General features: G+C 29.3%; 6 protein-coding genes across 6 annotated transcripts in view; all 6 read right to left on the minus strand.

Annotated features, from left to right (window-relative positions):
* Nucleotides 1–1,305, minus strand: part of LOC129972695 (zinc finger protein 271-like) — a 3,438-nt gene extending 2,133 nt beyond the window's left edge. The window contains exon 1 of the mRNA XM_056086919.1: nucleotides 1–1,305. This exon is cut by the window's left edge and continues 2,133 nt beyond it. Within this exon, the coding sequence (XP_055942894.1) occupies nucleotides 1–1,156 (1,156 nt within the window). The 5' untranslated portion in view covers nucleotides 1,157–1,305.
* Nucleotides 1,306–5,306: 4,001 nt separating this feature from the next.
* LOC129972651 (succinate--CoA ligase [ADP/GDP-forming] subunit alpha, mitochondrial-like) lies at nucleotides 5,307–19,613 on the minus strand. The gene is made up of 8 exons (XM_056086863.1): nucleotides 19,459–19,613; nucleotides 15,378–15,481; nucleotides 15,093–15,209; nucleotides 11,889–12,101; nucleotides 10,669–10,888; nucleotides 9,647–9,720; nucleotides 8,314–8,502; nucleotides 5,307–5,577 (listed from the first exon to the last, which is right to left on the minus strand). The coding sequence occupies exons 1-8, from the start codon at nucleotides 19,520–19,522 to the stop codon at nucleotides 5,563–5,565; spliced, it is 996 nt and encodes a 331-aa protein (XP_055942838.1). The 5' UTR covers nucleotides 19,523–19,613; the 3' UTR covers nucleotides 5,307–5,562.
* Nucleotides 19,614–24,520: 4,907 nt separating this feature from the next.
* On the minus strand, nucleotides 24,521–27,693 carry LOC129972594 (adult-specific rigid cuticular protein 15.7-like). Its single transcript, XM_056086791.1, has 3 exons — nucleotides 27,660–27,693; nucleotides 26,070–26,177; nucleotides 24,521–25,143 (listed from the first exon to the last, which is right to left on the minus strand). Exons 1-3 carry the CDS (start codon nucleotides 27,669–27,671, stop codon nucleotides 24,658–24,660), a joined length of 606 nt encoding a protein of 201 aa, XP_055942766.1. The 5' UTR covers nucleotides 27,672–27,693; the 3' UTR covers nucleotides 24,521–24,657.
* A 9,050-nt stretch (nucleotides 27,694–36,743) lies between these two features.
* LOC129972811 (adult-specific rigid cuticular protein 15.7-like) lies at nucleotides 36,744–39,495 on the minus strand. Its single transcript, XM_056087090.1, has 3 exons — nucleotides 39,465–39,495; nucleotides 38,271–38,378; nucleotides 36,744–37,345 (listed from the first exon to the last, which is right to left on the minus strand). The coding sequence occupies exons 1-3, from the start codon at nucleotides 39,474–39,476 to the stop codon at nucleotides 36,827–36,829; spliced, it is 639 nt and encodes a 212-aa protein (XP_055943065.1). The 5' UTR covers nucleotides 39,477–39,495; the 3' UTR covers nucleotides 36,744–36,826.
* A 6,097-nt stretch (nucleotides 39,496–45,592) lies between these two features.
* Nucleotides 45,593–49,020, minus strand: LOC129972741 (adult-specific rigid cuticular protein 15.7-like). Its single transcript, XM_056086984.1, has 3 exons — nucleotides 48,993–49,020; nucleotides 47,855–47,962; nucleotides 45,593–46,166 (listed from the first exon to the last, which is right to left on the minus strand). The coding sequence occupies exons 1-3, from the start codon at nucleotides 49,002–49,004 to the stop codon at nucleotides 45,633–45,635; spliced, it is 654 nt and encodes a 217-aa protein (XP_055942959.1). The 5' UTR covers nucleotides 49,005–49,020; the 3' UTR covers nucleotides 45,593–45,632.
* Nucleotides 49,021–61,190: 12,170 nt separating this feature from the next.
* On the minus strand, nucleotides 61,191–64,596 carry LOC129972731 (adult-specific rigid cuticular protein 15.7-like). The gene is made up of 3 exons (XM_056086972.1): nucleotides 64,562–64,596; nucleotides 63,459–63,566; nucleotides 61,191–61,784 (listed from the first exon to the last, which is right to left on the minus strand). Exons 1-3 carry the CDS (start codon nucleotides 64,571–64,573, stop codon nucleotides 61,284–61,286), a joined length of 621 nt encoding a protein of 206 aa, XP_055942947.1. The 5' UTR covers nucleotides 64,574–64,596; the 3' UTR covers nucleotides 61,191–61,283.
* Nucleotides 64,597–72,089: the final 7,493 nt, after the last annotated feature.

Here is a 72,089-nt window from a genome sequence, read left to right on the forward strand (position 1 = left end):
CATCAAAAAATTGAGATTCTATTTTTAGAATTTTATTTTCTTTAAAGGGGTTCATTAAATCGGAATTGTTTTTAATTATGTTATTTACCGATGCCTGGCAGTTTGTAGAAATATTATCAATGTTACTTTTATATAAAGAATAATTTTCTTTACACATTCCTTGCTCATTTAATGAATTAGAATTGAGATCATGTTCATTATCATCGATATGTAAAGGAGATCTGACTGTGCAGTCTAATTCAGGACTAACTTTGGAAAAAAAAACTTTGTCAGTTACATTTTCATAAAGCGCTTCATTAATTTTATGGTTTACACTGTTGTCTTGCAAATCTTTATTGCTAACATGAGATTCAATAAAATTTCCACTTGATATGCTAAAATTAAAAACAGAATTCAAAGAATCCTTTAAATGAGAAGTATTTTTTGTATTGTTAACATCAACAGCATTGCTTGGTCCTAACATTTCATTTACATCTATTAATTCTGTTATAATTTCTGACTCACTAGTGATAATATGCTCATTTTCATCAATAGGAAGGGTAAACTTTTCTTGGGCATCACTTATAGTTGATGATTCTGAAATTTGGCCATTACTGACAAGATTTTGCTTTTTCTTATAACTTTCAATTAACAATGATATTAAGGCATCTTGCTTTTTTACAACCTTATTTATATTTTTTTGTTCTTTCGCTAAATGTCTCATCTTATGTCTACGCAGATTATTCTGATGTTTAAAATCTGCTTTACAAATATCACAGACATAATTCTTTTTATCGGTATGAACAAATTGGTGCTTTTTTAAGTCATTTTTGCGAGCAAAAGACTTATCACATATTTCGCATACAAATGGACGCTCAGTAGAGTGAGTTACAAGATGAACAGTTAAAGTACATTTTTTCGTAAAAGTTTTGTAGCATATTTCACAAGCAAACGGCTTTACGCCAGCGTGTATGAGCAAATGATTTGTCAAACCGCATTTATTTGTGAATTCTTTGTTACATATATCACAAATGTGTCTCTTCTTAGTTTTACTTCTTTTCGCAAAAGGTGTAGTTTGTTTCGATTCCGACCGAGTACTTCCAGCATTTTTACGTTTGGATTTCTTAATTTTTTTATCATACAAGCATGGTAGATCTACAACAGAATCTGCAGGCATATTTTCATTTGTACATCAAAGAGCTAAGAAAGAGAAAGAACGGCGCAGCAAAATTTGAGATATAAAAATAAGTATTAGTAAACCTATTCACCTTAATCAAAATCATAATTGCAAATGGTATAATGAAGCTGCTGCTCACCGGATTAAAATGAAACTCAAATGTAAACAATAACAACACTTTCACGGTCGCCGTTAAATTTTGAATTCACTATCCCAAGAATGATAAATATTTCTCTATATCATAATATATTTGTAACATTAGAAAAATATTCTGTTTGTAATCAAAAAACTCTTTTTTTTTAAATTGCTTCACAACAATAAATAAAAACTAATAAATATATAAATTTTAGAAGATTAGTAGGGAAACTAAGTTACGAATGCATTTGGTATAACCGGTGAGAAAGAATGTTCAGACCGGTGGGTTGAGTGGAAGATCTGAATATTTATTTATTTATACAGAGTTGTAATCCTTGCTACAAGCATATATTTGACATCTCAATTATTGCTATAACAACCAATTACATAAAAAAAAATTGCGATCAAAGTACCCACATTCAAAATAGTTATAGGCATTCTTCTTCAGATTTAACAGACCATATAGAAAAAGATCGGGATTCAATTAACAAAGAGCTTTTGTCAGTGAATCTTATTTGAATATTTTACTAAGGAATTATTTAACAAGTACAAAATCTACATCATCAAAACTGCAAAATAATTCGCAAGTAGAGATACCGGCCTCTACCTACTAGCACACGATATTTCCTTGATGTTATTCGATGTTCTGTATGCCAGCCAATGTTAGGAAGATATCGCAACGATGTTGTTCTGACTTTTGTGTTAATAAGTTGTACATGAGGTGTAATAACTTTCAAGTGATACATAGGAGGTCCTTCAGGAACAAGTACTATCTATCAACAACACATTTTCTGTATGCACCAAAAAAAGTAAGAATCTACTTCTTATATGGAAACTTCTCATTCATATATATGAGGTACATTCAAACGATACATTTCAGAAAAATAAAAAATGGTATGTTTTAGCTAAGATGAAACTGAAGCTGATACCCGATTTTGCTATACCAGGCACAGTTCATGAAATTCAGTTGTACTTGATACAGGCGGTAACCGATTCCTTCCCACCAGCATGAAATCGAATATCAGAGAGTTAGGTTCTTGCACTTGCGTTGGGAACTGGCAGTTGATACTGATTCAAAATGGGACTTTTCCTTTCGGAAGAGCCATTGATGAAGATATGCCGATGGTTTGACAAATGGATAAGAAGAGAAACTGAAGAGTTTGTTGTTGCAATTTGTTTAGAAGACAGAGATTCTTCAATAGTGTGTGCACCATTACATGGGGTATAGATAGTAATGACTGGGAATGAAATATATAAAGTTGATATATAACGTAAAAACACACATTTTTGAAGCAGTAGGCTAGTCCAAGAGAGAAGACACTTTTGAATTTTTAAACTCGATTTATTACATCCCGGGTGGCACAATTTTTGTACAAGAAGCAATGATTAAATTGATGGCCGTTCACAAGCGATACAAAAGCAGAAGAGAGAGAAATTTTCACCTTCGGTAGTTATTACAATGAGATTTTGATAGGGATTCTTTACATTTGTAGACTTGGGAATTATAGGTATCTCTTAAAATAATTTGCGTAGCTTGGCAGATCCCCCCCCCCCCCATCACTTGGAGCATATGCAAGTGCTGATTAAAGCAGCTTTACAGAGATCAGAAAATAAGCGAACATCTTAGAATTATTAATATGGATCAAATTCAAGTAATTAATTAGGATTTAATTTAGATGTTTTATCTATCTATATATATATATAAGCTTATTTTGGTTGAAGCAGAATGCAGGTTCGAAGACACTGAAGAGACAATTTGCATTTTTAAATTAATATCCATTCCGGGAAAGCATTTACAAGCAGAGACGCGAGCAAGTTGCATTTTTAAATTAATTTTAATATCCATTCCGGGAAAGCAATTATTTACAAGCAGAGAGGCGGACAAGGCACATCCGCCATAGCGTGGCACAAAACAAGTCAGAAAAGGATGAAACAAATGATCATTAGTCTTATTTAACATGAGATTTCCGGCCACGTGTCAAGTGAATACTCATGTTGACCTTGGACAAGGGCAACTGATGGTGCAGTAATTTTTACACAGCTTTAGTTGAATTAATTAAACCGATTAAGAATTGGATCAGGAAATAAGAGAATGAAATTACTATGGGCTAAATTAAGATAAGGCTTTGGAAATTAATTTGGTTTAAATTAGGAGTTTAAAATATCATTACAATTCCCCCCCCCTCAAGACGTGGAAGTGCGTCGAGGACTCAAAATATTATTAAATTAGTCAAATATTATTAATTACTCAAAAATATTATTAAATTAGAAATAAAATATTAAATATAATATCAATATTATGGTTTTACTCAAATGAAATAACAGTATAGTTATGATTGTAAATAAAGTATTTCAGCTATAAATAAAAACACAAGATTCAAAACTTCATGTAAAAAACTTGGATATGAAAATAATACTTGCAAAATTGAAGCATTTCGTATAAAACCTTTGGAATTGTAAATAAATGTAAAATTCATGTATTTCAAATAAATCATTTGGAAATAATAATTGCAAAATTCAAAAATATCAAATGAAAAACTTGGAACCAAAAGTAATAAAGGCAAAATTCAAAGATTTCAAACAAAACACTTGTGAATGAATGTAACAAACACAAGATTCAAAATACTCTTATGATAAAATATTTGAGAAATAAAATATATAATATTTGGTAATTGAGAAAAAGAAAAACATTTGTATTTTGTAAAAACAAGTATTTGGACACAATGATAATAGAGGGTAGCTTAATAACTGTCAGATGTAAAAATTTCCCCTAATATATTTACTACATTAGTCTAATTATCATGTGCCATTAATTATTAAGTATATAAGAATCTTGGTATGTTACTTTTTTCGTCCACAAGGTTTGTATGCATAATTTTTAAATAATAAATTTCAAAAACTCAATATTTTAAATTAAAACTTATGATATTTTGAATAATAATATAAAAAGATTATTTGCAATTAGAATAGAAAAATTAAATTCAAAATAAAATCAAATGTTCAAAATATAAATCTTGAATTTCATCTGTTGAGTCAGTTGATGGAGGCATTTTTTTAACACTAATAACTTTTTGATGAATCATGGCACAGGTTGGAACATCTTGCAATAAGCAGCACAAACACAAGGAATGTGTTTGTGCAGAACAGGAATGTCAGATGAGATCACAGGTTACGGAAGCATCATCAGTCGTGAAATTTCAGCGACGTGGTCGGATTTGAAGACGCTATGCCACGGAAGGTAACCCAGCAGGGTCGACAAGCAAGTGGCCGAGCCAGCAAGGAACCATCTTCAGAGCAATGGCGAATCAAGGAAATTTATCTTTTGTTTTATTTCCAGGCTAATTTAAATATTGTACTTCATTTAATTTACAAGGCCACATTCGAAATTATTTTTTGATATGCAGAATGCGATTAATTCATAACGCAGGTATGAATTAAAATTATCATCATTTGCAGAATTTTTTCTTATTAAATTGTCTGCAGAATAATGTATTCATTTTTTTTTTTCACAGTTGGCTGACTAACATCCTTGGCACGCTTTGCTTTGGAGTATTTCGATTGTGTTAAAAAATCTTGAAAGAAAAGTGATAAGTTTAAGTTATCAATTTTTTTTTTATATATGAGATATTGAAATGAATTTCTGTTAAAAGTACTCCACAATTAAATTTTTAAAAATATTTTATTTCAGTTTGACAAATTTGTTACTTGAAAAATTACTCGCATAGTAATTAACTATCAATAATAATAATAAAATTCTGCAAAACTTCCATTGACTAAGAATGATTAAGAAAGGCTCTACACATTAACATTGGTAGAAATATTAAATAATAACACATCATTTTAAAATATATTTTAACTAAGCATTTGTCATTTTTTTAAATATCAAAACCTATATAATATTAAATTATGAAAGAAAAACAATTTAAATGGAGATTTAAAAAATCAAACCATAAATTGTTAATTTCAAGTTTAAAAAAAATTAAACAAACATTGCTATGTAAAAAAATCTGACAAGTTGGGAGAAAAAATAAATATTTATTTCAGCAACTATACATTTAAATTTTTTAAATCATACAATATCAACTTTCTTTACAAAAAAGCATTTATTAAAGAACATTTTGCTTATTCATTTCAAAATTTTAAGAGATTGTAAACCATGATAAATTCAATAATTGTTGTAGAAATGAGATCTGGAATTGACAGGCTTTCTGCAGGACAAGGATAAAAATTTTGCTTTACATATATAATGGCATCTTGAGGTCATCACAGGCTTAGGGTTTGACATACTGAAATAAAAACACAGTTTTATTAATAAAACAAATAAGTTTTATAATAACCAAGCAGCTTGGAAGGTACAAAGAATGCTTGAACTACAAAAATAATAAGCAAATTCTGTAAATTAGTGCATATTTTCAGTCTCTATTAGGCTCTTTAAAAATTCCCTTTTAAGAGCATTATTTGTTAAATAAGGTCTGTGACTCAAAATACAATAACCACAATTCTCCGATTTCCCACGTAATTCCTTGGTAGTTTAATCATTTATATTTCTGGAAATTCTATTTATAGAAATCAACTTTCTGTAATGATACCCCCAATTATTCATGATTTTTTTTCAATCCTTAATTAATGTCAAATGTTTGAGTTGGTCTCAATTTTAAATAAGCCTGACTTCGAAAAAGGAACTAAAATTAAATTTGAAACTGTGCAAAATCCTGGATATCCTTATGCAGGTGTATATTGCACTTGGTGTGCCATTATGTAATCAATACATAAACCATACCAGTCCATTTATGTATTATATTATGACTAAAATATAATACATAAATGGACTTTCCTCTAGAAATTTCACATATTTATAGTCACTGTATACTATATATGTATAAACTAGTGATGAATATCTGTAACTTTTATGTTTCTTACTATTAATACTTGGCAAGAATTTGATATTTATAAAAATAAAATGTTGAGCTATTGTATATGTAATAATATATATAACGTTTTTGCAGATGTACTATCAGATTTGAATAATAATCAGTTTTTAATTATTATCATTTTCCTGGCACAAGAGCCTACACCAAACATATGGTTAAATAAATGGGTACATGTAATTAAAAATGCAATGGAAAATGATAAATTTAAGATTTAAAATCCTACGTTTCTTTGAATAGTCAACCAGTGTTAAGGTCAATGATATAAATCATTAAGACTAAAAGCAAATAAAGAGTAGGGAAAATCTAAAATATTATTAGTTAAATAAGTTGGCAAATGATGTGCAAAAGAGTATTATATCATACTTTAAGCTAAAATTAAAATTTGAGTTTAATTTTAACACACACATATAGATGTCTTTTTCCCCTTCTCTCTCTCTCTCTCTATATATATATATATATATATATATATTAAAATTTAAGAATAGATTTTTGATAAGACCTGCTCAACTAGTAGATGATTGCCGAATGCAAGGACTATGTTAAATGTCATCAATAAAATTTCAGCAGAATCATAATCAATAAAATCCCCCGCTTCAGTGTTATCTTAATCAACAGGCACTAAAGGTTCTTTTAGCATTGATTTGGATGGAGGGGTTTATAAAAGCTGCATATTTTATTATCTTCTGAACAAATAAGCCATTTGAAGTATTGAGATATTAATTCAAATCTGTAATCCAACATTGCATTTTCATCTTACTGAATATTATTACTCAGGCTAGGTTTTTTTCTTTTAGGGCTGGGGTGCAATGTTACAAATTTTATCATCAGTAAATGTCGAGACTGATATTTCAGATGGAGTACAGGACTATCTAGGTAATAATTGAAATGGTTTGAGTGAACATTTAAATTCTCTGGGCAGAATTACTTTCCTTAACTATGATTGTAAAAGAAGCAACAGTAATATGCTAATACTGCTTCTGTGCTCCAGCATAAGATACATTTTTTATTGCTTTTAATTTTTGCATTTCCTTTTCCTGCATTCTATGCAAGCTTAAAGAACATGTAATTGATTGCAGACTTATAAAATGGCTCATGGAAAATAATACATTCCATGTCTGTCTGCAGCAGATCGAGCCCATCACAGCACTGTGGATCAACTCTTCCATATGAATCAATCGAATGAATTCCATATGAATATTCAGAAAACTCTTCATCATAAATCATTAGCAGTGTTTATAGAGCTTTCAGCAATATTTGACCAAGTACAGTATCAAAAACAGGTCCACATTATCCATGGTATCAGAATCAAAGGCAATATGTTAATATGGAGAAAATTTTATTAAAGGCATAAAATTCACTGCGAAATTTAATGGAATACGCTCCGAGTCACACAGATTGTGGACAAGACTATCATAGGGCTCAGTTCTAAGTGTCCATCTTGTTGTATGAACTGCTGTTGTTGTATTCCCTATTTGTATGAACACTATTCATCCCCATATTCATCCTATCACAAAAATTGCATGCTATGTTGATAATTTGGCACTTACAGAGAGACACTGCAATATTAGAGGAGGCTTTTAGCATTACTCATAAGGGTATTTCTGCATGGGAAAGAATCTTAAATAGATCATCAACACATCAACATCTTCTCTACTAACAGAAGACATCGTAGCATTTCCAACATAATTATCAGAATCAAGAATTCTCGGATAGAGGAGGTTGACTTCTTTATATATCTTGGTACAATCTTAGATTCTGAATTTCGATTTATAAAGCATATTGAACATACCTCCCACAGAGTACTTGGAAAATTAAATACCCTTAGAAAACTGTATGGTAGCACATGGGGCAAAAGATTGCAAATTATGAAAAGCCAAAGTTTTAATTATTTCTTACTATTTTATAATATTTTTTGCTGTTAATAGATAAGAGAATAACTAAATTATCAATAAAGGTATTGATGACAACAAACAAATGGCAGATTAATTATAAAATGCAAAAAGACAAGCATTTTAATATAAAGAATGTTTTAAAATCAATACAAATTAAAAAAAAATAAAATCATTAAAAATTTTAAAAATAATATTGTACTTTTAGGATGGTTGATCCCATTTGTGCAGGGGATTTGGTAACAACTACTCCAGCTGACTGCAATGCTTCAATTTTTGCTTGAGCTGTCCCTTTACCACCAGATATAATAGCACCAGCATGTCCCATTCTTCTACCAGGAGGTGCAGTCAATCCAGCAATAAAGGAAACTACTGGTTTTGCATTTGCACCCTGAAAAATCATTTGATTTATGACAGAAAAAACAATGAGGCAACGAGAACATAATCAGGGATGACTGCAAATTCACTTCACTAAATCAATACTGAAAAACTCCAAATGTCTGTAAAACTGAGGGTGTCAGAGATTCCTGGACATGATTATGAAAATTTTCTCTCCCTTTAGTTTTGATTGATAGAATATTCATGATGCATACTTAGCTCATTAAAAATGCCTATGTCTGAGCATGCATTTGCTTAATAGCCACCAATGAAGCTAGGTCTCTTTTTATATATAACAATATTTATGAAGAAGGATTATTATTGCAGTTTTCGAGGAGAGAGGGAATTTTTAACATCTTTGAAAAAGGCACTTGGGCATTCCAGTATTTGTCAAGCAAATGAACTTGATTTATTTTAGGTTAATAGTTTCAAAAGCAATAGTTTTATTTTTCCTTCTTTTTTAAAACTACGTTTTAAAGAATTTGCCATACCGAGGCAGGAGGGGGGGGGGATTTTGTAACGAATTAAGATAAAGATGCATGAATTTTATTTTATATTGATTCACACAACAATCAAAATTGTTTTCAAGAGCAAATTGTTTATACTCCAAAAGATCTTAAAAATCAAATATATTTCAGATTGAGAATAATAAACATTTTATCTAATCATCTTAAACGTATATTGTCATTAAAATGACCAAAGATTTTATTTTTAAGGATTTGTTAAAAATAAATGTTGACAAAAACGCTATTAAGTTTTATGCAGAATTTTATCGTACATGTAGTAATTACTACATGTACGATATATAAAACTGCTATGATTTTTAGAAAATAATCTTTTGATGCATTTTAAAATCTATTAAAATTAAATTATTACAAAATTGTTTTAATTAAATAAATCAATAAGTGGCAAATCACGCAATTGTACTGAAAACTTTATTTAAGTTCAACTCTTATTTGATCAAAATTACAATCTTTATAAGTCAATATGATAGATTAGTTCTCTTAAACACATCTCTAAACCATTGTTTTAAAAAATAAAAATCTTAAAATTTTGCAATTTTCCAAAAACCAATAATATCTTTAAAGGAACTAAAAATAATACTTAAAATGCTGAAAAAATATGCATAAAGATTTCTACAACAAAATGCTACTTACAGTATTATTCTTTTTTAAGAAATCAGCCGCTTTTTCTTCTTCAACACCACCAATTTCTCCAATTAAAATTATACCTAAGAAATATATTATTTAAGTTGCATGAAATAGCCATACCATATAAAATAAAATTGTTGTAACTTTTTGCCTATCATAATTAATATCAATAGAAAATCGGTGCTTTAAAAGCATACATTCATTAGTGTATTGATATATAAAAAATTACTTCTTAAATAAAAAGACTAAGAGATTGAAGTGCTGATAAAAATAATCTCTGTACCTTGGCATTTTAATACCATCTATACTTTATTTTCTGGTGAATATTCTTTCCTTTTTTATTAATTGTATTTTAATTTCCTCATTATATTGTTTCTAGAATTTTACATTTTTTTCTCCGAAGAACAAAAACGTCAATTACAGCATAATTAAAAAAAAAAAAAATCACCCCTATATAGTCAAATCTTAAATATATAACAAAATTCATCATTATAATTAATATGGGATCTCATAATATATTTTCTAACTTACTCACTATTTGGCGAGGTCACTTACACAGAATAAAAACTAAAAAAATTAAATGATGATGAAGATTAAGAAATTTTTAAGCATTGTATTTTCACAAGGAATATATCTTTTCCTGAATCAAAAAGCATAATATGGAAGTGAAAATAAATTATAAAATTTCATCTTTAACAAACATGAAATAAACTTATTAAATTGGTGGAAAAAATATGATTATAACCATTATAATACTGATTAATTTGCATTATAAATTAGCAAAAACAGAGTCATCTCCTTTCAAAAAATTATTGCGATTTAATAACTGACAGGTTATTAATTAAAAAAATTAATTAAACCTCTTCAATTATAAAACATACCAAGGTATTTAATAATCTAATAAATAATTCATCTGAATTTATAAAATAAAAAACAACTAATATAAATTAGGCACAAGTTTATTATTATCTCCTTAATCATCAAGAAATAAAATAGTTGCAAAACTTTATGAAAATAAATTTGAATACCTTTAGTTTCAGGATCCTCTAAAAATATACCGAGACAATCAATGAAATTTGTTCCATTGAAAGGGTCTCCACCAATTCCCACACATAAAGACTGACCAAGTCCAGTAACTGTGGTTTGATGAACTGCTTCATAGGTCAGAGTTCCAGATCTTGAAACAATACCAATCTTTCCACCTTGATGAATATGACCCGGCATAATGCCTATTTTACAAGCATCAGGCTGCAAGAAAAGAAATAAAATTACTTATTTTTTTAACAAAAACAAACAATTAATAAAGTATTTTCATAATTATTATAAAAGTGATCTATGAAAAACCAACCAAAAGGCTACAAATGCCTTAAAATTTACATTTTCAATAATCATATATATTATAAACTTAATATATACTTTATAATAACATACATAATTTATCATGTTTAATGCTCAGTGAAAAAGCAAATAATTCATATTTATATTGCACTTTTTTCTTAAAGTTTCCTTGATAAATTATTTTAATGATTTCAACAATGTGATTAAACGTTAAAAAAAATTGATTTATCTTTTTTAAAAGTTGAATTGTCAGAGCTTAAATTTATAAGAAAATAATTAAGTAGCCTAGAAGATTAAAATTAGTTATTAAACATACATGAAAGGAATAGAACATGCAGAGCCCAATTTTTATGTTTCTTATAAAGAAAAATATCATTTGAACACATTTATTTACACACATTTATTACACAGAGTATTTTTCTTTGAAATTATCTAATTAAAATTTCAACATAACTGATTTTATTACAATTAAAAGCTTCATGTATATTTAAGCTTTTGATCACTTATTATTTAGATCTTATAGCTTTAAAATTTAAAAGAAATCTTTTTAAGGTAAACAAATATAATTAATCAAATTATATCTCTGAAATTGTAAGAATATTTTATCCATAAATATTTAAGAAAATATTATTATAAATACTTATTATTTGCTTTTGAAATTAGCATGAAAAATAGAAAAAGTTGATTCTGATGTTCAGGAATTAAAATTATACAAATTTCTCTCCGACACTTAATAAGTTATAAGCATTAAAAATTTGTAAAAATAGACTTGTTAAGATATAACAAAGAAAAGAATATTCATGCCTTTTAATGCAAATTACTGCATGAAAAACTACTAATTTTGCAGGAAATGGGTTATACAGTCCTACTTTATGATTGAATAAAAGTATCAATCAATTTGTGTACATACTTTTATAATACCAGGGCAGTTTGGTCCTACAAGGCGAGTTTTATTTTGTAATATAAGTTTATGCCGCACTCGCACCATATCTTGTTGGGGTATGCCTTCTGTAATGCATACTACAAGAGGAATTTCAGCATCAATGGCTTCAGAGATGGCTTGCGCAGCTCCAGAAGCAGGAACATAGATTACAGTTGCGGTGGCTCCAGTTTTTTCTACAGCCTGAAACATTAAACTATAAATATCAGATAATGAAAGGCTGCTCAAATGCAAATAAATAAAAATTTAAATATTTGTATAAAATAAGTCTTAGAAAATATATTTATGCAATCATTAATGAAGGAAACTGGATAGATGATTTGCCAAAATGCTGTAGCAAGGAAACTGGATAAAGGCTATCTTTTTTTAGAGAACCATTTTAGAAGTGTTTTAAAGCATGTTTTTTAAAAATATATCAATGTATTATCAAACAAAGTAAATTACACTTTGTTATTAAAAAAATATGGAAACTGTAACACTGCAAAAATGTGTGATATTGATTTTAAACAGATTTATAATAACATTTTTTAATGAATGTTGAATATATCCTATTCATTTCTTTATAATATTGTTTTGAACATTGTATGCTTTTGTAATTTCCTTATTTTTAAGAAAAAATTAAATTTCAATTAATATATAACTAAGAATTGCTTTGGGAAAAAAAAAAAAACTCTACAAAACAAAAATAAAATGGATAATTACTATAGTTTGCTATACATTTTATTCATACATATATTACTTTTTAAGTTTTTAATTCATTTTTATAAATATAATTTGATTTTGTGGCTAATTTCTTCCAAAGTTTTTAAAGTTTCTCTTGTAAGGACTTAAAATTTAATTACAATTAGTCAATTAAGTTCCGAAAACATTGAAATATTATATTCTTACTATGAACATACAAATGTACAAAATTTTAGAATTTTAGTGCATGAAGAAATGAGTAAAAATTCAATTACAAAATTTCACCTTTGCCAAAAATATCACAAAAAAAAAGTAAAAAGGGAATTTCTCAATGTTCTATAATGGGAAATTTATCCTATTTGATGTTCCTAGATCCATTTGCACAAAAAGATCAGCATTATGCAGTTAAAACCGAATAAAATTTTTTGGCTATTAAGTGTAACTGTTGCAAGATGTAAGTACAGATGATTTCCTTTTGTTTCATTAGTGCATGCACACTGAGCATACATATAATAGATATATTCGATAAAATATAAGTATATAAAATTTAGTCTACACCCCATATTTTATTTTTAATAAATCAGAGTAGAAGGGTTACTAGTAGTTCCTCTGACTTGGAAGGCAAACTCAGCTGAGTTACATATTTTATGAACCGAAAGGCTCTTGAATTAGTTTGTTTTAAAACTTCAATATATTTGTGGGAGAAATAATTAAGCAGGAAAACTGAAAATTCAATAAAATGATCTGAAACAGTCTAATAATTATAAAGGTGCTATTCATAAAGAAAAAAAATTATTGGAACAACTTCAATATTATGCAGCCAAAGGAATATGTTATCAGCCACATTTATACAATGCAATGTATTTCAATAACAAATGACTTCATCATTAAATATAATTTACTAATTAAAAAAACAATGTAACATATACAATGTAAGTGCATAAAATGTAATGTAGTTAATCTGAAAATAAACCTAAATTTATACATATTTCTCTTACATAAATAGTAAGGCAATGTGCAATTAATAATAAGTTTTGATTTTTTTTATTGAAAATATCAATTATACATCACTTAATTTTTCTCTTTTATCTAGGCACAATTTAAGGTCATTTAAATGATTATTAGGAGATTCATCGGCAAATACCATCAGAAACTTGGAAATAAATTAAATATTTTTTTTTTGAAAAATTTATGCTATACTATAATGAATATAAAAATAAGGATGAAGCATGCTTGTAGGATCAAAATTCTAAATGTAATTATTTCAAAGTAAATATACAGTTTTAAATGCTTCCATATACTATATAAATAAAATCGAAATGATAATTTTCCTGTTCTTTTAGTAATCCAAACTAATGAATATAAATCTTCAAATATTTCTAACAAGCATTGAAAAATATATGGAAGGTTTCACATTAATTAAATACTTAAAGCTTTATTAATCATGAATTATATATGTAAACAATTTTATGTTAGTTCACACAATGGCTGTGCACATGACTTGCTTAGTAAACAGAACAGCTTTATTTTTTCTTACTGATACGGAAAAATGCTTTCAAAAGTAGGTGGAAGGTGAAATCACTGTTGAAAATAGTGACCTTTCTATTCCGTGTTATAAACATATATTAAAGCTGTCGCACACAATTTTTAACAAATTTGAATTTCATTCTTCAAAAATTATTATCTTTTCATGGAGAAAAAAAGTTATTTTTGCTATTTTTTCTTTTCTTTTTTCTTTCATTTTCAATGAGAGTTTCTTGGTACAATAGATCTCCTGATTTTAAATAAAAATAAAGTTGCAGACAATATTGTATCGAAATACAATCGATTATTAGTATTAAATATCTTTTTACTTTCTCAAAATCAATGCAGCTTTCAATAGTTGATTTCATGTCATAATTTTAATCCTGTTCATATATTGTAAACACAAAAATATTTAGAATAGCAAATAATAAACATAAAACGAAACAGCAAGTAATATATTTTTTTATGCTATCTTACAAATTCTGAAATTATATATATATATATGTTGTGTTTTTATTATGTTCAAATATCTTTCCTCAATAAAAAGAATGAAATTCACTTCATCTTACATAATTCCGATTATATCAATTGAAACTGTTTTATAGTTTGACTATCTTTATAATTTGATATAAGATTATAAATAAAATTTAAAACTGCACATCAGGTCTAAACTTCTTTAAATTCTTTTCGACTCATGATACTTTCTAAATTAAAGATTTTTTTTAAAATTACCATGACCTCTAATTTGAAATATAAATAAGAAAATGAGAGATTAAATACTTAACAGGAAAGTAAATTAAATATACTAATATAATAAATTTCAGGAAAAAGTTTTAATCTAATTTAATTTATAATAGCGTTGCTTACAAATGTTGAAGAATCTAAAAGAAGGCAGTATAGAGAGAATTTTTGTGACTCACAATTTAAGAGGCACAATCTTAAAACAATTCTTGAAACCAATGGCTATACCTCTTTCACTGATTTAAAAACTGGAAGGCCTAAGTGAGTTGTGCCAGCTTTATTAGGAGACACTCCTCCAACCAAATTAGTTCCATATTCGATGGCTTGTTTACTATGAAAAGTACCCTAAAAATCAAATATTAATTAAAAATAAATTAGCATGTATTCTCTGTATAATGTTTCTATCAAATATAATTTGTGCCAGTTTTATAAATATTAGTGAAAATTAATCAAGTACATATTTTAAAGAAAATTTATAAATATTAAGAATGAATGAATAACTATTTCTGATACCTGTTTTCCAGTAAAACCTTGGCAAATAACTTTAGTGTTTTTATCTATCTTCAAATTCACTGCTGTTTTGGCATAGCAGTTACGAACACTAAAGTGTCTTACAACTGAAAAGACAGAAAGTGTTAAAAAAAAAAAAGGGCAAAGATTTTCTAAACAAAATTATTATTAAAAGGTTTTATTTATATATAATAAATATTTTGCAGTTACTATGAAATTGGTATTTCTTTGCAATAGCATTTTGCAGCTTCTGAATAATTTTCTTATTTTCTAATGCACAGTTAATATTTATTAGTTCAAATTATTTTCAGGGTCATCAAGAAGGGAAGGAAGGCAGCAAGGGTAAAGGAGATATATTGAGTGTGTGTGGGACTTGTATGTCAATTCTTAGGCCTAAGGTTTGGCTTAGCTAACAAATAAAATTAAATTATCTTGAAATAGTTACTATTAATAAATACAGCTTTGTACCATTCTCAAAACTTTTTTATACTAAGAAACAATAGAGAAATTGAAGACATGCTTGATTTAAGAAAATAAATGATTAACACAATAATAAATCCTGAGATAATAAACTTAAAAAGCAGCTTGTATGGTTAGTTTAAAAAAATTGCCTAGAAAGTATTCAAAAAGTGCTATGAATTAGTTTTACTGCAAAATAAGAAATGAATTTTCACCCACACTTAATTTTCACTTTAATTATATAAGCATTATAATTAACTGCATTTTAATGAAAAAAAATTAAATACTTCAATTAAATGAGTTTGAAACAAAATTAAACAATGCATAATTTTTTTTATCAATTTGATGTGATTATCAGTATAAGAATTGTAATTTTATTATTTAAAGATTTTTAAAAAAATCCTTTTTTCCCCCTCCATTTTTATTGCTTCCTTCTCTTTAAGAATTCTTCCCCCCCCCCCTTTCCCATAAAGAATAAATTTATCGTAAATCCTGCAATACTTTAAAACTGCTATTCAAACTTTTCAACATGTTTAATTTACAAAAGTATGATGCACTATAAATAGAAATTCTTTCTTCTTAAAAATTTTATAACAAAGAGATGATTTATTAATTTCATTTTCAATTGCAACAAAGGGAAGAAACTGATAAACTGGAAGACAAATCTGAAGAATTAATGAAAAAAACATGTTTCATGCTGAAAAGAATGAAGTGTTCAGAAGAATCACTCTTTTCAATCGAAGATAAGAATGACTGTAGTATGTAAACACTTAGATAAGAATGAAAGAGCCATTTATCAGTGTATTATCTAAGAGAAATATTCCAAATGAGCAAGCATATCACATAATAGGGTCACTGGCTTACAATATTAAAATACAACTAAATTCAGTTGCAACATTTCAATTGCGGAATTTAACCTTTTTAGGGGCTGTGGGAAATATGCTTCCCACCAAATTTTTCAGTTTTTGTATGAAATTATATAGACTGGTCAAAGTTCTGACAAATTTTGCGATTAGACAAAAACTTAGACGTTTCAGTTCCTCATCTCACATACAATAGTGTATCTTGATTTGTTTCTTAATTACTAATTAACCATATTAATTAATCAAATTAAATTTATTTAATAAGCTAAATGAATCACTTTACTTAAGCCAATGTTAACCCTAAAGTTATTTTAATATACCATGACTAGCAAAAAATGGCCTTTTAAAGAGTTAAATGTAGTACATTTTGATTTTTTTTTTCATATTTTGTTTAAACGTGAACTGACTATCTTTAACAAATGGCAGTTGTTAATGCACAGATATTTATATTCCATACAGCAATTAAGTAAATAGAATTATTTCCACATATATTTCTATTTCCATATAAATAACTTTAAACAAGTTATAAGCTGCATAATGTTAAAGGCTTCCAAAGGCTAAAATTATTATATCTGTTGTAATAATAATAATTTATAAGATTAATATAAAAACTCTTGCATTTAATAATTAGGATGGAAATAGAGAATTTATAGCTCCAAGATTTATGGACAAAAAAAGTGAACATTAGAGTGATAACCCCAAAAGCATGCACAAGGCAGAAAATTTTATAATTATCTTAATGCGATAAGCATTTCAACATTTTATTAAATACATAAACATAATAATATTGAAATCAATATTAATTATTGAAATTAATAGAAAAAATAAGATAATAGTATAAGTTATTAATACAAAAAATAAGATCACAGTAACTCTCTATGCAATTAAAAATGTTAGACTGATTGCAAAATATTTAATAATAATTGTATGTATTACCTATCAAGGAACAGATAATGAAATAATTAAATTTAAAAATATTTAGATGATTCAAGAAAGTGAGTACCAAAATCGTGAATTTCAAACCAAAATGGAGATGGTGCATTTTAATCAGGAAATATTTTACAAATCCATAAATGACCAAAATAAATATTGATTAAACTCAGTACAGACTCAATAATTCAACCTTTGTGCCTATAATTATTGCAGCTACTAAACAGTTAGTTGTTTAGGGATATGAAAATTAAGAGGTCGACTGGAAAATAAATAAAGATGCATACTCGTAGAAGTTCAATAAAATATTCGACTCAAAATGGATTTTGCCTACTAATGCAAAAGAATCTATCGGAAGCATTATCAGTACAGTTTTCATAACACTACTAAAGTATACTTAGGTATTCTAACAGTTTCAGAAGACCTGACAGACTAATAGATTGTACTGATAGACAAAAGCTAGTTTTAAGATAATTTGGAATCAAGATTTTTTTTTTCTGCCATGATTAACAATGGTAGAAAATTCAATAGAAAGTGCTAAAATTGTCGGTCTGCTAAGAACATACATACAACAGAGGATATTTGTTTCATGGGTATTTTAATTTGGGTGACTATTTAAGAACTGGATTTTCTTTAGCTTGAATTTTCATTAAATCATTATCATTTAAAAAACCAAAAAAAGTCTACAAAAGCTATAATATCCATGACTTATTAGGATTAGAAAATGAAAGTTGCATAAATGTCATCAGTATATATACATAATAATCTGATGTTTTAAAGCACTAAAATATAAAATGATCTGATTACTGCTGAATGACTTTATGCAGTACAGATAAGGATCTTGCATGGTTCATTCAGCTATTAATACTGAAAATGAATGAAATATCTACATTAAAAAATATCAACACCAGATGACAAATATTAATAGGAAAATATTCTTGATTTAGCATTCTAAAAAAGAGAACTTTCTAGCTTAAAAATGTTCCATTCCATACTGTATAGTGTATAAACAGAATGTATAAAACACACCACAAGCATAAACTTTTAACATTAAGTACATGAAAATACTTATCAGATACTTACACATATTGCACTACTCTATTATAAGAACACTTTTTTTAATGCTATGATACAAATAGACCTAAAATTTCAGTCAAATTATTTTATACAAAAATATCTTTTCATGTTCTTTTTAATATACATCTTTTTAATATTGCAAAGCCTCAAACATATCAAGAAAACAGAAAAAAGATTGAGCATAATAAATCTTTATTTAAAAAGCATTTCATAAGCAACAAAGTTAAAAAATATGCAACTATCAACTTATTCAAACATATGGAATTCAAAAATTTTGATGAAAAAGATATGTAAGAAAGAAACTGTTTTGGTTTCCTTATACTTTTAGATTTAACACATGAGATATAAGTCATTCCTACCATATCATAAATGGTACACAATTTTTATTACAATAAAGTGCTTTTTAACAATTATATATGTAATCATCCAGTTTTTGAATGACAAACGGAGCTGCCTCGAATAAATTATATATAACGAATATAAAAAATAAATACTATTTATATCTGAAACGAAAAATTATATGAACAAATGATTCAAAATAAGAATTAATGTGCTATAGCCGAATTTTTGATCGTTTTGTCCTTGACTAAGTTTCGTTATCATCAGTTATAGGTTACTGCAAATGGGTCAGTTTTCTTTATATGTATCTTTAATAAGTAAGCAGCTTGGGAAATAAAGAGTTTTGTAATATAGGAACAGAAAACAAAATTCAGTTTACATCGTAATATGAAAAATAAACAGTTATAAACATTTACCGGGAGCTCTCAACAAAACTCTTGACACGCAGGCAGCCATCTTTAAAGTACAAACACGTGACATTTGGCAGTCTTCTTTATTTTTAGTGTTTACAGATCATCTTTGCGACCCTTGGAATAAACAATGTTCAATTTCACCTTCCAAAGGTCAATGAAACTAAAGAAAGAAAGAAGAAAGCGAGCAGAAATGCCAGATTTTTCATAATTAACAATTTATCAACAAAAATGGCATTTTTTATAAAATATGAAAAATTAAATGTCTTTATTTAAGATTATGTTCAACTCATTTATCGTCTGCTAAAAAGAAACCGAAACTGTTGAACAAGTATATTTTGAGACATGCTTCATAGAAATAGACTATTTAATTTATATAGGTGATGAATTCTATTATATTTATTGAATAGATTTTACCTTATTTGCACAATAAGTTATTATGGAAAGATACGATTCCTAAAGAATCTAAGGACATTATAAAGAGTATATAAAACAAAAGGATTCAAGAAACGTAAAGAAGTTAGCGATTAAAGTTTTTCTTATGATCTGCCCTTCATTTTGGCATTAAATGAATCAGAATACTTTTCTTTTCAAAAAAGTCTTCGGACTTGTTTTTGTATAAGTTAAGGAAATTTTATTTACAATTGAATAGTGAATTTATAATTTTATGGCCATAAGCTTTTTATTTTTTATTAAACTAATTTAGTTTCACATTTCAATGCACTTCATCTTAAATTTTTATTTTTATAAGCTTTTTAAAAATGTTTTAATGTTTTTATTTAATTGTTTGTTATGAATTATGCCTGTGGGGAATTCATGTTTGTACACAATATCATTTTAGCAAGTGAATTGTATTTATAAATATTGTAATAACTACGTGAATGTAATGAAATAGATAGGAATCTGAAAACAAATGCCCGAAGAAGTGCTAATAATATTCTAATTTTTTATTATTGATGAAATTTTTATTTCTAGAAATTTATTTATTTGTTAATTAGGTTAATAATATCTTTCTAATCAATCTGCTGGTGATTTCGCTTAATCGAGTGGTACTAAGCAATTGTTTAATCAGAAATCTATTTCTTTTTAGATTATTTCAGAGTAAAACTCAACAACCGAATGTATTCTAAATTAGTAAAATCATATAGATTCTTTAAAGACCTGTCCCAAATATTAACTAAATTTTCTTTAAAGGCGTAGACAGAATTTTTACTTTTTGAGAATATAATTAATTGCTAGTAATGAGTAATTGAATCATTGGATATTAGCAAAACAAAGACTTCTATAAATGTCTTAATATCTTTTTAATTTTTAATGCATTACATTAAATTGTAGCCTTTGTTAATATACTTAAATTTTCTTTTGTATTATCGAATTATGTATTCTTTTCTCTGTATTTCTTGAACATTTGACTGTGGTATGTCAGGGTTGGTTTACATCTTCCAGGAACACCTATTTCTAATCTCTTAACTTCCTACGTCAGATATTTTTAATATAACATTAATGTATATAATATATTTAAGATATTATTAAATATTTTGAAGCAGTCTTATGTAGAAAATTTTTATAAACTGGCAAATCATTTAATTATGACCTTAAGATATTTACGTAATCTTCAAAATTATCTTCAAACATCTTTTCAAATTCATAGAATTGTAAGCTTTTGAAGTTCTGGAGAGCCTCATGAAAGATTAAATAAATAATCTGAAGAAAGAATTTATAAAGTATTTGCAAGCGTATCTACATTTTAGTCTGCTTTATTCTTATTATATTTTACGCATAAATTCATCAAGAAAGTAAATTGTATTGCACAGAAAAAGAATACTTTGTTTTTCTCTGGCGAAAAATAAAGAATTGCTTTATAAAATCGTTGCTAAAGTCATGACCGCGCATGAGAGTATGATGGTTCGTAGAGCAATAAGATAAACAGAACATACATTTTGAATGTTTTTTATTCCACTGAATGAAACTAACATTCGATATAAAGCTGTCATTATAGGAGTGAACTTATAAACCAAATTTTATTCATTTAAGTTTTTGCGATTTTAAGCTATCGCGTTAACATATACGCGAATGAGAGACTCATAGATAGTATACTCTTTCACAGAAGTGGTGCAAAATTTGAAAAAGAAAAATATCTACACTAACTAATGTTAAAACGGTGCTCCAAATTTCCTTTACTTAAACTCTTGCGTTCTGGAATGATTGCGTTTACATGAATGAGAAAGTACAGACCGACAGACGGTCAACTCTTTGAAGAAATAATTTCAAGAATTATTTTCTCCTAAATTTGTGTGCTGAATTTTATGTATTTAACACTTTGTTTGGTACTTATCGTGTTCACTTATACTCAGAAAGTTCTACAAAAAGTCTTCTATATGGATTTCGATCAAATTGTGTCAGAAATCTACAAATTTGGCATAAAGTCTTTATATCAAATTTAATCCTAATTGCTCAAAGCTTTTTTAAATTATTATATTCACAGACAGATAGACATAACTTCAAAAATGTGTTTTTCAGATTCAGGAAGCTGTGAGATGCGGAATTCTGGAAAACTTGAGCATGAAATTTTGGACGATTATAATGATTTCTCTACATATACTTTGTATAACACAATATAAGAGAGAAAAAAAAATTAAAAGTATACAATTTTCAAATATAATAGTAAAAGAAAAGAGAAAAATTCAACAACTAACTGCGAGTTAGTAACATTTTAAAAATACATTTTCATTATTGAGAAACGTATTTTACATAAAATATTTTGGAATTGCAATTACGAGGGAGTTGCTTTATGAGTGTGATATATGTCGAATGTTCATACATTTTTTTCCGAATCTAAAACTGAGATTTTTTGAATATAAATTAGTGTATTAAAACCTAATAAAAGATAGAAAAGGGTTCAGAAGTACGCGCAATTTTTAAATCTTCAAAAATGGTTTATGGAAAATATTGATTTGGACTGTACAGATTGCAAACTAAATTAATTTGCAATTAAGTTTGATTTATTTTTAAGAATTCAAGGTAATTATTTCTCTTTATTATTTAGATGAGAATAATAATATTAATTAACTTCAAAAGGAAATTAAGTCTCCTATAATATAAAGATGAATGTGCGTGTGTGTATTGATGCTGTACAGGCCAGAAGGTTTGACTGAGAACTGCCAAATTAGGCACATATATATTTTGGAGGAAGGAAATGTGCGTCTAGTGGCGTTAAAATTTTTTTTTTATTTAATTAAAAATTAATATATACTTTCAGCGTTTTTTCTCCACCATAACTTCTGAAAATATTACAGCACAACAATAATTTTCACATTAATTTTAAAATTAAAACATTCTCTTTTTAAGGATGCCAAATCAATAACAAACTTTCCCTGAAATTTCGCTATTTTTTGCCTGATTTCCAATAACAGATTACATAGTTGCCCTGAGTTTTAAGCCGTTTCCAGTTTTTATCGTGTTTAAGTGCTTGATTTCCTTCTTTTGTTGAAAGTTTGAACAAGAAGAAGAATTCTGTTTAATATCTGTGTTGTTTACAAAATAAATAAAAAGCGAAGTTATAATACTGCTAAATTTATAAGATAAATGAGATGGACATTTACGTTTTTAGTAGCTTCATGGTATTATGTACTGGATTAGAAAGGTCCATGTTTATTATGATTAGAACGTGTGTAAGAGAATTAGGATAACATGGCTTTAATGTCTGACAGTTTGATGGTATCATCGATGTGAAATTACATCTAAATGATTAAATTGAAATTAAATGTAACTAATTTATCCGACGAACTAACTTAGTTGGTTCGGAGTTCTTAGTTAGTCATCGGAGGCGATTGGTAATATCTAAAAATTGATAGTAAAAAAGCAGAAAAAGTTGAATAAAAAATTATTTAAATTGATTTGATTTGTAATCAATCTCCCTCTGTCAGAAAAGACTGCACATATTTTAAAGCCCTCTGAAAATTATTGAAACAAGGAAACAATTTGGTAATCTATCAACATCATAACTGTGAATTAAAAAAAAAATTACAGATTTTATTTGGCATACAATATTTTTTAATTAAATGAAAAGCTTTTATTGCAATAAATCTAACATAGTTTTTTATGTAAGACAAAGTAATATTTGATATTATGAGAAAGTGAAGAATTTTAATGAAATTAGTATCGGAATACTACTTCGTGATCCTTTAATTTCAGTAACTGTGTCTAAATTACCAATTCGCTAAACAAAATAAATCTATATATATGCAGCAGAATAAAGCAAAACCACATTCCAGCTATAATGACGAAATTCTATTTGATGAAGGTTCCAAGTTATCTATTCATGTAAAATCCAAAAATGTAATTGCAAAACAATCCTATTTAAAAGATCAGGATCTAAGATTTCTCTATTCTGTACAATGTTTGCAAATAAAACTGCATCAAACAGATAAATGAGCTAAACGAATATGTTCAAAACATGTATAATGAATTAGACAAAAACATGTTCGATTATTTTATGTAATACTTTAAGCTTATATGGAATAAATAATGTTGGATTAAGGAGCAAATTGTTATACAGTTTTCCAGACTAATAAGACACAACCTCTTTTCGAGGGAAAGTTATCAGTAAATATAATGCGTCTCTAGGAAGGTCTGGTGAAAGAATCCTACTTCAATTAAAATAATTTTGTATTTTGAAATTTATAATTATATTCTATCCCTAAACAGAAACTCCTGACTGAAATTACAGTTTCTTTTAAATGTATACCATATATTCGGCAAACAATAATTTAAAACTATATAGTATATTTTCGAATGGAGGAAGTGTATCTTTAAAAAGAATTTAATAATTTCTTTTTCTATCATGATATGTGCTGGTTTTTCATAAATGTCCTCTAAAAATAATTATTCTCTGTCCATTATATTTAAAAATTTTAAAAATCAAGACTTTTATTAAAAAAAGTCCGAAAGACTGTATTCTATTGTATTGTTGTGCTATTTGTAGAGAAACTCCGTGAAAATTGAGTAGAGAAAAGCATTTAAAATTCTTAATCAAAATAGTAATCTCAAGAACACTTTTAAGCAAAAATAAAAATAAAATGCATTTTTATTTACACTTCATTATGAAACAAATATCTCTCATGTTGTCACCAATAAATACATTTTTTCAATTAAATTTGTCGTTCATAGTTTGTTAGCATTTGTTTGAAACTCTAAAAATAGGTTTTAATGGATGAGAGCTTTGCCATATCCCAGACCGTATCCGAGTCCAAGAGGAGCTGCAAGACCAAGACCATGTCCGAGCACTCCACCGTAAGCTACTGGGGCAGCAAGGGTGGCACCGTGTGCGATCACTCCACCATAAGCAACTGGGGCAGCGACAGCCAATGGAGCAGCATAGGTGGCAGCATGTCCAATAACGGCGGCAGCAGGGGCTACGTGGTTGACGACTGGGGCAACGGGTCCAGCGTAGGGGCTGGCGACTAGGGCAGCTGCTGGGGCGCTGGCGGCGGTTCCGGGTTCGTTGGTCTTGACGGTGGCTCGGAATCCAAGAGCATCAGCAACGTAGTCAACTCGTCGGGCTCGTCCGTCGATGTCGGCAATGGTGTAGGATCCCTTCTTGTTTCCGTGGGCATCTCCTACTTCAGCTCGGGAGTTGGCGGCACCTAGTCCGTCCTGGATTCCATAGTTGAAAGCGTAGTTGCCAAATGCCTATCGAAAAATCCAATAATTTGCACAATGAGAAATATGTAATGCTTGTATTTATTTTCACAACTTCATTACATTTAGTATAATATAGAAGTAAAAGGAACATAGTTTTTATCATGATTTGCAAACAATGAAAGCACATTTATTTTTAAGCTAACCAATACCTTTAACTTAGGAATTTAGCTTTTATAATGTAACCCACAACTGTTTTGATGCGAATATTAACCTAATAAAACTTGGACAATCTTTATTTTTCTAAATAAGATAATATATACAATCATAGAAATTTCGCAATGAAACCGCATGCCTTAAATAACTGAAATTAAAAATTCCATTTTAACTAAGGAATAATTCATAAATGAAAATAATTTGTTTTCATTTGATAATAGGGTTGAATTGATATTTAAACATAAATGTTAATATTAGATTTTGTATAGAATAATAATATTCTTTTTAAAAAAATCTTCAATTGTTTAATCCTTTAGTCACGGGAAGGCACAAAAACTGTATATATATATAAAAAAACTTCTTTTATTTATATATTGGCACGTTTTAAACCACTATTTTATTCGAATTTAACCATCTTCGCATAGACAAATATTTTAAGTTTCACGGTTCATTACAGATAATCTTACTTCTATCATTATATTGATCGTTCACGGAATTGGATGCAAATACATGATGAAAGTCTCATAATTGAGCGATTTCAAAAAAAGGGTACCTTCTTCTATAGAATCTCTATTAAAAAGAACAGTAAGGCATAGACTACAATGGGATATGGATGATCAAAATCTTATTTTATTACAAATATTTCAAAAATTAGACATATTTATCAAGTGTTAAGGAGATTTACAATAATTTTCTTATTTTAGAAATAAAATAGCTGAATAATATCTAGAAAAGAAAAATAATTCAAAGTTTTTACTTACATCTTGAGATCGTCCGCTGGTGCTGACACCGGTGTTGACCAAAGCGGCATGTCCTCCGTACAAGACGGAAGCCTGGGCAGCAGCGACGGTTGCGAGAAGGATAGCGACCTGTTGGGGAAAACAAATCATTTGTAAATATTATTTTGTGATTAACAGAAAATAGTGTCTAATTGTTTATTGTAAAATAAAAATCATATCTAACTATTTATTTTAACAAGATAGGGTATAATAGTTAGGTACTGACGAGAAATAAAGTAATAAGCATAAGCTTAGAGGACTTTTTCATTTGCATACTATTTTTTACCACTTACTTAAAGTTTGTATGAAGTATTTTATAACATAGAAAAATAAGTACAACTTTTATGAGGAAACAAACTACTTAAAAAAGTTGGAAAATTATTTGATGAATTCTAAGAAACATTTCTTAATCTGAAGAGCTTGATGCTGCAGAGATATCTGTTACCTGCAGGTAAGAATTTTCTTCACATTTATTACAAGCTTAGAAGAAATACTACAGTGTTGTTAAGGATCCTTTTATATTTGGACGATACATTAATTTGCTTCGGTAGATAGTAGAATAATTTTAGACAATTAGTTCGATAATAATTATCTGTAATTGTAAATTCGAATTTATGAATTATTTAAAATGGTAAAAATTAAAGTTTATGAACTAATGGTAAAACTTACGGAATTTAAATGCAATTAATATTTTACAAATTTTGATATTTTGTAAAAACATATTTAAGGTAAAATTATATGTTGGATGGATTAATTCATATATTATCTTTATTTTTGTAATAGAATTTTGAATTTTGGCTTATTAAGCTGAAAGAAAATTGACAGGAAGTTAAGTTGATTCTTGAAAAAATAAATACTATTGATAACCACGGAGCTTTTATTTCTCCCTTAATTTGGCATTTTCAAAAGAAATGAATAATAATTTTAAAAAATATTTTTGAGTTTAAATATAATTATAATTTTGATAGAATAATGTTTTTTTTTTGCTGTCTTTAAAAATGAATTTATTGTGAATGTTTTAAGATTAAGAATAAAACAGATAATCAAAATTTTACTCCATAAAGTAAATTGCTCCGATTTGCAAAATCCTTTACAATTTTTTCCCTTTGAAAATGAAAGATTTTCATGCCCCTAACCAAAATTTGAATTCATCAGATAATATTTAAAATTAAAATAAAGTGAGAAATCTAACCTTAATGATATCTTAAAATGAATGATACCTGGAACTCTTTATAAAATAAGATATTTGGAAGTACCTGCCTGAATTATAGAGGCATTTGTGAAAAAGTTTTAATACTAAATACAAGATAGAAAAAGAAATAGTTAATAATTAGAGAAATGAAGAATTTCTCCTTTGGACCAATTTTTTTCTAAATGCGAATTTCCTAATTTTTTAAATAAAAGAAATTTTAATACTCCTCGTTATGACATTAATCATTTAGTAAGTTCTGAAACTGCTTTATGAAGTTAATTTTTAGGAAGTGCTGTTAGTAAATAATTCAAGTATTCAAGAAAAATATGCTTATTAAATATAAGACAGAGAAATAGCCGAATTAGGAGAACTCAACTTACCTTAGCGAACATTTTAGATTTCTTCTTGGTGAGTTCAAGAAACTGAATGATTTGTGCTTCAAATCATTTCTATTTATATTCGAAATTCTCAAGGATTTTTAACAGTTGAATACGTAACAGATGGGAACTTATTGAAACAATTTTTCTTTGTTTCAATGCTTTCACCCAAACTAACAAGATGCCACACCCGCTTTACTCTGTATACATTATTTAAATGACTTCAAGGACCTTCAGCAGAACTGGTCTTTATTAGGAAAATTCGTTTGCTACACTTCGTATTCATTTGCATCAAATATGGATTACTTTTTTATTGTTATTTTTAATAATTCATTATTTTTCCTGATTTTTTAGATTATTATTTTAATTATTAATTTATTTAAAATTCAGTGCATAGCTTGCTAAATTCTCTTTTTCCATTATTTTTTTGCTTCTAAGATTCTGCCATATCTGATTGAAAATATTAAATATTCCAAATCAATTTTTTCTCAAAAATCAGAATTCATTTTAAAATTCCAAACTGATATGGATATTGTTGGAAAAATGCCAGTTAAATTTATAGATAAGTCTATTTTTAAAATTTTAAAAATTATTGTGAAATTATATTGAAATTAGCCCGAATTTCAAGAGTTGCATTTAAAATAATTTAAAATTCTATATGTGATTTCATATATATATATAATTAGTATATGTGAAATATAATTTCTATATGCGTTTTTCAAAATTTCTTAAAAGTTATCAAAATAGAAGAATGAATCTGAATCATGCCGAAATAAGGAAGTTCTTAGGAATGTATTTAATTAGATGGTGTCTAATGATATGATATATATGACAACTAGTATGTATCATTTTTTCAGTTTCATCTTTTCTTAGAACCCATTTTTTTAAAATTAAAAGTATGCCAAATATTTTATTAAAGGGTAAATTTATTAGAACCGTTTTAACTATTTTAAACACATATATTTAATTTATAAGAATTATGCATTTTTAAGAATAAAAAATATTCTTTTTTTAAACATAAAATCTATGTCGAGTTACTGTTAAAAAGACTTAGGTACCATATAGGCCAATTTTCCAAAAAATTATTGATAAAATGGAGTTAATTCATGATGATTTGAAGGATGTCAATTATATGATGATTTGATGGATGTCAATTTCATGATGATTTGATGGATATTAATAATACACGCCGATTTAATTAATGTCAATTTCATGATGATTTGATGGATGTAAATTATACGCTGATTTGATGAATGTCAGTTTCATGATGATTTGATGGATGTCAATTATACAATGGTTTGATGGATGTGAATTTCATGATGATTTGATGGATATCAATTACACACCGATTTAATTGATGTCAATTTCATGATGATTTGATGGATATCAATTGTCACGCCGATTTAATTGATGTCAATTTCATGATGATTTGATGGATGTCAATTATACACCGATTTGATGAATGTCAGTTTCATGATGATTTGATGGATGTCAATTATACGATGGTTTGATGGATGTGAATTTCATGATGATTTGATGGATATCAATTACACACCGATTTAATTGATGTGAATTTCATGATGATTTGATGGATGTCAATTATACAAGGATTTGATGGATGTCAATTTCATGATGATTTGATGGATGTCAATTTCATGATGATTTGATGGATGTCAATTATGCGATGGTTTGATGGATGTGAATTTCATGATGATTTGAGGGATATCAATTACACACCGATTTAATTGATGTCAATTTCATGATGATTTGAGGGATGTCAATTATACAATGATTTGATGGATGTCAATTTCATGATGATTTGATGGAAGTCAATTATACGATGGTTTGATGCATGTCAATTATACGATGGTTTGATGCATGCCAATTATCTGATGATTTAATGGATGTGATTTTCATGATGATTTGATGGATATCAATTACACACCGATTTAATTGATGCCAATTTCATGATGATTTGATGGATATCAATTACACGCCGATTTAATTGATGTCAATTTCATGATGATTTGATGGATGTCAATTATACACCGATTTGATGAATGTCAGTTTCATGATGATTTGATGGATGTCAATTATATGATGATTTAATGGATGTGAATTTCATGATGATTTGATGGATATCAATTACATACCGATTTAATTGATGTCAATTTCATGATGATTTGATGGATGTCAATTATACGATGATTTGATGGATGTCAATTTCATGATGATTTGATGGATATCAATTACACGTCGATTTGATGCATGTCAATTTCATGATGATTTAATAGATGGCAATAGAATGAATTTCTTGAAGACGCTTACTCATGACGGTCCATATCTTCAGATATCTAAGTGCATGTTTTGAATCATCTACTTTCTCCTTTTTTGAATTTTCAAATTCATTCCAATTTTAAAACATTTAATTTGACTTCTATTAAATGAGCTCTTTGATTTCTTTAATTGAGGAATCAATGGCGCAGTTTGTTGGAAAAAAATATATGCAGAGTAATTCAGAAACTTTTATTGAATGCGAGAATTATGTCATTGATGCATTGAATTCTTGGAAATGTCACAATCTACAAAATTATTTTTATTTTAAAAATTTAGATTAGCTATAATCGAAATTTAGAAAGTATAGTTAATATACTTGGCATTTCTTAGAATTTAAATATTTTCACATATAATATTTTGAAGGTGAAAACTAATTTTGTATAAACTATTATAATACACAAAATTCCTTTGTTATACTACAGAAAATACTTCTACATAGCACTTGATTGATTGCCCTTTGAGTTTGGTCACTTATTATCGTTTGAAAATGATTGGTGTATCAATTCTTTCAAATCTTTTAGATACCGTTAAATAACTACTTGAAATCAAATGATATGAAACAGAAATTTCAAAAAAGAGTGAAGAGTATACCAGAGTCTTATTCTAACCGAATTTAAATTCTTTTGCAATATTTTTTAAAGATTTAATAAAATTTGAAGAAAACAATTGTACAGGAAAGCTTCTGCCATCAGTGAAAATGTAAAATTTTCAAACTTAAGAAGACTTTAAAATACTTCTTAGTAAATAATTTGTCTAAAAATTTCTTCAGAAAAACGACAAAGTTTCAGTTAATTTCTGATAAACTGAATATTTAATAAACTTTTGCTTTCACACACATATACCCCAAATGACTTTTATTTATATTAAGCTGTTCAATAAATGAATCTAAAGATCTCTACTACTAATAAAAAATGAATGTGCGTGTTTTGGCTCTTTATAGATCATTTGTTCTACAGCTACCAAACTCACCATATATATATATCCTTGAGAGTGGTAACGATTATTCTCGGAACGAGTTTTTTTAGAATTTTAATTAATTAAAAATTAAGCCGAGATTTGGCATTTTTCTTTCACAAATTCCAAAAATATTATTGCACAGATATTTATTTTATACCAATTCAAAATTGAAAATTGCTAAAAATTTAATTAGAAAAAGCAGATTAAACTTTAAGTCTGATGTAGTATGGTCAAAGAATGGTTCTTGCATCAATAAACCACAAACATTCCATATCAAACCGAAATTTAAAAAAAATATATTTTTAATAATAGAAATTTAATTGCAATTTAAGTAACTTCTAATTTTTTTTCGAATTTAATTAAGTTGTCAAATTTTTTTTCTCTTTTTAGTATTTTTGTGAAAGTATGTGGCGCTCATATCAGAATTTGTTATGACATATTCCGTTTTCTTTTGTGTCTCGTTGTTTTCTTAAATAGTCGAGATAAAAGAATCGAGGACTTGTCTATGCTGTGTCATGTAGATTTAAATACTGCTATCTTTTGTCATATAATTGTAAGTATAAGAATATAGATCAAAAATAGTGGAAATCGTAGATCAATGAACAAAACTGCTTCAAGTTTCTAAATGTTTATCAAATATGAAGTATAAAAATATTTTAATTAAGAAACTATTAAAATCGCGTTACGAAAAATATTTCATTGAATTTTATGGCAAATGTTATTAACTACGAATCACTTGGTCAAGAATGACGGGTTTTAAATAAAAGGAAAAAATGAAGTAAATGTTAATTGAAAGAATTTTTATTAATAAATGAGCAGTAAGTGGCAAAAGCATTTTTTTAAAAAAGGATTGGTCACAGGGCTTATTGAGACAATGACTGATGTAATTCTAAAATTTTTGCGAAGAGCAACGCAAAATTTAATGCATATAACTTAAGAAAGTTAAACAAATTGTTAAAAAATAGACAGTATTTGTATAATTTTCATTCTCTTTTCTCAATCAATTCTTTAATTAATTATTTTTTTTAAAATTCTTTATTCTCCTCCTTTTTTTCAATCTGAAAAATATCGCCAGCAATTGCATTTGCAATTCGTGAGACTTTTTTTGGCTTTATTTTCAACAGCGTTTGAGTGAAATTCTCGCATTCGATAAATTAAATGGAAACAATTAGGATACTGAAAAAATAACGGATTTTGGAAATCTGCGCTCGTAAAGCTTTACTTGCACAAAGTGCCCTAGATATTATAAGAAATACCAGCACATCAAACACTAAGCACATCTGTGACTGTCAAGTCAATCGATTTTATATTACTAGCTAATAAGAAACCCATGAGTATGAATTCACTGGCAAGGTCTATTACTCTTATCACGGGACTGTGACGTCATTGAAACTCACGTCACTTATTGCCACAAATCATTCAGAGTTTAACAATACTTAAGTTGTGATGTGATTATCCATACCCTGGATGTTGTGTGCATCGCCTGCGAGCCATACTTGCTTTTTAATAGATAATCTCTGTTGTTATTGTTGTTTCTTATGGCACTTGCCGTGGACAAGCCCGCTGTTACTAAGATATTCGATCTTAAGCCTGTGGGGGAGCGTTTCTTGTTTCTTTTAGTAGCGCCAGCAGTACGACTTAGCTACTCACGCATCACTCATTCGCTTGCACAATCCCTTTTTACAGGAGGGCACATTCACACATCTCACAGAAAGAATAACAACCATGCCCAAACCGGGACTCGAACGCAGAACGCCCAAATCACGGGGAAGACGTGCTACCCTTATGCCAGGACGCCGGCAGATAATCTCTTCTCTACTATAGCAAATAGATAGCAAAAAAGGAATTATATGTCTATATACATGATCAGAATTATAGTGTTGAGTCGTGGTTGTGAATACGTTCATAAGACGATCCTATTTGAATTGATTTTTAATAATTTTTTGTTTTTACTAAGCTTTTTTGAAGGCAAAAGATAATAGATAATTGAAAAAAAAAACACATAAAAAATCTTTGATGCTAAATTAAGAAAATATATAAAGAAAAATAAATATACACCCTTAAAGATGCAATATACTTATATAATTTATATATATTTTCAATCACAACGATTATATATTTTATTTATGCGCTATTGAAATTTTGTTTAATTATTCCAGTTTTGTCATTTCAGTAAAAAATGCTATGCATTCCGAAAAGGATTAATTTTCTCATTTAGTGCATGGAATGAATTTTTTTAATGGTTCGAAATTAGTCTTTCAGTACTGCAACATGATCACAGTTGTGACAAATACAAAACTTACAGATGGCTGGGGTAACCTGGTTGGTTGGACATCGAATTCGCGCCCCTTGGGTTGCGAGTTCGAACCCCGTCGGCCGAAGACAATCTCGTGTGTGTGTTGGCTGGCGCACATATAAATCTGTTGTAGTCACAAAGTTCTCCATGTCGAGAGTAATACCACTGGGGGTACTTTATCAGGGGTAATCGTTCTCTGATACAGGTCTAAATTACGATCTGTGAATAAAATGCAGAAAGTCCGTCCCGTAAAAAGGGATGTGACGTGTGTGTAGCTAAGTCGTATTCTTGGCCCTAGATGGTGCTCTTGAAAAACAAGAGACGCACCCTTGCCTTAAAAGCACGGACTTCAAAGGTCAGTGGGCTTGTCTATGACAAGTGCCATTTGAAACAGCAAAACTTTTTTACTTCGATATTATTCATTTAAGTTTTCCAAAATTTAATTGAATTGTTGGGAAAATGTCACTACTCACCAGAGGAAGTGCATAATAATTGATATATACAAAGCTAGATCCTACATTAAAGAGTTGACAGCCATTATACGATAATATATTAAAGAGATGACAGCCATTATACTATGTGATAAGAGTTTCTTTTTTGGTTTTGAATTTTCGTTTAAAATTGAGAAATTTGAGATAAATAAAATAAATACTTAATCCCGTTTAAACATTTAAAATCTATCCGCTTTAAACAGCCTAATTTTTTTTTATCGAATTCTAATTTATTCGTTTCAGAATTATTATCAAATTTTTGCTTTGGTTAGCTTAAAGACATTTCAGAATTTTAGTTATATTTAAAATTATTTTTGGTTTCTCTATTCCTAATATCACATTGTTTTTAAATTAGTTTTATGTCATTTTGCCTAGGATCGCGGTGGTCTGATGATAAGGTCTCGGCTTCGAAACCGGAGGGTGTCAGGTTCGAGACCTGATTCCACCGAAGAACCGTCGTGTAAGCGGGTCTGGTGCACGTTAAATCTGTCGGGGCCAAGCGTTCTTCTGCTGGTGTGGCGTGGAAGTTTGGAGAAGGGTGGCAACTCAGGTGACGTTCTCATAGTCTGACCACAATTCAAAATTACGAGGTCCGTCCGAAAATAGCTCTAGTGTTGCTTTGAAGTGGGGTGTTAATATAACTAAACTAAAAAATTTTTTTTCTCCTCATACAAATGAAATCATATTTGGTACACTGTAATTGAAAAAAAAAAGAAAAAAGAAACGGTTATATTGTGCCTCATCTTTATACAAGTTATAATGTTTGTTTTCACTAAATTTAACATTTGCAACATTAATCGTATATGATTTTGTAAAGTTTGTTTTTAATATTTATAGATATATAGATAATAATATTTATAGATTTTGTCTTTTTTTTCCAGTTAAATCTAATTCAACCTTATTTGCAAAAGATTTTGACAAAGTTGTAGAATTTATGTATTATTATTATTTCTCTAGTCAAATTTAATTTTTCCAGATTGGCTATAAAACTGTAGTTGTTTAAAATTATAGATTAGAAATGGAATTTTTATTTAATCGTCTGAACTATGAATGCATCATTAAAAAACTATAAAAACTACAAATCATAAGCTGTAAATGCATCATTAATATACTCCTCTTTTTTCGTTTTAAAGCAGTATTATAACAGTGTCAGTAAATATTATTAATTCAGTGATAGAAGCGTAGCTGTGGAGTATCAAGTTGAGATAGTTTCCGCTGATAATTTGGTATATATTTGTTTCTATGTAGGTTCATTCCGCCATTTTTCGAAAAAAAAAAAAAAAAAAAAAAAATTCGGTTTATCGTGAATTTTAAGAGTGGAGAGTTAAGTTCAAAATTACAAGTGCGTTCCTATATAAGTCGCGGGTAACCGGTAGATTAAAAATGGGAATCAAATTTAGAAATTCATAACAATTTTGTAATTAGTTTCATATTAGGATCATGTGATATGGTAATACAACTTTTTCATGCGATTCAATTTTCGGGATGAAAATTATATCTTTACAGTAAAATGGATTTCAAAAATTGAGAACGAAGAATATTAACAAAAGATAAAAATTTGGCAAGCAAAACACACACACACACACACACACACACACACACACACACACACACACACACACACACACACACACACACACACACACACACACACACACACACACACACACACACACACACACACACACACACACACACACACACACACAAAAAAAAAAAAAACAAACTACTGTTCACGAATAAAACCTGATTTAACCCTACATTGTATTGTTTGGCAACACATTTTTTTCCGTTTTTAAGCTTCAAATGACTATTTCAAAGAAAATCAATGAATGTTTAGAGATCCTTTCTTAACCCTTTAAAGGGCCATTTTTTTCTAGTCATATTATGTTAAAATATTTTTAGGCATGAAATTAGAATAAGAAAAGGGATTCATTTAGCTTATTAGATAAATTTAATTTGATTAATTAATTAATTATTAAGTAACAAATCAAGACACATCATTTTGTCTGAAATAAAGAACTGAAGCATCTAAGTTTCTGAATTACTAAAAAAATTTGTCAGAACTTATGTTAACCTACATAATTTCATACGAAGATTGATAAATTTGGTGGGAAGCATACTTCCCAAGAAAGGGTTAAATGCATTGATAAACATTTGCATATATGGCAAAAGTGGAACAAGAATTAGATTTCAACTAGAAACCTAGAAAAATACCAAGATGGCTGTTGTATGAATAATTTTGCTATTAAAAATGCTGCCAAAATATTTTTATAATGGAAATTAAGTATTTTGATTTTATTTTTAGTGCAGAATTGTTGTAATGGTATTTATGTCATTGGGATATTGCTTAATTTATAATGTAACTATTTGGATACAGTTTAATTGTTTGGTTAAAATAATTTTCCTGAATTCTAAGCAGCTATTCAAAGCACATGCTTTTTTTCATTAAAAAATAAAATAAAAATTCATTCATTCTAAGGTTAAATTTGAAATTTGAGTGTATGTCAATAAATTAACTTTCCTATGGATGAATGAAAGTGATCAATCGAATTTTGCAATTTTAATTAAATATTAATTAAACCAGATACATGTCAAGATAAGAAATGAAGTTGTTCACATTAATTTCCAATGCTATGCTGAATGTCAACTTTTTTCGCATAAAAAATTTCAATTTAATCGCAGTGGACATGATATGGTGTCGAAATCAAGAAAAAAAATATTGATTAAAAATTTTGTTTTAGTTATATGTATCATATTTTTTTGAGAAGTTAAAGAATTTTCAAAAGTAGTTATGTTCTGTTTATCGCAATGAAATGATCTAAAAATAATTATATTCCAATCAGTAATTGATGTGTAATTTATAAATAAACTGTTTTAAATAAAGATAGAGGTGCAACTTTAAAAATCTCCTTGATACTTGTTGTGACACTTAAACAATAAAACAAAAATGTCATCAAACATACTTTTTTATTTACACATCAGAATGAAATAGAATTTCCCAAGTGATAAACAATAAATACAATTTTCGAATAAATCTTATTTTTGTTCGTAATTTCTTGAAATCTGTTAGAAATTAGGAAAGAGATTTAATGGATGAGAGCTTTGCCATATCCCAGACCGTATCCGAGTCCAAGAGGAGCTGCAAGGCCAAGACCATGTCCGAGCACTCCACCATAAGCTACTGGGGCAGCAAGGGTGGCACCGTGTGAGATCACTCCACCATAGGCAACTGGGGAAGCGATAGCTGGAGCGGCAACAGCCACTGGAGCAGCAACAGCCAATGGAGCAGCATAGGTGGCAGCATGTCCGACAACGGCGGCAGCAGGGGCTACATGGTTGACGACTGGGGCAACGGGTCCGGCGTAGGGACTAGCGACGAGGGCGGCAGCTGGTGCGCTGGCGGCGGTTCCAGGTTCGTTGGTCTTGACGGTGGCTCGGAATCCGAGAGCATCAGCAACGTAATCGACTCGTCGGGCTCGTCCGTCGATGTCAGCAATGGTGTAAGATCCCTTCTTGTTTCCGTGGGCATCTCCTACTTCGGCGCGGGAGTTGGCAGCACCGAGTCCGTCTTGGATTCCATAGTTGAAGGCGTAGTTGCCGAAAGCCTATCGAAATTCAATAAACTTAGTTAATGAGAAATGAGATATTTGCTTTTTTTATATGCTTAATTGCAATACTTATTCAAGAACGCTACCTTTGCTAATATGCTTAACTCACACACAAAAAAAATATATGTTTTTTTTAAGCTACTCTATATAGTCGTCTTCAGAAATTGAGCTTTAAAAACTTGTAACTCTAATTTTGTGAGACTAACAAAGAAATATTATTTCTAGAGAGTGAGATTGAAGTTTTATACATATTAATATATATAAATATTGAAGAAAGACAGAAATTTAATAATTATAATTAGGGCCCATATTACATCCCATAACTGATGATATATCGGAATTCAATTTCGTTCATTTCTTAGCAGAATTACATTTCTATTTCAATCTAAGTATTACATATATATTTAAATTCAAATTATTTTCAACAAATGTTAGAAGTTTATTTTATTAATCTATTCCTTAGGGACTGCACAAAGGTTGAAAATCTCCTTTTGTATATGGAGTGTCCGAACAATTAAACCACTAGTCATTAGAATTTAATTTTTGTTGCATTGTTAATCTTTCCCCTCTATTCACCTAAACATAAAATTTCTAATTTCTTATCCTATGGAACCACCCAGTGTAAAATGACTACGCTTTTTGTTAAAAACAAAAATTTATAGAGTATCGAGTGAAAAAATTGTCTTCAAAACCAGGGTAAAAGATTTTCCGCTCCTACGTCAAAAGCTTTAATTTGAAATGATAGATAGGATTTTGTTTATTTAGAGTTTAAATAACAAAACTATGGTCAAATATGGGTTCCTTTTTATCACAAATAGCTGAAAAAATGGTATTTCTGTAGAAGCACTTTAATGTTAAACAATGAAACCATAGTTTTGTTGCTTTATAAGAATAATAGTTTATTTTCAAAGCTATTACTTACATCTTGAGATCGTCCGCTTGTGCTGACACCGGTGTTGACCAAAGCGGCATGTCCTCCGTACAAGACGGAAGCCTGAGCAGCAGCGACTGCTGCGAGAAGGATGGCGACCTGTTGAAGGAAAGAAATAATCATTTGTAATGAAAAGCAGTAACAAAACATACACAGATGAACACCGGTGAAAATATATATTGAGTGGAATAATAAAAAAGTGCTAAAGAGAACGGAAAGTAAAAGCAGAAAGAGTTTAGAGGTCTTTTTTATAACCAATCAAAATTTATATTTTTTTAACTCAATAAAAATTTATTTAAAAGTTAGTTGATACTAATTATTTTATAGCAAAGAAAAAGAAAAAATATTATTATATAAAGAATAAGATCTTTAAAGAAACTAAAATACTATTAAAAAAACTCTGAAAGAAAATTTTGAATTTTAAAATTTTGCTGCTCCAAAAATTTAATAATAACGTAATATTAATATTTTTCTTCAAAGGTATATTAATTTGAAGAGGAAATATTACACCTTGTTTGAGTGCAGTGTGGTATTTGGATAATAATGTAAAGAAAATTAAACATTTGTTACAATAAATTTGCATTTGGAAAGTGCATGCAGTTTAAACAAAAATTGAACTTTGATATTTTGTATAGATAAATATAAGATATAAATGTTTTTTTTTCAAATTAAAGCATCACCGATTAGCTAAAAACTATTATTATTTACTTAGTTTTTCTTATTAAATTAATCAAAATTTTGAAAAAATTATTTCCTGGCAATTTTTGGATTATCAAGGTTAACTGAAATAAAATAGAAATTAAATCATATTTGAACATAAAAAAATATTACCAAAATGAAAATCAGTAATTGGAAACGATTTAAAAATTACAAATTTTAAAAGAACAAATAATGCATACATTTGTGATTAGATTTAGATTAACCGTAATTCAGCGAAGTAACATTTTCTTTTTTTGGATAAAGTTTTTCGAAATGAGATTTACTTACATTTTTTTTTAAATAAAAGAAATTTTTATACTTCTTTTTATGACTTTAATTCTTCTTGTTAATAATTTAGCAAGTTCTGAAATTGCTTTATAAAGTTAATTTTTAGGAAGTACTGACAGTAAATGCTGCACGTATTTAAGAAAAATCATTATTATATATAAGACAGAGAAAGTTACTGAGATGGAGAATTAAACTTACCTTAGCGAACATTTTAAATTTCTTCTTTGTGAGTTCAAGAAACTGAGTAAGTTGTGATTCAAATCAATCCCAATTTATACCTGAAATTCCCAAGGATTTTAACTGGTCAAATACGTAAGAGATGGGAATTCACTGAAAACTTTTTGTTTATTTCAATGTAGTCGTCCAAACCAACTGCATGACACACCCTTTTACTTTATACATAATTAAAATAGGATAATAATTCAGGACCTTCGCGAGAACTGGTCTTCATTGGGAAAAATCACTGTGATAATATAGGTTTGGTTTAATATCCGTGAGTTCATTTGCATCAAATACGAAAAATATTTTTTTATATTTGCTTTTATTATCGCATTACATTTCTCTGTTTTTGTGCATTATTCTTTGAATTATCGATTTCCTTTTAAAATCTCACGCATAACGTTTAATTCAGTTCAGATCTGTTTTGGTATTTTTTTTAAATATTGAGACTAATATTTATTCGGTTTCTTAAATAATTCGAATTAGTTTTTTTTTTCAATCTTCATAACTAATTATATTCTTTTAAAATACTTGAAAAAGTAAAAATATATTGAAGCTTTTAATAAAGTTACTTGTATTAAAATATTTAGGTTTAGAAAATTAATGTTTAAGCATTTTATATATTATAAAATTCTCTGGAGAACAATTTCTCTTTTGTATTGTTTCTAACATCATTCTGTTTTTGTTTTTTCATTTGGAACGCCAAATAAATCGTTATTTTCTTCCGTGCTTATTGTATTCCAACAATAACGTAATTGAAATTTATTTTTTTTATTATTTTTAAATTGATAACACTTATTATTAGAATCATTTTGTATTGGTATGCAATTATTAGAAATATTATGGAATGTTTTAACATATATTCTACCAGTTAATATTAAATATGAAATGAAAATTTAATTAAAAGTAATCAATTAATTGATAATTAAGTTCTGAAAACAGTAAATCATGCTCTTATTATTAGGAACATACAATATATGAAATTTGAAAACTCCAAGAAGTAAATGGAAATTTAATTCCGAAGTTTTTTTGACGAACATGAAACACATGAAGTTAAATGAAAACAATTAACGTGGGATTAATATGTTTTTATAATTTGTTACCATTTGTACAAACCCACTGGTTATTACTTTTTAATAATTAAATTTCCATTAAAGATTTGAATTTTTTGTCCTGATATTTTAGGTAGATTTTTTTTATAGTAATGAAATATAACATGATTTATATGCTTTTGCCTTATGTAATATAAAATAATTTTTCCGAATATAAAATAAGATAAAATTTCAGCTCAGGTTCTTCAAACATGGCCCTAATGCTTAAACACAACTCTCGTTTAAACTTTAATATAACGTATGCATAACGCTTTTTCCATACCATTTCGTGTAATTTTTAAAGTATCTTTGATTAGATTTGAACCTGCTGAGGAAATATTACAAGGAAAACAAAAGTGTCTGTCGAGTACGTACATATACAATTAAGCTCAAATATGGGGCTGGGGGGCATGGAAAAGTTCAATCTTCCCTAAACTCTTTATTTCCGAAAATAGAAAAATAATTCCATCTAGTACTCAGCATAAAGAACAACTTTTTGGCAAAAGGCTTTCGATATTACCATTCTTTGGGAGATAAGGACAGAAATTTTTTTCTTTCAATCCTTTACTTTAACTGATTTATAATCCTAACATATAAAAATTCATTGAAAATAGTTCATCATTTGCATTCTTTTCCACTTTCTTTTTTTCTTCACAGTTTCAACTCCTTGTAATTGGCCTAAAATGAAGTTAATTGACGGGAGAAATGTTTTCTCTCATATATTTTCGGCCCTCCGGAAGCAGGTTGTATAGGGAGATGAGAAGTCAGTGGATTAGTAACTGGTTTCTCGTTTCCCTGTTGGGAAATGTTAATGTACAATCATAACCTTCTGTCTTTCTAAGAAATAAATAAACCTTCTCTATACTGATGAAAAAACACTAGTAACAATTCAATTTTTGTTTTGGGATTTCCAATCTTAAAGTGGAAAATGGGAAATGATGAGAAATGATATTTACCAGGGAACTACAATTGTAGCATTCTGGTGATCAAAAAGAGAAGCGAACACCAACTTTTCACAACAATGAGGGCTGTAGTGGTATGACAATGTTAACTAAATCCGGAAGGTGAGTCATACTTTCTATGCCAGGAGTTGGTATTATTCATTTCAGAATCTCCAGATCAGCACTTTTAGAGGACTTTACTCTGTAGAAGGATGTCACGCAATAGGATGAGCAAAGATTTCTGGACTTCTTTGTTAAGTTTTGGCCTTGCTTTCGGACCCATTTTCTTTTCTCTCATTCTTATTCTGGCGAAATAAATGTTTACTCACGCATGCGCAGAAGCGCGGAGGGTTTTCGTATGTAAGAATTGGCATTACTTGGGTTTGCAATGGCTATTTTACAACTGATCTTATACCCTTGTTCATAGTTGTCCAGTGATTTAGTTACTCGACAGCCAAGTGCCAGAGTTGATCTGACATTATTATTTCTGAACCAAAGGATTTTATTTTCTTCTTTGAGTTAGATGACAATAATTTTTATTCATGTGCAGTCAAACCTGTTCTTGTGATGTACTTTTTTATGCGATTTTATTTATGCAATTTTTTTTGTTAAGTATTGGAATTCCAACGGTGTTGGCAATTATTGCATCTTTGTAATGTTTTCTATCAGTATACATATGAACATCAATACAATGTGTATGGAATAAAATGGTTGTGCATATCGCGTCAACAAATTTCAAAATTCCAAAATAAAATAAATAATATATCCCAAAAATAAATCAACTGTAATATCTTCAAGTGATAAAAGTGATTTTGAATCAGTTCATCACAAGATGTGCGTTTTGGATTACAACGGGTAATAATGAATTGTGTATATTTTCCCCGAGAAATTTTAATGTCTGAAATGAGAAATTAAATTAAAAACATATTTTTATGTGTAATGTAATTATTTATTTTATTTGGGAAGAGCGGTCTCATTATTTCGTAAATCTTCGACAAATATTCTAAGTGAGACTTTTATTTATGCAGTCTCCTGTTTCCTCTTCATAAAATTTTTTTCTTTAATGTGTTGCAAAAAATTATTTGTTACAGCTATATATGAAGTTTCGAAATATTTTTTGGTGATTTCTTTTATGCTGTCCCTATTTACCACACGAAAGGATGTTCCACTTTAATGTAAGTAGCGGACTGAACTTGAAGTAATGATACAAAATTACACCAATATTTAAAAAAAGTATTTTGAAGTTAAAAACATGTTAATGAAGAATAAATTCAATCAAAAGATTGAATGAAAGTGCACTATTTCCCTTTGTCGATTTTTATGCAAAATATCTTTTCTTAAATACTGAATATTTTATTATAAATGTTCCATTCAAATATACCTTGCAAAAAGTACTTATTTTAAATTCTTTTCAGTATTATTCATTATAATTTAATTTTTTGGTGTAGTTTCTGGATTTGTAGTCTGCTTTTCTAAAAAAGGGACTAAAAGTGAAATCATGCTAATTTCATACCATTTTACAATATCAAGAAAATAATATATAAACATCTATATTTAAATTTTAAAGTGACTTTCTTTTTTGATGGAAAACCATCTAGAAGAAAGAAAATGTAAAAAAAAAAGGAGTCACAAAATCTAAATATGTAAATTTGTAAGATAAGTGTAAATTTATGACTAAATTTTTACAAGAATTTGGGGCCTATTAGTCAACAAGTCTATATATTTGTGAGTATGTAAGTATAAAATGTCGAAGTCTTAACGATTTACATGCATGAAATTTGGTCTCTTATCATTAAAATTTAAATCTCTATCAAATTTTAAATGAATTTTTATATCTAGCGACAGTGATTTCTTCAAACTTCCTAGCTTATTACTTAATAATTATTTCCACACATATAGTTGTGAACCTTGGTCAAGGTAGTAAACACCACGAGTGTTCATGTTTTTATTCCTATGCATGAGATCTATGTATTTCTTAGCACTATAAAGGAAACTTGTGATTGTGTCTTAACTTCATGCCATTGGCGATTATTGGTACGAAAGATCGATCTTAGCCATGAACCTATCAGCATTTTTGGGGCCGGGATAGCCTGGTTGATAGGGCGTTAGATTCGCATCCCTTGGGTTGTGAGTTCGAACACGCCAGCCGAAGACTCTCCGTGTGTGGTGGTGGCTGGCGCACGTGTAAGTCTGTCGTGGTCGCAAAGTACTTCATGTCGAGAGTAATAGCTCTGGAGAGACTGGTTCAGAGGTGATCGTCTTCTGGTTCAGATCTAAATTACGATGAGTAGTTGAATAAATGAAATGCACGAATGAAGTCCGCCCTGTAAAAAGGGCGGATTTCCGCCCTGTAAAAGTCGTACTCTTGGCTTTAGTTGACACTGCTGAAAAAACAAGAGATGCTCATTCGGCTTCAATCGCTGACAGATAACTGTCAATGGGCTTGTAAAGTGCCATAATTCATAGCACACAAGAATTTGTTTTACTTGTCATGCTCTCTTTATTTTGTAGTTACTTGTTAATTTATAGACAGACAAACATACTTTTTCTAAATGGATTCTGTTTAAAATTTAATAAATGGATTTTGTTTAAAATTTAAAAATCTACAAATTTAATGTTAAGACTATATGGCAAATTTATTTAGTCTAACTAAGAGTGTTTTTTAGTTATTGTTTTCACAGACAGACAGATGTAATTTGTAGGACTTCGGGAGGGTTGAAACGTGAAGATTCGCCAAATTTTCATGTTAGAATTTTTTAATGAAAGCATATTTTTCTTTTTTTATACGTATACGAGAAAATAAAAAGGAAGGTTAGAATAAAATAAAGTAAATAGGAGAGTTTGAGAGCTCTTTTTTCCTTTCTTCCATTCATGCCTTTCAGATTAGGAAATATTCGTGTGCATTCTAACTGCAAAGACATGTACTAGAGTTTATGTCAATGTACAAGAAATAAATATAGCATTCTATAAATTAACGAAATCAGAAATAAAGTAATTTTAATTTTGAAATTTCTGCTTTCAAAAAGGAAAAGATGATATGCGCATTAAGATTTGACGAATAACTCTTAATTTTCATTTTTGTAAACTAAAATTTAAAAGCGGATTCTGAGATGTTGACACACATTTTAGATTTTTCTAATATAAACTTAAGATAAGTAATAACTTAAATAATTTTTGTATAGTTGATATTGACATGGGGAGTGTCTACTTGAACTCAAGCCATCATGAAGTCTTTTATGGAACAAATTATAATAGGTAAAAAAAATTAGAGGTTTTTACTAAATTTTTAACTAACACTTGACAAAATTAGAGGTTTTTACTAAATTTTTAACTAACACTTGACAAAATTAGAGGTTTTTACTAAATTTTTAACTAACACTTGACAAAATTAGAGGTTTTTACTAAATTTTTAACTAACACTTGAATAATTAGTTTTTCATACCGGAAAGTTAAAATAAAAAAAAATATGTATCTGCATTCTTAAAAAAATTAAAAATGATTTTTCACTTTTATCATATAGAATGAGCATAAACATTTTAAGTTGAGTTTTTTTAAATTTTCAAAATACTTGTTTTAATTTTAACATTTTGATCAATTATTGATTTAATTAGATAAATATTAAGAAAGCAGTTGCTGAAGTACTTCATATTCTATTCTGATCTATTTTTAATATTAACACTTTTGTATTAGTATTAATTCAAACGGATGTTATATGATATCAAAATCAAGTATTGATTGTGCCTAAAAATTTTATTTGACCTTTTTTTATCACAATTTTTGCCAAATCTGAGATTTTTAAAAGATTATTTACCTTTGTTTGTAATAATCAAGTATTTTATAAATAAAAATTCTTATTTAAATCTGTATGACATTACTCATTGTCTAGTTATTTATAAGAAAACAATCTATGACAAAAAATATTCTTGAATAAAAATGCTTGTTGATGAATGTAGTGCTAAAAGCAATCAAACAGAAAAGATAAAATGTACTTCTTTTATTTGCACATCAGAATCGTAAAGATTTTATCATTTCCTCCATAATAAATACACTTTTTTTTTCAATTCAGTCCGTATGTTTGTACGTAATGTGTTTGCTTGATATAATGAAAATAAATTTTAATGGATGAGAGCTTTGCCATAACCCAGACCATATCCGAGTCCAAGAGGAGCTGCAAGGCCAAGACCATGTCCGAGAACTCCACCATAAGCTACTGGGGCAGCAAGGGCGGCACCGTGTACGATCACTCCACCGTAGGCAACTGGAGCAGCGATAGCTGGAGCGGCAACGGCCACTGGAGCAGCGACAGCTGGGGCAGCAACAGCCAATGGAGCGGCATAGGTGGCAGCATGTCCAACAACGGCGGCAGCAGGGGCTACGTGGTTGACGACTGGGGCAACGGGTCCGGCGTAAGGGCTGGCGACGAGGGCGGCAGCTGGTGCACTGGCGGCGGTTCCGGGTTCGTTGGTCTTGACGGTGGCTCGGAATCCGAGAGCGTCAGCAACGTAATCGACTCGTCGGGCTCGTCCGTCGATGTCGGCAATGGTGTAAGATCCCTTTTTGTTTCCGTGGGCATCTCCTACTTCGGCGCGGGAGTTGGCAGCACCGAGTCCGTCTTGGATTCCATAGTTGAAAGCATAGTTGCCGAATCCCTATTGAGAAATAAAAGTTCATAATGAGAAATCCGGAAGGATTTTGTAAATTTTTATTTACTTTATTGCATATAATAGTATCAAAATATGTAAATAACCATATGTTTTAGTATTCCTCACACACAAAAAAAATTAATAAAAGATAAAAGACAAATAACAAATATATAAAAAAGTAACTAATATTTGTAAAATACCTGCAATACAACTAAATTTTTCACTAATATTTATCAGAAAATTTATTAGTTTATTATCCTTTGAATAGAAGATTTTGATTGTTATTAAAAATGAAAATGTAAGAATTGAAGAATATGACATTTAATTACGAAAAATTCGATAGAAAAGTGTAGGCATTAAATAACTAAAATTAATTTATTATTAATCCATTGACCATCACTGCATCGAAGTCGGGTTTTTTATTTGATAGTAGATCTGCATATATGTTTCAATGTTATTTCATTTTGCTTTGAAATATAATAATCGATTTTGAAAATTTCATAATTATCTTTTTTCACAATGGTGACATAAATACTTAAAGAGCAGAAACTTCCCTGTGTGTATGGGTTGCTTAAAAAATTAATCCTCTAAATCTATAGAATTTCGTTCATGCTGTATATATATCTTTGGGATCTCTAATCACCTTGCAAATCGTTTTGCTTCCTTGCTTCATGGGAACGCAAAATATAAAATTAATAAGGTTATTACTATTGAAGGAAAGTAAAAATTAGCTGTACACACAAAGAGAAATCTTATCAATAAATGATTTGAAAATAGCATGAAACAATTATTATTTCTTTCAGATGTTTTTATTTAAGATGATTGGGAATTCCTTTTAATCTACAGCGTCAAAGTCTATTAAAATTTGGGCAACTAAGACTTTAATTTGACATAAATAATTCATTAAATAAAATGATATCTAGCGGGAATAGTCTTCCAAAAAATAAAAGTAAAAATAAAATAAAATAAAAGATTGTAGATTTCTAGAAAGTATAATAATATTTTATGCTTCAGTATTATTAAGAAATTTAATCGACACTATCAGGGAAATAACATTCCGACATTGAAAAATCATATTTATTATTTGTATAATGTGCATGCTAATAAAAAATTACTAAAGCAATGTGAAGAATTGTTTTGAAATATATTTAAAAATTATACAAGCGTATTGTTATAAAAGAGTATGTTATGAAGTTATTGATATACAATTAAAAATTCCTATTAATTTTTAATTAAAAATCTAATCAAAATACAAATTTACAATGATGAAAAAAAGCCTTTCTTATTAAACACTAACTATCAGCTATCTGCTATATTTGACCACTGTTAGTCAAGCGATCTCTCTTGCAAAGTGATTAGTAAGAGTTTTAATCTTTCCTATTGTATCACACAATTTAGATTTGTATGCTTTAAAGTTAAAATTGAATTTCCGCTAAAGTATTTTAAAAATAAAATAGTAATAACGATATGAAACGATAGTTTTCTAGTTTAGTAACATTTTTGTAGGAAAAATGATTCACAACGTGTGATTTACAAAATGATTCACAAAAATGATCACAGATAGCTAAACAAATACGTTTCTGCTGGACTGAAAAACAATAACAACAACAGTGAAACAATAATTTGGTGATTGTCAAAAATAACAATTTAGTGGCATCTAGAAGAGAAAAATATAATTCAAAGCGATTACTTACATCTTGAGATCGTGCACTGGTGCTAACACCGGTGTTGACCAAAGCAGCATGTCCTCCGTACAAGACGGAAGCCTGAGCAGCAGCCACGGCTACGAGAAGGATGGCGACCTGTTGAATAGAATAAATAATCATCTGTAGGTTTCATTGTGAGTAATGGAAAGCAGTAAAAAAATGTTCATCAGAGCAATGGAAGGAATATTGAGAGATTGTCGAAGAAAAATTAATTAGAATCTGAAATAGATCTTTTTATATTCCCTAGTATTGCATGAAATTTATTTGAAATTTTGCTCGTATAAATAATTTTACAACAAATAAAAAATAAGAATTTTGAACAAATTGAAATATTATTAGAATTTTTAACCTTAAAAGTGTGTTTCATTAAAAATTTATGCCATTTGTGATCAATATTTAGAGGTATTTATTTAACTCGCTGAAAAGATATTGGGAATTATTTGAGGGCGGCCATTAAATAATTTGATAATAATGTTAAGAGAATTAGTCATTTGATGGAATCTTGAAAAATTGTACAGAATCTAAGTATAAATTAATATTTCTTGATGATCAGTGTTTTGCATTAAAAATATAAGACAGAATTTTTTTGAGAGATTAAAATATTGATGATTAATTAAATATTATCATTATTTGCTTGTTTTTTTAATAAAATTTATCAAAATTTTGAATTAATTTCTTAATAATTTAAGAATTATGAAACCAATTAAAATTAGATCATACGTGAAGAATATTACAGTAAAGAAGATAAGATAAAATGAAAATTATTTTTATTCAATTTAAAAAAAAAAAAGAACACAAAACACATTTGTGCATGTGATTTAGATTAATACAAATTCAAAGATGAAATATCTTTCTCTTTCAAATAAAATTTCCCCAAATTGTTTTATTTTAAATTTTAAAAATAAATTAAACTTTTACAATCAAATTTATGATTTTAGAAGACAGCTTTTAAATTATGGTTCGTGTAAATAATCTTAAACTTATACTGAACTTTAAATCTTAAACTGCTTTATGAAGTTAATTTTCATTAAATACTAGACAGTAAATGATGTATATATTCGATTAAAAAGCATGCTAATCAAATATAAGACAGAAAAAATGATTGAATAAGAAGAATTAAACTTACCTTAGCGAACATTTTTAGATTTCTTCTTGGTGAGTTCAAGAAACTGAATAAGTTGTGTTTGGAATCAGTCCCAATTTATACTAAAAATTTCCAAGGATTTTGAATAATCAAATACGTAAGAGATGAAAATTTAATAAAACTTTTAAAATTACTTCAATATCATCACCCAAACGAACTACATTCCACGCCCAATTACGTTGTATGCGTTATTTAAATGATTTAGAGGACCTTCAGGAGAACTGGTCTCTAACGGGAAAAATTGTATCTGACACATATTAGTATCAGTTGAGGTCATTTGCATCAAATATATAAAGCATTTTTTACGTTTGTTCTTAATACCCATTACCTGCATTGATTTTGTGCATTATTATATTGATTATCGATTTCTATGCATAATTAGAAATTTTCTTTCTTCATTATTTTATAATAATTAGAGGCTATATGCAGTGTAGTTTTTAAAAAAAATATTTTGCCTCCGTTTTTTTCTTTAATTTTTAGAATTCATTATAAATTCTCAAATTGCAGTGATTTGTGATGAATAAAAAAATAGTCGTACGAAAAATATAAGTAAATTATTATTAATAATAATAAAAGCACTTTTAATGCATTTAATTTTATAAATAAAATTTTCAAATAAAAAATTTGAAGGATAAAATGATTCTGTAAATAATAAGGCATCGATAGATACTTTAGGTAAATTTTATTTATATTCATAAGAAGTTAAGACTAGTGATGTATTTCTCATTCTTTTTCCCAAATGATATTCTTGGAAAATAATTCTTTTTTTCGCATTGATTCACGCACTTTGACATTTTGAATTTTCATTCCTCCCTCCCTCCTACATTTCATATCTCGTTTTACTTTCAAATATACTAATATTAGCAAATTTTTTTTAAAAAAAACTCCTTTTTACTATTTCTACTATTTTTTTATATTTAATAATTAACTTTGTTCATAATTTATAATAAAATTTAGTTTGAAATTTTATATTGAATTTACCACAAGACAAAATTTTTCACATAAAATTGAAATTTAGTTAAAATTAATCAATAACAAAGCTTTGAAAATATTGAAATATAATATTGTCATTAAGAGCACATATCTTGATAAATTTCAGAACTCTTACCTATTAGAAAGATGCAAGAGCTGATTCCAAAACTCTGTGCTTAAAAGCATGAAACGGATGAAGTTAAAAAACTACATGCAAGAAAAAATATTTTTATATTGTTAATCATTGCCAAATTAACAGGTGTGGATCCTGAAGTTACTATGTTGCAATAAGTAAATGTGTAATTAAAAATTAAATAAAATATCAAATTCAATATTTGACCTTTTTTTTTTAAATTTCAGTTAAATTTTTTATAGGAAGAATACCGTGTGCAATGGTTTTCAAAATAAATCTTGTTTTATAGGACCCTAAACCAGTCCTCGTTTAAAAGTGAATGCATATACATATACACATCCACATGCAAATATATACATATGCACATACATATAATGTTTTGCTTATGCAATCTTATGTACACCATTACTAGAATAACTTAAATTAGATTTCAACCCGAGAGGGAAATGTTATTAGAAAAATGGATGTCTTGTTAGAGTTTGTGGCGAATTTGCGATGCGCGAGGATAGAACCTGGGACCTTGTGGTTAGCAGTCCAGTAACATGGCCAGGATACAAAAGCACATGCTCGTGTAGCAGAGTTGTTAACTGGCTTATATGCTATTCACTACAGATTCTCCCTCCAGTGAGTCGGAGGTGAAACGAACGATATGGCTGTTGAGTGGTGATGTATTGAGTTGTTGTCTAATGGATCTGTACCCAGTTCAGTAGCACCAAGCGTTATGGAGAGCGTGTGTGGGTGAGTGGTTGCTGATGCTGCGTCACGTGAGTGTTACGACTTTGGTTTGCTGTGGGTAGATGGTGCCACAACAGCTGTACGAAGTTTGAAGGTTCATCGTCCGAGGTCACCATTGTAGCAAATTGAATTGAGAGGGGATAGAACCTGGGACCTTGTGATTAGCAGTCCAGTAACATGACCAGGATACAAAAGCACATGCTCGTGTAGCGCAGTTGTTAACTGGCTTATATGCTATTCATTACTTCATATGTGAGTAATCCAAGTTAAAAGGGATGCAAATGATTGGGATTGCAATTTTCATTCCTCCATAACTTCCTTACTTTTGGAGACAGAAAGTTCCAACTAGGCCCTTTCATAAAGAACAATATTTTTGAAAAGATTTTTCGATAACTGTAATTCTTTAGATGATAAAAGTTGAAAAGGGATTTTCTCTCTTTTACTTCGATTGATTTTTAATCCTAGCATGTGAGACTTCTTTAAAAATCTTTCATCAATTGCATTCTCTTCCACTCTTTTTCTTCTTAACAGTTCAAATCTTTTGTAATTATAAATAAAAATGAAAGAGGAATAGATTTTTATTTTTTTTTATTTCCGATTCTACAGAAGCAGTTCATGTAATGAGATCAGAAGTCAATAGATAAATAAGTGGATTCTAGTTTTCTTTGAGTGTATAACAATGATGGTATGACTGTATTTGACCACATCTGAATGTCAAGTCAATCCTCCAATGAGGTAATTTGGATTTGTGATGATTATTTTGTATTTGATCCTGGTATCCGTCTTTATAGTGTCTAATCACTCAGATAGACGAAGATCAAGTACTAGAACAGGCTTAATACTATAATTTTACTCGCTCTCTGGACAAAATAATTCTATCTCCTCAAATAGCTGGCAAGAATTTCTATTCAAGTATTATAAGTGGCGGAATTAATTCGAACTAATGACAGAGAATTATATCGATATTCTTAAAAAGCATTATGAAGTTAAAAGAATGTTTATTAGGAAAATATTCAAAGATTGTATAAAGATTCCCTATAAGTTTTTATCACAAATTTTATTTTTATGAATTAAAGTGACTAAAAAGTTTAAAATTTTCATTTCTCCATAATTTTCTTACTTCTGAAGGCACGAAATTTAAACTAGGCCCTTTCATAAAAAATAACATTTTTGTCAAAAGTTTTTCGATAGCTGCAATTCTTTCTAAAGGCTGAAACTATATACTAATACAGGGTGCCTCACAAGGTATGCAGCATCTAATATTTACAGAAAAGGGCAAACAAGTATTTTGATGTATAATATGCTGGCGAATATAGTGTCATAGTCTAATTACACGAAGAACATTAATTACGAATCCGACAATTCGTATTTCAAATTATGATATATACGACGATTCCACAAAATGGAAGCTTCCTTAGGTGACTATGCAAATTTGTGCCAACCATTGACAGGAAAAATGGTATATACGGTTTAAGAAGCTCTGATTTTGAACACACGATGATTAACCCTTATGTTCATTTTGTATAGTATACCATACATACAACTTTATATTATTACATATAATTTATTATATACATTATTTATATTATATACATTTTTTTGCTTATTTTCAAAAAAAGCAGTCTTGCCACGATAAGGGTTAATAAAGTTGAATATTGCGAAATTGATTTTAATTGGATCTGTTTCAGTAACGAAGAGCACTTCCACCTCCATGGATATGTTAAGAAACAGAACTGGAGGGTCTGGGCCACTGAAAATCCTCGTGATGCAACAGTTCGACCACTGCACTCACTTAGACTCATAATTGGGTGTGCGTTATCTGCCGAAGGCAACATTGGGCTAATTTTTTTAAATCGAAAATGTCACCGGTGAAGCTTATTTTGATGTGTTGAGTAACGATGTTATCCCATTTTTGCATGGCATTGACAGGATAAGCGATTATTGACTTATGAAAAATGGCGCTAGACTTCACTGCACTTAGCGAAACTTAGCGGAATATTTTCACGATAGACTTATCGGGTTAGATTCCTTTGAGAAAACAGGCAGGGTTATAGAGTGGCCACCTCACTCTCCGGATCTTACCCCATGTGACTTTTTTTATGGGGACATCTGAAAGACATAGTGTATTTCACATAGACCTCAACATTGGACGACTTGAGAGCAGCAATTGAAACCGAGGTCAAAGAAATTGGAGCAGATGTTTTGCAGAAAATAATTCGAATTTCGTCATGTCATTTATTCGAATGGCCGACATTTCGGAAATTTTTTGTATTGAAAGTTGATTTTCACTTGGTTTTTTTTCTTCTCATTTCTTGAAGTTTTCATCACACAAGCTTCACACCTAAATTAGACTATGACGCTATATTTGGAGGCCCTACATATTATAAATCAAAATACTTGTCTTGACGTCCTCTATCCGAATCTGTGAATATTAGAAGCTGCATACATTTTGGGACACCTTGTACTATCAAACATTATTTGTTTTCCTCACAAATTTTATTTTTATGCTCAATATCTTTTCTTAAAATGATGTATTTATTATAAATATTCCAAACACATGTAATTTATAAAAAGTATTTATATTATGAATCATATTTACTCATAATAATTTATAAAAAGTATCTATTTTTATATTCTTTGCTCTGTAATTCATTACAACATATTTTTTTCTGTATTGTTAAAGACGTTCTAGTCAACTTTTTTGAAGAAGAGACATTAGAATGCTGAGTTTACACACGCCGATTTTTCCATGTCAATGAAATAACATATAAACATCTATATTTAAAATCTCAAAGAAGCTTTCTTTAAAATGGAAAGCTGATTAGAGGAAAAGAAATGTAAAAATATCTATTAAGTTGAAACAAAGAAAAATAGATTTATCATTAGAATTGTATTGAATTTGGGTCCAGTCGTCAAAGATTGATCTTTTATCTTTTGTGCATGCGAACAAAAGACAAACGTATGCGATGAAATTTAGCATTTCACTAACCAACAACATTTAGACGTGCATCAAATTTTACATCAATTCTTTGGATAAGAAGTTATCTATACTTATAAATAAAGCTCAATGTGTGTGTGTTTTGGCGCTCTACAGGCTAGGTCATTTGACCTACAGCTACCAAATTTGGTACATGTATACCTTAGAGGTCGGGAATGTGCACCTGGGGTTCCTTTTTTTCAATTTTTAATTAGAATTTTAATTATTAATTAAAAACTAACTTTCCCGCCAAAGCAATCTTCCATTTCCCCCCCCCCCCGCCAAATGAGTAAGGCTTCAGTTTTTTCCCCCAACAGTAATGAGGCTAGGGTTAACATTTTTCGGCCGATTATATCAAACGATTATGTTTATTTTCTTAATGTTTTATGCATTTAAAATTAAACATTGTTAATTAATCGATCTTTCAGATTTATTCTGAAGTACTTTTGAATTAAAATAACGCAGAATAAAGGAAGTTAAAAATGTTTAATCTGCATAGCGTTACCCCAACTGGCGTAGAAAAATTCACGCATTTGCCTTACCGTACTGGCGTTGAAAATTCACGCATGCGTATTGTGTTCTGATTGTTGTCCTGACAACCATTACCAACGGATGCGGATTTGATTTAAATTATTTTTAGATTAGTTACATGCTTTTGTAATTAAATTGTATTTATGTTAGTTATATATTTTTTGTATATGCTTATAGTTTTAAGTACATCATTTTTTAAGTAGTTTTTTTAAACCTGTTTTCGACCGATTATTTTAAACGATTCATTTCATTTTCTTAGTGATTGGTGCCTTTAAAATTAAACATCGTTAATTAATCGATCTGCTCATGATGAATCTGAGAAAATTTTGTTGACAGATTCTTGAGATATTACATAAATTAAGAAAGATATTGTTTAGTGCCCATAAAGTTTAAACGCTCAGTGACTCGGTTATCAGTAATCATATTATGAAAAAATGCTTTGTTTCAGTAAAAAATATTATTATATTAATTGCAGATTAATTCTTTCCACTTTAATTTAAAGCATAAATTCTACGGGAGCTAACAGAAAATTAGAGAGATACAGATTACGTTATGACTGAAGGCCTTTATAATATTATGAGTGAATTATATATCAAAATTTGAAGTTTTAAAATATTTTGATGAAGAATCTATTAAAGTAGGAATTGCGTAAAATATTTAATTAATAAAATTTAAACGAACATTAAGATTGGCGAACCGGCCGGTCGCCAAAGGCGGCTAGTTACACAATAAAGTAGAGGAGAGAAGATTATCGATACTTATTTCCTTTTCTTTCTTCTATTTATGGGGAAGGAAAGCAGTATTTTATAGTAGTGGTAATGTTGATGCACAAGCTTAAGCTACTGAGGTCACAGTTTATCATTAAGGTTATTGCTAAAGAAATAAATATACTATTCTATATACTAGTGAAAACAGAAATAATTCCTTTTTTACTTTGAAATTTCTGATCTGATTCTTAAAGAATAAATGATAAGGAATGATATTTTTCCTAAATTTAAAATTTTAGCTGTTCTCTTCAGCTTATGCTTAAGTGAACACTAATTTTATAAAAAAATTGGATAAGATGAGTAAATGAAAAGAATATTCATCATTCCAAAAAGAAGTCATTCGGATTTTTCATTTTCTTGAACGATTTAAAGTTAGAAATAAATATAGTTAATAAAATGATTATAATTAATGTTACACAAAAAAGAATAATCTATGCAATAAGTTATAAAAAAAGTTGGCTATTTCTTTCAATGCTACTTCAATGTTATTCAATTGAGCATATCACTAATGCTCTTCGTTTGAGCATTTGATTCCCACCCTCTCTTGGCTGAAAACTATGTCACTTAGGTAAAAAAAAAAAAAAAAAAAAAAAAAAATGAAAAAGAAAAATTAAGATAAAAAAAATTCAAACCAAATATTATATTAACTAATATAAAACCAAACATTCCTATCACGCAGCTTCAAGAAGACGATTAGCTGTTTTGAGATTATGGATATGTAAATCAGCTGTAGGTACCGTTTGAAGCTATAAAGTGAAATAAAAGAGCTAAAATTTATGTACTAAGCTGGCGAGATAAGATCAATTCATACCCAGTCATACGATAAAATCATTCGTGGGACATACTGTATGAACTATACAAAGTACTGCAATGTTATATCACTTCCCTTTTGCTTCTTCATTAAAACAGATCAAAGATTTTATGCTCTGATGTTTTAACATGATGATATTTCTAGCATGACATTCGTTTTATAAATTGCTTGATCAATTACACACAGATTGCAACTATTGATGCAATTAAGTAAAATGAAGAGAAGATTACAGAATCAAACATAAAACCATATAAAGCACCAATGTCTGTGTTCATGCTACTAAGAATCTAAGCTCATATATTCAAGCCTACATGCTTATTTATACTCTCAGAAAAGAAACCTTATAATAACTCCGACTTAGGAGCTTTTAAGGCTCAGATTTATTCTCTTAACCACGTGATCCATTACTGACTGTTGCAGTTATCAAATCAGATGAAGACAAGACTTCAGAATCAAGTTTAAAATATCTTAATGCGTCGATGTCCATGTTCATGTTGTTAGGAATATAGGCTCACCCACACAAGCACACACGAACATTTTCTCACTCTTATAAGAAAGGCATTGGAGTAATCATGTTCTGTCATTGTAACATGATAATGTTTTTTAGGTTCGATTTTTTTTTAAATCATGGGATACGATACAGTCGTTGCAATAAAGGCAGATAAAGACAAAGCATAAGAATCAAGTTTAAAACTTTACAATGCGACAATCTCTATGTTCATGCTACTAGGATTAAAATGTCGGATTCTTTTTGCGCTTACACTCACGCACACTATCACTTCTCATTGAAACACAAATCCACACACACACACTGCGTTCTTATATATGAATGGTTTTTAAGCTACAGGTAATAAAATCTATCCCTAGCCCATCATTTTTTAGATTGTTTAATATTTGTAAATAAACGAATGTCACTAAGGAAATTGTTTTTATTTGAAAGATTTCATTAAAGTATTTTAATTGATGGCATACTGATTTGATATAGTCTTCTTCTTGTGTTCAGCCTACCACCCCGCCACCACTTAACGAAACAGTATCGACAGGATTTGCTGTGGCCGACTGCTATCTTTAGCGTCCATCCTTACATTGACCGATTTGTCAAACTGACATTCTCTTCGAAGTAATTGGCCACAAAGTGGTCAATTAATGTCCTTCCTCCTCATCTTCCTATTAAACAAGGAACGGGCCTTCGCAAAAAGAAAATCTTCGCGAAATTCTAAATATTTCCCCAATTATTTGATATACTGACGGATATTTAGTTGATATTTCCTTTCTTCATTATTTTCAAGTTATAATATCTTGGTGACTCATTTTTACAATATTAGGATAGGCAACTCAAGACTTGTTGTGTTCGTCAAATCTTAAGAAAATTTGTTTCTTGATCACCTTTTATTATAATGAATAAAATGTGGGCATATTTCTTGCGTCATCTCTCTTATTATTTGCAATCTTTGTATTAATAATACATTTGCAAGTTTCATCTTTTGAACCGGTTTTCTTTCTGTATAGAAACACATAAAGTTAAAAAATTTTAACAATTCAAAATAGTAATTAAGAGTTTCTGATTCATCCTAACTGCAATTATACATTTTATTCCTCTTATGTATCATTCCGTTTTTAAACACAAATTTGAAATGAAAGGAGATGAAAAGATAAAGAATATCTTAGATATATTAAATTATTCCTTTGATATTAGAGTATTTGTAAGATCTCTCAAAGATATAAAATATTTATATTGGACATATTTAAGTCCTATTTCGGAGCAACTTGAAGACTATTTTGTGATGAACTACGTAATTTTGAACCATGGTGAGATGATGAATATGAAACCTGAAGTGACGCTTTCGCTCTCAAAACTTCACAACCATACTTACAGGTTGATAGTAGTACAAGGGGTGTTCAAATGAAAAAGTACCAAACGACACTGTGGGCATAAATGAAGACTTTATTCAAAGGTATACACCATAGGCCTGAGCACAACGATCCCATTGATTAACGAGTAGAGAGACTACTTGTTCCCATAAATCCGTGGCCGTGAGGAGACTCAGTCCTTCACAGCTTCCTTGAGTTTCGACGTCCAAGGTCCGCTACTTGTTCAATTCCTGTAGCACAGAAGAACCATTAACTTCGATGTGTACTGTGAGACACTCCGAAGAATACGCAGGTCCATCAAGAACAAAAAAAACGGGGCTACTCACGGAGGTTGTGGTTCTGCTGAATGATAGCGTGCGTCCATACGTCACCAGGGTCACACACGCGGAACTGGTCAAGTTCAGGTGGGAGCAGCTCGACATCCACTCTACAGCCCGGATATGTCTCCCTGGGATTTTCATGTGTTTTGTCCCCTGAGAAAACATCTGAAAGGGAAGCGCTTCAACGCTGACGGAGAACTCAATGATGCTGTGAAGGACTGGGTCTCGTCATGGCCACAGGAATTATGGGAACAAGAAATCATTCTGTAAGTTAATCAATGGGATTGTTGTGCTCAGCGTATGGTGTATACTTTGAATAAAGTCTCCATTTATACCCACAGTGTCGCTTCGTACCTTCTCATTCGAACACTCCGTGTAGAATAAGAAAAAAGAGAAGAAATAAAATAGACTTTGTTGAATATATTAATAAAATAGTGAAGACAAATGTGAATAAAATAAAATAAAAATCATTTAAGAATTATAATAAAAAAACTTAAAAATATAATAAAATCTTGGCTATTTTACGAGAAATTCAGCAAGTTTTTTTTGATGAACTGCTTTCACCAGTGATGCGTTTTGATTGAGATATACAGATGCAAGTTTAATTCTTTTAATCATGCTGAGACAAAATATGTAATAATAAAAATAGTTGCATCAAAGAAAGCATAAGCATGGAGATAACTAAAGCATGTGTAAATGGTCTTCCTAAAATTTTTTCGCATATTGACTAATAAAGGGGTTATGCCAGTGAATGCTTTGCATAGCATTGGCATACAATAGTTACGAAGTATTAATCTTTGGCGTGAAGTTAGCATTTTTACTGTATCTATCGTGTCCTTCTTGGCGATGTTTTTGGCGATTGAACCCTGGAATTCCGTTAAAAGTATATGAAAAACGAATTTGTGTATTATATGCATGTTTCCCAATCTACTGAAACAAAAATTTGACACAGAACTAAACTTTTAGTCACAAAATCAAATACTAAATTTATCTGAAAGTACAGACCGACAGACGGTCAACCTCTTGTTGGGTTTGGATCAAAATTCAATAGGTGTCTATAATTTAGATGTTAAATTTATATACTGAATTTAATGTATCTAGTTCGCTTCGTTTTGTAGTTATCATAGTTATCTTGTTAATTCGAACAGTTGGACAGATAGATTTCTTCTGAGAGGAGTTTGCTGAAAATTTGATAAGAATCTACAAATTTGTTGTAAAGACCGTATACTAAATTTCACCCACTCAGTTCAAAGCATTTTCAAGTTTTCTTTGTCACAGACCGACAGACATTTTTAAAAAAGGTGTTCTTCGAACTCAGGGTGGTTCAAAACGTTGAGATTCGTCAAAATCTCGAGTTCGAATTTTTCACGATTACAATACTTACTCTATACTTCGTATACGGAAAGTAAAAAACGCTATATTAAGGAAGGTATTTTTATGTTTACATTATGTTGAAAAATTATGGGCTTTTACTAACTTTTTTAGATACAGATTGAATCTTATTACTTTTGTAACGGAAAGAAATCCAAAAAAGAAAACAACATCTAAAATATATAAAAAGAGTTACTCAAAAAGAAGGAGCAGATTTGAAATATTCATTTCTAATGAATGTAAATGGATAGAGATGCATAACTAGATAGAGGAAAGGTCAAGGTTTCATTTCAGTCATTCTCCATGAGTTCCATTTGTTATGTGAAAAGCAATGAATCGGCAGTTTATTTTAATCATATGTGAAGTAAGTTGCGATTCCTCGCTGTTGAACTCATTACTGTAACAATCCGATCTTGCAAATCTCGAAGAATATTAGGCGTAGATTTTAAGCAAATGCTGCACCGTTTTCTGCAAAACTCTTAGATCGCTGCTTTTTTTGGTTTTCGGATTTCCTGTGATAACATAAGATTGACAACACTCAATAGTTTCATCTGACGCGCGAGGATGGTCATAGCTTTTCTCTTTAGAAGTGCAATAATCTTTTAAGAATTTCTTACACCATTTCTAAATTTGTTGAAGACAAAGAAGCTGTTTGTTGTTCACTCTTTGCATGCTGTAGCAAATAAAACGAAATTTTCTAAGATATTGCCATTTTCTCATAAACAAAGGTGGCGTTATCAAGGGTGCAATTATCTTTCTGTTGGTAACCGCTTGCCTCTCCCCATCGGAAAGAGTTGAGAGCTTCACTGGCAAGAGTTGTGGTGAGCTGGAAATTAGCGAATAATTTAAAAACTTTCTTAAAGTTAATATATTGAAAATAATCGAAATATCTGCATAAGGTTTAAGCGGATATATTACATTCAGAAATATAACCGAAAAGTTGGCAGGTGAATAAGAAGTCGAAATTTATCAGATATTTTTAGTCATCCGACTAAGAAATTGATGCGATGGATGTCGATGACGTTAAGTTCGTAGATTTTTCACAGGAAAGGTTAGTATCTTAAATAAAAAATGCTAAATATTACTTAATTTTCTTTAATTTAATATAAAATGAATTATTATTGGTTATTTTGTAGTCAAATTAAAGAAATTGTGTTTGCTCTGTTGCTGGATTTGTCCTGCCCATCCGTCTATAAACTTCTGCTACCACCTCTGTTTGCAAAAAAGATAATACCCCCATTTTTACTGAGTTTATGTATGCAAAAAAATAAAACTTTTAACGTTTCTCTATACAGTGATGTATCTGTCTGCGTCTGCTGCTATTCATTAGAAATAAATATTTTGAATTTCTTTTTTCTTTTTGAATAACTCTGCATATAAATTCTTAAAAGTTAATCCCCCCACCTAAGTTTTGAAAGTCATTGATTAATTTTTGCAATTTTAATCAAAATTGTTTCTGATCTCTTCATATAACTTTTGTCAAATCAAAGAATTTCAAAGAGTAATTAATGTCATTTGTAGTACTTAAATATTCTATAAATAAATTCTTAATTAAATCTGTAAGACTGTATATTGATATCAGAAAAAAAGGAACTTTTAAAATTCTGTATTGATGCATATACCATAAAAAGAATTAAAACAGAAATAACATCAAATGTATTTTTTTTATTTATACATCAGAATAAAATAGACTTTCACATGTTTTCAGCAATAAATACACTTTTCAAATAAAACTGATCTTTGTTCGTAATTAATTTCTATCTATTTGTAATTAAAAAGAGATTTTAATGGATGAGAGCTTTTCCATATCCAAGACCGTATCCGAGTCCAAGAGGAGCTGCAAGGCCAAGACCATGTCCGAGCACTCCACCGTAAGCAAGTGGGGCAGCAAGGGCGGCTCCGTGTGCGATCACTCCACCATAGGCAACTGGGGCAGCGACAGCTGGGGCAGCAACAGCCAATGGAGCGGCGTAGGTGGCAGCATGTCCGACAACAGCGGCAGCAGGGGCTACGTGGTTGACGACTGGGGCAACAGGTCCGGCGTAGGGACTAGCTACGAGGGCGGCAGCTGGTGCGCTGGCGGCGGTTCCTGGTTCGTTGGTCTTGACGGTGGCTCGGAATCCGAGAGCATCAGCAACGTAATCGACTCGTCGGGCTCGTCCGTCGATGTCGGCAATGGTGTAAGATCCCTTCTTGTTTCCGTGGGCATCTCCTACTTCGGCGCGGGAGTTTGCGGCACCGAGTCCGTCTTGGATTCCATAGTTGAAAGCATAGTTACCGAATGCCTATAGAATAAAGAATAATATTATGAGAAATGTTACTTTGAAAGTATTTTTATATTTTTCATTACTTATGGTATCCAATATAAATCAGAACACCATGTTTGTTTGCATGCATCGCACGTATGCAGACAGTAACAGATGGGTTTTTTAGATATTTTACATAGCCGCCCGCATAAATTAACCTTTTAAATAATCATTAACTTGAGTATTTATGCTCTGTGCTTTTTTCTTGAGTCTTTGAATGAATTTGAAGGTTTTTTTTTTATCTAATTAATGAAATTTCAGAAGAGTTGCACGTACATTAAATAATTAAAGTTAGAAATTCTTTTTTTATCCAATGAGTAATTTTAGATCGAAATTCAATTTTGCTCATTAACAGCAGTTTTTGATCATCTCATGAAGACTGAAACATTTCTTTAAAAAAATGTGAAATTACATAACTTAGATAATTAAAATATGAAATTAAATTTTATCCAATAAATTATTTTTTGTTGAAGCTAATTTATTTCATTTGACAGCAGAGTTAAATTTATTTTAAATCATAAATGTAGATATTTCTATTTTGATTGGAATAATTTTAAAAAAAATCATTATTAATTTTTTCCTTAAGAGCTGCGCAAAAGCTGAAATAGTAGAAAATACGAGCCTGACCTATCCAATAACTGAACCAGTAATTTATTTTTAAAAAATGTGAAATTACATAACTTAGATTAAGATTCACGTAGCATAGTTAATGTCTGCGATATCTATTCACCCTGCAAATAATCTTTCATTTCTCTCCCGTGAAATAATGGAAAAGTATAAAATGATTCGTTTATTGATAATGATGGAATCTTAGAATTAATTGCTCAAAGGAAGTAAAATCTTACCAGTAAATGAATTAAAAATAATGGGTATACACTTTCCTGTTTTTTCAACAAAAGCTCTGCTATAAGATGACAGAATGCGTTTTCGTCTAAAACTTTATTTAGAAGATATATATACGTTTGGCGCAGCGTGGCCATGTCTGGCTTTTGAGCCATTAAAATCTAATGAATCAATCATTAGAAGATATATAACAATAACTGGTTAGTATAGAATTTAGTAAATATCTTTTTAATTATGATTAAAAAAATTTATAATAAGATAACGAGAAAATAAAGTTTTACTCCAATTTTTCGAATTTTTTTTGGAAAGATAAAAAAAATATTGATGGGAAATTGTTTCAAATACTTTTTTTCAGAGATATATTAAAATATTTTTAAAATATAATAAAATGCAAATAAATAGCGGTTACTTTTGTGTTCCTTGCATTACTTCTAAAATAAATGAAAGGAAAATGATAAAAAATATTGACACTTTAACTCTAAAATCTGGATAATAGATAGTTGTGCCAAATGAAAATGCCAAATGGAGAGTTATAAGCATTTGAGAATGCATTTACTATAAAAAGACAAGAAGGGTTCGGTGAGATGTATTCAGCTTAACCACAGGAGAGAAATATAACTGTTTCATAAATACTGCGCTGGGGGTTAACGGGTTAAGATACCATCGATTAAGGTTTTATTTTATCACAGATAATTAAAAAATCAACTTTCAGTTAATGTGCCTTAGATTGAAACAACAATAGCAACATGAAAACAATAATTTAGTAAAAACCAGAAGAGTAAAATATCATAATTAAAAGCTAGTACTTACATCTTGGGATCGTGCGCTGGTGCTAACTCCGGTGTTGACCAAAGCAGCATGTCCTCCGTACAAAACGGTAGCCTGAGCAGCAGCGACGGCTGCGAGAAGGATAGCGACCTGTTGAAGGAAACGAATAATCATATGTAAGATTTATTCCATAATTGACAAAAACCAGCAATTAAATGTTCATTCGAAGAATTGAAGGACTAATGACTAAGTGTTGAGGACAGAAAACGTAAGAGCTAAAAATATTAAAGGTCTTTTGTAATTGCATATTAATTTATCAAACTTAAGAATTTGCCTAACTAAAAGATTCTAAAACAAGGAAATAGAAGGAAAAATGGAAATTCCTAACCTCGTATGTTAATTATAGCTTTTTTTTGCAATCAAAAGCTTTATATTAAAAATATTAAGAGTGTATGGGCAATAACACACTTTATTTGAAACTATTTGATATTTTAATAGTAAAATTATGGAAATTATATGATAGATTCACTAATGGGGAATTGTATAAAATCAGAAGATAAATTAATATGATAATTTGAAAAACAAATATAAGATAAAAATGCATTTTTGCAGGATTTTAGCTTCTTAGATATTATCAATATTTTTCCAAATAAAATAAGTTGTTGATTTCAGCTATTTACCTCCTATGTTTTGGATTATGAAGCTGATTAAAATCGCATAAAGCATGCAACTCATGTTTGCATATAAAACAAATATTACAATAAAGAAAACCAGACATGTTTAAAAACTGCAAGCGATGATTTTTTATCTAAATTAAAAAACAATAACGAATGTGTTTTACACTTAGTTCTTAAAGGCGGCTTTGCTTCTTTTTAGCATAACTTTTTCCGAAATGCAATTACCTTAATTTCTTATAATTGAGGAATTTTTCATATTCTTATTTTTGATTTTAATTCAGTAGCGAAATTTGAATACACAATTAAGATAAAATAGTCTTGATATTAGCAAACTCGTAAACTACCTTATGAAATTAGAATTTTGAAAAAGTATCCACCAATAAATGAATACACATATAAAAAAAAAACAGAAGTAAAGTGTACTTATTAAACATAAGATATAAAAAATAGCTGAATAAGAGCACTTACCTTAGCGAACATTTTAGATTTCTTCTTGGAAAGTTCAAGAAACTGAATGAGTAGCATTTCGAAACAATCCCAATTTATACTGAGAACCTCCAAGGATTTTTACTTATCAAATACGTAAGAGATGGGAATTTATTGAAATATTTTTGTTTATTTCAACGCCTTCATTCAAATCGACTCGATACCACGCCTTATTTCATTGTATACATTAATTAGACTACTCTCGTGAACCTTCGCCAGAACTGGTCCTTATTGGGAAAAATTGCCTTTGGCACATATCAGTGATCTTATTTTCATCAAATATGCACAAAGCCTTTTTTTAAATTCTTTAAACATCATTTGTCGTTTTTGTGTATTATTATTTTAATTTTCTATTTTTGTTTAAAACCACAAGCATATTTAGTAACGCTTTTCCTCGTTATTTAACATTTGTCAATGTCGTTATCTGTCATAATTTTTCTAATCACTTCTTTTCATTCTTAAGGATTCGTTACAGCTTTTTCAACCACCTGGATAGTACTGTACTGAAATACTTCAGCAAATAATAAAAAGGAAGACCTAATTTAAACAAAGATGCTTTTTATAATGAAATGAAATTTAGAAATTTATCTTATTAAAGAAAAATCATGGACATATAAATTTCTCTCAACATTTTAAAGTGTTTGATGAATAAAGTTTGATTTCAACTAAAATTTTAATCATGCTCATTAGGAATTAGTATTTTTAATGAATGTTTGAACATTTTTATATTTCATTCATTATGCTAATGAATGATTACATTTCCTAATGATATTCGTGAACAATTCCTTATTGCATTGTTGTGTTTTCATTTAGACCTTAAAATAACCGACGATTTTTTTGTTACTCTTAAATGTAACAATAATAGCTTTCATGCCAAAAAGTCTTCTTTCTTTATTATTATTTCTTTTATTTTTCAGTCCTTAATATTTTTTTTTACAATTGATTATTATGATTATTAGAGAATTTTGCAATCAGTTTACTACAAGGTGTAACCAGTCGTTTAAATTTAAAATTTCGTGAAAATTTATCAATTAGTTGATTTAACTTCTTAAAATATAATCATAAAGCCTAGTATTGTCGAAGGTAGCATGCACCATTAATTTCTGTAAAACCCAGCGAGAGAGGTCTTTCGAAGACTTTCTGGCTTACTTTCTAATAATTATTGCGATGTATTATCTCAAAGAATGTCTAAAATGCCACTGGTCTTGCAATATTTGCAAAATATTAATTTTCGCATGAATTTTGCATTTTTATTCAATTTGTCATGTGATCCTTGGCGAGTTTTTTTTGGCGATTAATCTCTAGTATACGGTTAAAAAATCTAAAATTTGAATTTGTGTTTTTGACACGCTTTCCCAATCGATTGAAACGAAAACTGGAAGTAAAACTAGACTTGTAATTACAAAATTGCATGCCAAATGAGATATATTTTTGTTGTATTTTTGAGCTATCATTTTACGTTTTTCTGAGAGTACAGACCGAAAGACGGTCAAACCTTTGTTGGATCGTCTCAAAATTTGATAGATGTTTACGCTAAAGATGCAAAATCTCTGTTCCAAATTTCATCAGTTTAGCTCTCTTTGTTTGTGGTTATCGTGTTAACGTATGTCCGAAAAGCCAGTTAGACAGACTTCCAATGAACGTATCTTGTTCAAAATTTAAAAGAAATCTATAAACTTAGGGTAAAGACAGTGTACTAAATTTCATTCGTCTAGCTCAACGTGTTTTTAAATGATCTGTGTCACAGACAGACGGACATTTTCCAAAAATGCACTTTTTAAACTCTGGAAAGTCCGAAACTTAGAGTTCCAATTTTTTTGACAATTACAATATTTTCTGTATATTTCGTGTACGAGTGAAAAAAAAAAAGATTTTTTATATACCATGAAACACGTGAGGTTAAATAAAAACATGTAACAATGGGCAAATATATTTTTAATTTATTGCAACCATTTAAAAATTATTTGGCTATAATTATATTTGCTTTTAAGTAAATACAATATCTAATTCAACTCTTGGTTGCACTCTGAAATTTTAGATGGATTCTTTATAGAAATGCAATGTTTTCTGCAATGTTTGGTACTTTTCCGTTAGCCGGGCGCAAATGTCGCCAATGTGAACTAAACACGAATTTATCGTAAGAAATTTGGTGGAATTCTACATTATTTGGGGATTTTTCGCTTGCGCTTGGCTAACAAATTGTGAACCAAATGCGAATTTGGCGTAAGAAATTTAGCGGAATTCTACATTATTTGATTCTTCGCTTGCGACTGGCTAATGGAAATATTTACCAATGTTTTTCACAATATGACTTCCGAAAAAATATTGCACAGTTTTTGTCTTATTATGATTCTTAGAATTTGTGAAATATAATCTGTATATTATATACATAACGCTCAACCATTTTTATCTTTTGAAGACGATAAATAAAATTATTTTGATTGAATGTAAATACTATGAAAAAAAATCAGTGTGGAATTTATATATGGATCATGCAGTTGAAAGTGGGTGAAAATGGTCGGAATAGGAATTTTATTTTCCCCATAGTTATTTTTGATATTGACGATAGAAAGTTAAATAGACGGATTTTCCGATCATCAGAGCTAACAACTTTTTTGAGAAAAGAGCAGTTCCTATGAATTTAACCTGAAAATGTTAGGTTTAGTTGAAGTGCTTTCATCTGTGGTGGTAGTTTCATAAGCCAGTTAACAGCCTCCGGCCAGTGGCGATCACTTTTGTCTAGTGGTTATGTTACGCGGTTACAGACTCTAACGTCGAGGGTTCTGTCCTTGGGAATGCAATCTCCACGCATCAATTGCGTATTTTTCTAGTCTCTTTCATTTCGTTAACTCGAAATGCTAAGAAATAACAGATAAACGGAGGAACATTTTCTTTATTTATCCAGACTAATGAAATAATATCATTTTATATTGATTTCATAAATTTTTAAAAAATCTAATCAAAAGTATAAGACAAGTTCATTAAAAATACAGCAAAGTTATATTATGCTTGCTTGGAGCGTAATCAATCAAAAGTGCGTGCAAATAATCCCTATTTAATTTAAATCTGCTTTTGTCAAAGATTTTATTTTTGAGGCTTAATATGTTTTTTAAATGTTGTATTTATCATAATTATTTTAAACAAACAAGTGTAAATTATATGAAATATGCGTTTTTATCAATAAAGAAAGGACGTTCGTGATTACGATATCACTTGTGCTGTAGCTTTTACGGATAATTGCAAGCTGTTTAGCTAACTTTTCCCAAGATGGTACATTAGAGTGAATTCATGCTGATTTCAAATGTGCCGATTTTACCATGACATCGTTATCGCGTGATGAACATAATAATGAATATAAAGTTAACACATGCTGACTTTATATTATCTGTCATTACGCTTGACGTCACATTTTTATTATCTAATGAGACGATCAAAGGGTTCTAAATTTTAAATTGATGCACATTTTTTTAACATGCACCATGTGAGTGAAAATGTAAAATATAAACAAGGCAAGTTAACACATGTATAATGGGAATTTGATGTTGGAGCTCTTAAGCAAAATTTCACCTGCACGTAACAGAAGATCATATAAAAAGTGTTTTTTATGAATTAATCGAACCAACTTATTTAGGTTTTATTTTATTGGATCCGTCCGAAAACGCTACTAATACTATTTATAAATGGGATGCTAGTGAAATTAAACCAGTCAATTTAATAGACAAAATAGACAAAGTAATACCAGCATGCATTTTTAATATACCATTACTATTGATTAATATTGTTACAAAATTTTCTTCTGCTGCAAATACCGTCAATTAATCGTAGCACATTTAATCACTAGTCATTAGTTCAGAAGCTTTCTTGCTGTCTAATCCTCCAAGCCCCCTACGTGTCGGCGACTCCGACTCTCACCACACATCGCCTCTTTTTACGATCCACACGACTTCTTCCGATGATACACACGACTCGACTCGGACGATCCACACAACAACAACAACTTCGTAGCTTGATGGTTGGGTTGACGGGGCGCCTAGCCCTGGCAGGGGCTTATCCCCGGTAAGGAGAGACTTCACAGTGCTTTGCTGTCTATACTTTGGCGTGGCCGTCTTCGACGAAATTTGGAGATGACGAGTATCAGGACTCATTGCGATTGTGACAACTTCGTAGCTTCTGAGTGCCCGTCTTTTATAGTTCCGGGAGGCGGGGCTAGAATCTTCTGACCAATCAGGGCGTACCTGGCTGCATCTCGGTTGTTAGTGGATGGATCTTGAAAGTTCTCGAACTTTCCGGTACTATCCATTTAGTCGCCAAACTCGCCAAATTTATCGCCAAGCCGCCAAATGCTCGCCAAGTCTGTCGCCAAGCTCTAAGTTCATTGATCTCAGCACGTACAGGACCGATCGTACAACGGTCTTTTTTACGATGACTCTATTCGTGCCGGGTAGCAATATTATAGGTTCGTAACAATATATTAATGCTGTTTAGTATACTCTTGATCTAATTTGGATTTTGAAACTTATTTCACTATTTAATTCATTAATATTATTTTAAATTTTAATTTTGAACTTTCATGTGACATACATTTTATTTTTGTGCCGGTTTATCTGCTGATTTATATATTAATTACTTTTTAAGATTAAATAGATTTATTGATTTAACATAATTTCATTTCATTTCAACTGATTTTAATAAACCAGTCGTTTCACTTATAATAATGGATATATTTTATTTCAGGTAAACCTTTTATTTGATTGAAATTAATTATAATCTATATCTATATATTCTATATCTATATCTATATCTTTTTATGTTTTTCTCAACAAGGTTCACGGATCTCAAAAAGGATTTCTCTCAATAAGAATCGAATTGTGATTGACATAAGTACCGTGTTTTGTTATTGTAATAGACTTAAACATGTTTCGTTCATGGTGTGAATGAACCCTTCCTAATGCATTTAAGTTTCAAGACGTAATAATGGAATTAAAAACATAACTATCAGTGTGATATAACTGCATGTTTTCTTTTTAGGTACTGTAGCTTCACTGAAACTTTCTTCCTTAATTTTCAATAACAGATGAATATTATAAGATTTAAAATTTGTTGAAACATGGAAAGCTGTTTGAATTTCATTATTACAGTGAAATATATTGTTGAAAACTGTGCAAAAGTATTCAGATCTTTTTGTCGAAATTCAGGGAAAAAAAAGTTCACGATAAATAAAGTGAAAACATTATAAAGATAATTTTTTCAAGTTTTAAACCGCTTCTAAATCATTTTTGTACAGTAGTATTTGCAGAATTTGTCACAGAAAATCGCCAATATCTTGCTTAGTTTTCCTTTGCTATTAAAAAAAAAAACTTCTTTGATGTGTATAATTCAATAGTACATGTGTATTGAATTCGAGCGTATTAGATGAACTATCTGACTTTCTCTGCGTGAACTAACTTCTATCTGTGATGAGCCATCTACTATGTACACATACAAACATACACACTATTAAAGAGAGATTTGAGTGCGCACACATTTGTGTGCTTCATTTACATCACAGTTGAAATTTAATATTTTACTTTCTGTCGAAAATTAAAGCCAATCTCACAAAAACAATGCATTTTTAGAATTTACAACACTGAATTTCCTTAGAGTCACCAGGTTATTACTTACATCAAAATCAGTGTTGAATAGTTAAACCTCGCGCTTTGTGTACTCATTCATAACTTAAAAGATATTTTGATACTGATTATTTTTAATTCCAAAATTTACTTGTACAATAAAGTGAAAGTTGATAGTAGTAGTTTAAATAATGGTTTGTTAATCTTTATATTGTCACTCACTACAAAAAAAACTAGTTATTGAAAACATAATTGGTTAAAATCGTCTTGCTGGGATCCCTTCACATCGAAATTGAGTATCAAGTGTAAGTCATATCACTGACTCTCCGACCCATCGGAAGGCACACGGATAAAGAAAACTGAATGACCGGATCGCCGCAACAGCAACACTGGTGGGAACTGTGATTTATCCTAAGGGTCATCACCGGCCACGGTACAACCCTTCCCGAAGTAAGTACGTCCCGTCATCGATGGGAGGAGCCAGATCCCCCACCATTTTGTGTATACCGACCAGGGTGGCGAGATCCAACCACCATATTGGAAGCATCTCATCCTCTTTTCGAGGTGCCCCCCCCTGGGGGTTGAGTATCAAGTATAACTTATGTTGTTGCACTTGCTTTTTGCCGTGATTTTTCAATTGCATGTGTAATAAAAAAAAACTGAGAAGTCGGGCTTACTCCGTCGCAGTTTTCATACGGAGGGAGCGACAGTATTTCCCTTTATTATGAAATATATGAGAAAATTTGAGAGGAACTACATTCGCTCGTATTTGATCTTTATTCTCTGGTTTTTAATCTTTCTTATTCAGTCTGGTCAATCGCTTCGATTTTTGATAACAGAGTTATGTAGAAGTATTATTGTGAACTATGAATGCAATGAACCGTCGTCTTCTAATTCAAGTTTATAAATTTGATCGATCCTAAAAATCAGTGCGCAAGAAAAATAATATAAAATTCGTCATAGTGATAAAGGCAATATTTATGCTAATTTAGGATTAAAAATATTGAATATAATGAAAAGAAAAGAAAAAGAAAAACAATATCAATAACGTTGAAGTGAGAAGAATGAACTTTTTTTTCTGCAGAATACTTTTAGAAAATTAGAGTTACTTGAATAGTCAAAGCTAAATAGAAAACGTAACAACTGAGAAAAAATTAAAATAAATCCAAATAATATCTCAAAGTTTTTTTCCCTATGAATTATTTGTGAATCTGATGTAACTAATATAAATGATTTTTATTAGAACGAATAATACAGAAGAAATAAAATGTAAAACAAAATGTCTCTTTTGTTGCAAAAATCGAATAAATTAAACAAAACATTAAGCTGTAATTTGTAAATGAAAAAAAAATGAAAGCAAAAAAATGACTAGGAAATTTTAATAAATTTTTCTAATCTCATGAAAAATTCAAAATTATTTTACTTTTTAAGAGTATTTGTTTTTTTTTAAATGCATTTCGCAACTTTAATGAATCATTACATTTTTTTGGCAGAAAAAAACTGCATGAAAATCAATATAATGTTTAAAATTTTACTTGACGAAAAAAAAAAAAAAAAAAAAAAAAAAAGAAACAAAAGAAAAGAAAAGAAAAAAAAAAAAAAAAAGGAAATTTCAATAAATTTTTTCAAATCTCATGAAAAATTCATAATTATTTTACTTTTTAAGAGTATTGGTTTTTTTAAAAATAAATTTCACAACTTTAATGAATACCTAAATTTTTTTTGGCAGAAAAAAAATTGCATCTAGCAGATATGATGTGAAATCCAAATCAACTGAGAAATATAAAATTTGAAATTTTACTTGACTTCTTTTTATTATGATTTCTGTTGAATTAAAAAAAAAGTTAAGGCGCAATCATTTTTCTAATCGTAATAATTAAATATTCGGTTCAACAGGATTA

This window comes from Argiope bruennichi, chromosome 6 (assembly GCF_947563725.1).
Source record: "Argiope bruennichi chromosome 6, qqArgBrue1.1, whole genome shotgun sequence".
NCBI lineage: Eukaryota > Metazoa > Arthropoda > Arachnida > Araneae > Araneidae > Argiope > Argiope bruennichi.

What these genes read in the sequence shown, in the direction of transcription:
- LOC129972651 (XM_056086863.1), bottom strand. Translation starts at nt 19,522, where the DNA reads ATGTCACGTGTTTGTACTTTAAAGATGGCTGCCTGCGTGTCAAGAGTT. An exon ending in AGTTTTGTTGAGAGCTCCCG is followed by an intron (nt 15,482 to 19,458) that starts GTAAATGTTTAT and finishes CTGTCTTTTCAG; the next exon opens with TTGTAAGACACTTTAGTGTT. An exon ending in TTTTTAAATCAGTGAAAGAG is followed by an intron (nt 12,102 to 15,092) that starts GTATAGCCATTG and finishes TTAATGTTTCAG; the next exon opens with GCTGTAGAAAAAACTGGAGC.
- LOC129972811 (XM_056087090.1), bottom strand. An exon ending in CAAGCGGACGATCTCAAGAT is followed by an intron (nt 37,346 to 38,270) that starts GTAAGTAATAGC and finishes GAATTTCGATAG; the next exon opens with GCTTTCGGCAACTACGCCTT.
- LOC129972731 (XM_056086972.1), bottom strand. An exon ending in CCAGCGCACGATCCCAAGAT is followed by an intron (nt 61,785 to 63,458) that starts GTAAGTACTAGC and finishes TTTATTCTATAG; the next exon opens with GCATTCGGTAACTATGCTTT.
- LOC129972594 (XM_056086791.1), bottom strand. An exon ending in CCAGCGGACGATCTCAAGAT is followed by an intron (nt 25,144 to 26,069) that starts GTAAGTAAAAAC and finishes ATTTTTCGATAG; the next exon opens with GCATTTGGCAACTACGCTTT.
- LOC129972741 (XM_056086984.1), bottom strand. An exon ending in CCAGTGCACGATCTCAAGAT is followed by an intron (nt 46,167 to 47,854) that starts GTAAGTAATCGC and finishes ATTTCTCAATAG; the next exon opens with GGATTCGGCAACTATGCTTT.